The sequence below is a fragment of the Manis pentadactyla genome, chromosome 3 (assembly GCF_030020395.1).
Source record: "Manis pentadactyla isolate mManPen7 chromosome 3, mManPen7.hap1, whole genome shotgun sequence".
NCBI classification, from domain to species: domain Eukaryota; kingdom Metazoa; phylum Chordata; class Mammalia; order Pholidota; family Manidae; genus Manis; species Manis pentadactyla.
Window position 1 is genome coordinate 122,797,835 of NC_080021.1, and position 72,089 is coordinate 122,869,923.

Consider the following 72,089-nt stretch of genomic DNA (forward strand, 5'->3'; position numbering starts at 1 on the left):
TGGTGTTGTCAGTGCTCTAGATTTTGGTCTTTCTAATAGGAATCTAGTGATATATTTGTTTTAATGTGTATTTCCCTGAAAAATATTGTATCTCCTTTTGACTGTAGTCCTCAAGAATATGTCCCACTCACATAGGTAGTCCATGCTTAACCTCCAACAATTGATTAGAATTACCCATTAAGCACTCCAACTAATTTTACGGCCACAGAGACATTTATTCCAGGTAGTTAGATCACAGCTCTGACTCTCTGGAGTCACTTTTTTCTCCAGATTTCAGGGTCATGGTTTGTACTAATATCCCAGTTTTATGATAGGTCCAAGAAAAGTCACTTATTTTCAGTTTGTTTAGCTCTTAAGAATAAGAATGACAACTTCTAAGCTTTTAGATGTTGTAGCTGAAGCTGGAAGTGTCCACCTGTTTTCTAATGTATCTTTCTATTAATTTGTCTCACTCTTGAGAAGATGCATTTCCTACTCTGTGATGCTATCAGGAATCTGTCTCTGTAAGATGGATTGGTGTCTGACTTCTGTCTTATATCGTAGCCCCAGAGAAGCTGTCACTGAGGAAGGGTGGAGAGGAGGTAGAGAATTTTACTACTAGTATTTGTATTATTTAGGAAAACAGTTATATGATTTTCATGTGATTTGTTGAAAACAAACCATTATCCAACTCTACCAAGATTTTCAACATTATTATTTTGAGATTAAGTAAAAGGTATTCAAATATATAGAGAATTTGAAACCACCAAAAAAATCTAGAATATTTTCTCAAAAGTTCACAATATCTCAAATTCAAAGGAAAAGAACTTGTATTCTGACATTGAATTCCAATAAAGGAGGTCATGCATATATACATGTGTGTGTATTTTTTAAACACTTATTGAGATTTTAATTTCCTGTCAAGGTCAATTTACCCTACAAAGATGAATTTATTTTATGATTCATTTGCAAATTGTAACTGTGACTGCTGAGATTAATTTAAACTGGTCTTACACATTAGCATTCAAAAGAAATATGAAGTAGAGAGAAGTTTTGTTTTACTTTTATAATGAAGGAAATATTTTGTGTGTCTCTGTCTTGATAACAATGAGCCGGTGGATTAAATGGATTTATTTAACAACAGATATGGATCAGGAATGAATGCTGTCTCTAAAATGTATTGCTGTTCTTTAAATGTATGCTGGAATAATACACTGTCCTAAAAGCAGAGGCTGTAATATTTATGCTGCAAAATACCCACAAGCTGCAATTAACATCTATAGCTTATGACTTGAGCATCAAGACCTGTTTCAAATCATATTCCCACAGTGGTATTTGTATCCTGGCCTAGGTCTCAGGTTGATATTAGATTGGTGAGCCTTTTGCTTTTTCCTCCTGTAACTGTATATTCAACCACTAACATAGCAGCCAAATTCATAATGAGCCAGAATTTTCAGAGCTGAAGTAAGTCCATATTAGCTAAAGAAATGAGGGAAGATCTGCATGGGTGGGTGGGACCAGTAACTCTGTCCTTGATTATGTTTAGTGCTCTGTGCATTTTACCCCCATCCTACTGAAATCATGAGGTGCTGAGTATCACAAGGTGGTTCCTCCAACCTGTATCTTCAGTGCTAACCCTTACCTTTCCAAGGCACCTTATCTGATTGTGCACTAGCATTAGTAGTGCTCTTAGCATGTGTCCGTAGTAAACTGGCTAACACAGAATAGGCTAGCTTTTTCTAAGAGGGAGTAATTCTCTCTCCTTTTTCCTTCTTGCCTCATATATATAATATACCACCACAGTAAGCAAAAGCCCTTAACCTTCTCCCTTTCCTTCTATTACAGTAATGGAGATTTCCTAGTGACCTTTCTTATTATTAGATATAGTTTATACTATTGAGAGTTATCATGTGTCAACCACCCCATGAGCTCTAAGAACTGTTCATTCTAAACAACCCCAGCTACTATTGGAGAATTTTCCTTTCTGAAATACTATAGTAGTATTAGTCCGTGCCATAAATGTAGCATTTAGATTACATTTAATATTATTATTACATGTACATAAGTGCTGTTACCTCAACTAAACTGTCTCTCAAAGTTAATGAGTATATCCTACTGTACATGATAGACCCATAAATAATTGGATGACTGGATGATAATTTGAAAAGAATGACAGAATGCTTCTAAAATTTGTAAAAAAGAACAAATTAAGTATAAATGCATATAGGAAAGTATGGAGGGCCAGAAGCGATATCACCCTAGAAGTGACGTCACCCTGAAAGTGATATCACAGGATCTGGACACCAGAGAATGATATCAACAGGAAGTGAGATCACCAGAAATAGAAATGACTACACCAGATATGAGATCAGTCCGCAAGTGACATTATTATGAGCCTATGTATATAAGTAGTGCTCAGAAAATAAACTGCATCACTTGTCCGCCATCTGTGGGCAGTGAACCTCCTGATCCCAAATTTGGTTTCCATGTTTTTTTGTATCTTCCTCTGTGTTTTCCTTAAGCTCCCATCCACTCCTCTCAGGTTCAGCTGGTTTGTAGAGCTGGTCTCTGCAGATGGCGCCCAAACAGGGACCTGAGGAGGGTCAGGTCTCATGCAGACAGTCGGCAATTTCAGTGAGGAGCCTCGCATGGGTGAACAGATGCGCGTCTATAAGGTATGGACTTGGTGAAGTCCTAAGGATAGTATGGGAGCATTAGAATCAGGAGTAAAACTTGGGATAGCAAGGGTCAAAGGACTGTCTGGTCGACCTTACAAATTTTGTATATACCCTTAAAGCTACAGCTATGGGAGAGTCTGGATCAAAAAACCAATCGCTTTTTGGACATATGCTTAAAACTACTCTTCATGGTTGTGGTATTGCTGTATGTGCCCAGCAATTAGATGCTTTTCTTACTTTTGTACAAGATACATTCCCCTGGTTCCCTAAAGAAGGAACCATAAATGAACAGCTCTGGCAAAAGGTGGGGCAACAACTTAAACAGCGTTACACCCTTCAAAGGCCTTGGGTCTTTCTAGTGCCTACCTTTGCTTTGTGAAATTTAAAAGGAAAGTTTGGATCCATCCCCCGATAATCGTTTTCCAGACACACCACCAGAAAAAAGCTCTGCAGGTGCGCAATCGCAACAAGCAGTCACTGGTTATGAGACTCTGGCTAATGCCACAGCCCCCGTGGACTGTGAGTTGATGCCTCCTAAATATGACCAGGACACTGAACTATTACCTCCTAAATATGAACAGGGGTTATTGAAGGAGAAACAGTATTCTGAAAAAGATCTTTTTGAAAATAAGCAACATGGCATCCAACATGGTGCCCATAGCATCCAAAATGATGACCAGGAGAAATTTGCTTCCTCAGTGCTGAATTGGAAAGAGAAACCCTATAAGGCCTTTCAATGAACCTCCTACCGATGCCAGATCTGTTTTAACTGCTTATTCAAATCATATGTCTTTTCCTAGACCCCTACATCCCTTCACCTGCTCTAATAAATCTCAAAATTCTATATTGCAATCAGGGAACCCCATCGTGCCTTTGCATCCCCCTAGTGGTCAATCTAACCGGGGACATTCTATTCCTGTTGTTGCCAAAATGATTTCTAATCCTGCTTACTACTCAATTTTACAGCAAAGCATCCAAGAAGGTCAAAGGCAAGGAGATGATATAACTGGGTTCCACTCTATCTGTCTGTCAATTATTAAAGTGCAAGACAGGGATGGGAATGTTAAACAGCATAATCCCATTCCTTTTAAAACTTTAAGAGAGTTTTAAAAACTCTTGCTCTCAATATGACCCAACTGCTCCTTTTACCCTTGCTCTCTTGGAGGGGATATCTACAGATGTTCTGGCTCCAAATGATTGGAAAATGTTTGCTGAAGTATGTCTTTCTGGAGGTGATTATTTGCTATGGAAAACTGAATTTGTAGACTTGTGCACACAGCAGGCCAAAAGAAATCAAATGCACAACATTCCTATTAGCCTGGATATGCTAACTGGAGATGGGCAGTATTCTGTCTCAGTAGATCAGCTCCAGTTTCCTATACAAGCATATCAGCAAATTAATATTTGCGGGGTTAAGGCTTGGAGAAGTCTGCCTACTGCAGAAGCAAAAACTGAAGAACTTAACAGCATTCAGCAAGGTCCAGATGAGCCACTTACAGGAATTTGTTTCGGGATTACTGCAAGCAATATCTATAGTGGTTCCTGATCCTGAAGCTAGAAATATCCTTACTAAACAACTAGCTTTTGAAAATGCAAATAGTGCATGTCAGGGTCTCATTCGGCCTTTTAGAAAGAAAGGGAATCTTTCCGATTTTCTTAGACTTTGTGCAGATGTGGGTCCTTCTTATATGCAAGGCACAACTTTGGCAGCCATATTAAATAAAATAGACCTGACACGGTGGCTCCACCCCCAATTAGAAACAAAGCGCCATTTTATAGGCAAGTGTTTTCGCTGTGGACAATTCGGCCATTTTGCCTGAGAATACTTGCCCAACAGATTATCAAAAGGTACCTCTTACTAATTCACCTCAAGAAAGACTAAACAAGACACCTAGTGTTTGCCCACGGTGTCGCCGAGGCAAGCATTGGGCCAGTAACTGCAGGTCACAGGGGTTTCTGTTACCAGGAAACTCCCGAAGGGGTCAGCCCTGGCCCTGACAAATAATGCGGGCCCTGTCCATGACTCCTTCAATTGTTCTCCCCAACATATAACAACCCAACAACTCTATCGAGCAACCTCAGGGAGCACAGGATTGTACCTCAGTCCTACCTCCCAATTCGTATTAACTCCTGATATGGGACCACAAGCTATTCCTACTGGAGTATATGACCCTTTACCTCCCGGTACAGTAGGTCTTATTCTGGGTAGGGGTAGCTGGAACTTAAAAGGATTACAAGTGCTACCCAGAGTCATAGACTTTGATTATATAGGAGAAATTAAAATTATGTGTTGCTCACCTTTTGGAATTATACAGATGTTATCTTCTGACTGTGTAGCTTCAACTAGTTGTACTGCCTCTTGTAAAAACAGGCCTGTGTCAATCTTCTCAGACGAGAGGGAGCCAAGGTTTCAGTTTCTCTGATGTTTTTTGGGTCCAACGAGTGGGACTCAAGCAACCTGCTTTAACACTTTGGATTAATGAAAAACATTTTGAAACCCTAGTAGATACTGGAGCTGATGTATCTGTTACATCATCACGGCATTGTCCCACCACTTGGTCCACAAAAGAGGTTATGACTGATCTGCAAGGTATTGGCATGGCACAGGGTTCTTTACAAAGTTCTCAAATGCTGACTTGGTCAGACAAAGAGGGACATTCAGGAACTTTTCAACCATAGATTCTTGACCATCTTCCTGTTAATTTATGGGGGTGGGATATTTTAACTCAAATGTCAGTTTTACTTTATAGTCCTAGTCCTCAAGTTGACCAAATGATGCTAAATCAAGGATATGTGCCTAGTAATGGTTTGGGATGTGGAAATCAATGTCAATTACTCCCACTTTCTCCTCAGCCTTGTCAAGATCGATCTGGCCTAGGGTACCATTCAAATTTGCCTTAGGAGCCTTGGTATCTCCTGACTACCCAATATTGACGGCCTCTAAAATACAGTGGTTAACTGACAAGCCTGTCTGGGAAGACCAATGGCCCCTAACTCAGGAGAAACTACAAATTGCCCAACAGCTTGTGTCCAAACAATTAGAAGCCAGACATATTGAATAATCCCTTAGTCCTTGGAACACTCCTATTTTTGTGATGAGAAAGAAACATTCTGGTCGTTTGAGGCTCCTACAGGACCTCTGCAAGGTTAATGCAATCATGGTTACCATGGGAGCATCACAACCGGGACCGCCCTCCCCAATTATAATTCCTTGGAAACACTCCCTCATTGTTACTGATTTGAAAGATTGTTTCTTTTTTATCCCTTCACATCCAAAGGACAGAAAATGCTTTGCTTTTAGCTTGTCTTCAGTTAACTTTAAAGAGCCCATGAAAAGATATCACTGGAAAGTGCTTCCACAGGGTGTGGCTAACAGCCCCACCTTGTGTCAAACATTTGTAGTGCAAGCCATTCAAGTGGTACATGACAAATATCTGGAAGCATATATTATCCATTATGTGGATGATGTTCTTTGTTCTCATGCAGATCCAGAAATTTTATCTCAACCTTACGGGCTACTTAACATTCAACTGACTGTTCATAGACTTCATATTGCCCCTGAAAAGGTGCAAATACAAGCTCCATTCTCCTATTTAGAAACCTGTATTTTATAGAGAACCATTCAGCCACAAAAGGTGGAAATAACAACTAGGCACTTGCATACCCTGAACGATTTCCAAAAATTGCTTGGAGACATTAATTGGTTAAGACCTTTCCTGATACTTACCACAGGACAACTGCAACCTCTTTTCAAAATTCTTCAAGGTGACTTTAATCCTTCTTCTTCTAGGTGCTTGACACTAGCTGCCACACAGGCTTTAAAACATGTTCAGAATGCTATTCTGCATGCTCAGTTACTTTGCCTTGATCCCTGAATACCTGTTTCCATTATTGTCTGTACCACCAGCCTAACTCCTACAGGTGTTTTATGGCAGCCCTTGGGACCACTTGAATCAATTCATCTTTCAAATTCTCCTTCTCAACATCTTACCCCCTATTATGTTCTAGTGTGTGACATGGTTCGCTAAGCCAGAACTCGACTTAGACAGCTTATGGTTGCTGAACCTTCTTTCATTGTTATTCTTTACAGAGCCCAGAAATAGGTTTGGCTGTGGTCCACTTCTGAGGAATGGCAACTAGCTTTTGCTAATTTTCCTGGGAAAATCGATTGCCACTACCCCTCTAATAAACTCTTACAATTTCTTAGGGACACTCCTTTAACTTTTCCTAGAATTATGCAGAGTACACCTATCCCTGATGCAATCACTATTTATACAGATGGATCTAATTCAGATACCGCTGCTATTCACCCTCCTAATGGCACTTACTCCTGCCACACTTATCACAGTTCCACCCAAAGGGTAGAGCTGGAAGCTGTGCTTTGGGTGCTTGAGTTATACCCAGAACATTCTCTTAATGTTTATACTGACAGTAAATATGTGTTTACAGTATTCCATACTATAGAAACAGCTGTTATTTCTCAAGCTACTGCTGAATAAATTTTCCATCTTTTTCATAAAGCTCAAATGGCTCTTAAGTGGAGAAACAATCTGGTATATGTCAGACATCTACATGCACACACTGGTCTTCCTGGACCTTTGGCTACCTGTAATGCAGCTGCCGCCCCCGCTGCCAGAGAGCTTCCTCTACAAGGTTTAATCTTTGTTTCAGAATCTCCACTCTCAGCTGCTCAACACTCTCATCAGTTGTTTCATCAAAACTCCTGGACTCTTAAAAAGCAGTTTGGGATTGTCCAAGAACAAGCCAGACAAATAGTTCATACATGTCAAAACTGTCATTCTTTGTTGCCTACAGCACCTCTTGGTGTTAACCCTCGAGGCCTACTTCCAAATCAGATTTTGCAAATGGACATTACCCATGTTCCATTCTTTAAAAATACATCTTTTGTTCATGCTTTCCTTGATACTTATTCTGACTTCATATGTGCTTCCCCTTGATCAGGAGAAGCCAGTAACACATTATTTCCCATTGTTTATATGCATTTTCCATCATGGCCATTCCTAAAATTATAAAAACTGATGAGGGGCCTGGCTACACTGGACAAGCCTTTCAACATTTCTGTTATACTTTTCAAATTCAGCACATCACAGAAACTCCGTACAACCCTCAAGGTCAAGGAATAGTGGAAAGAGCCCACTTCACACTTAAAAATCAATTATTTAAACAAAAAGGGGGAAAATATGGGACCTCCCCAGCAAACCAATTTAAACCTTTCCTTACTCACATTAAATTTTCTTTCAGTGGATGAGCAAGGCCTCACAGCAGTGGACAGATTTTGGACACCTCAAGATAAGAAATTTGCTTTGGTCAGATGGAAAGATCCCCTCACAGGTCTTTGGCAGGGAACTGACACTGTACTAATCTGGGGGAGAGGTCATGTTTGTGTTTTCCCAAAGTCTGCTACAAGTCCTCGTTGGCTCCCTGAATGACTGGTTAAACTTCATCATACAACAGTCAATTTACAGGATAAGGATGAGGACCACCCGAGGAGTCCACCTCCCTCGATGCTCAATATTACAGCAAAGACAGAGAACCCATCCTCTGAGGCAGAAGCAGCTCAAGAGGCTGACCCAAGACAAAAAGGTGGTGATCAACCAACAGGACCTGACTCTGGTGCCTGATAAACAGTCCTTGGCAATGTTAGTCATCATCGCAACCCAGTTAGGAATGGTGTAGGGACAGACCTATTGGACTTTTTATCCAAATCCTGCAGTATTACACCCAATCACCTGGAGTGATAAGTCAGTCCCAGTATCTGTAAATGATTCCTGGATCCTGGGAGGATGCCCAGGACCAGATGGACTGCATTGGCAGCAATCAGCATTATTTAACTATTCCGGACAAATGGTAAATCCTCTTTTATGTGGAGTCCACCAACCCATGGATGGATGTTTGTTGTTAGGACGTATAACCAAAACTTCTGCAAGAGGTGCTGAGGAAGCTTCTATTGCTGGACCTTGAGACCTTGATAAATATATTTCTACTGTTTCTTTTGTAGGACTACCTACTACTTTGTTGTTGTAGCCCCAACTCATACTCCATTACCTTATTGTGCAGATACTACTAATGAAGAGCTGAAGCGATTTGTTAATTAGGTAGACTGTGCTCACCCAATGGCTGCTCAACACAAATTCAGTCACTCCTCAGAATTAGTATATGATTGGTCCTATTTCTTAACTGGGCCTATTCAACATGGAATGACACCTGGAGGATATATATCACCCACTTTCACCACCTCACAACACAAAATGCAACATGAGTTGTGGCGTATATGGGCTTCCACAGATTATGTTAATTTTTCTTCCCCCTCTTCAATTACCTCACATCTTATGTGTCCTTACAGAGTATGAACCTGCATACAGCCCCCATGTGTGTTGCTTGTAGGACCTTTTACTGTCTCTTTTCAAGGAAATCTGTATCACATTAAATGCACAAATTGTAATTTAACCACTGTGTGTCTGCCTGGAACAAAGGAAAAGAAGTTTCACTGCTTTCCCAACCACCATATATTATGTTACCTCTAATCTATCTGAGTTCATGGTATGATGAACCAGGAACACAAGCCCTTATAGAAATGAAAACTGAACTCTCCAGAAGCCAGAGAGCTATTGGACTTAGTGGCAGCTATTTCCATCCTCATCACACCACTGTTACTTCATCTATGGCTCTTTCACAATCTATACACACTATTCAATTTGTTAATCAATTGGCTCATAACATCTCTTAAGCTTTAAAATCTCAAGAAGATATTGATTTAAAGATATGAAGCTGAGATGCTGCCTTAGAGAGTACAATGTTAGCCATAGGTGATGAGGTGGAATCCCTCCAGTGGCAGTTACGGCTTTGATGTCATACTGCATTCAAAAGTATCTGTGTTACTAATGCACCTTCTTATAGTTCTCGCTGGAAATGGCATTAAATCCATAGCCATCTCCTAGGAGTATGGCACCATATGAATCTTAGGCTTGATGTATATAATTTATATCATGAAATTTAGGTATCAAAAATGTTTGATTGGATATAATAGATCCCCGAGATCTAGCAAAACAATTTCTGGAGTACCTTAAAGGTTTTAATCCTTTTAATATGCTAAAACACATTATTTTGGTATTTACTTGCTTTGGTATTTCAGATAATCGTTTTGTCTTACTTAATATTAGTTGGCTGGTGAATTTCCAAGAAAAGAAGTTATGCAGACCAATCGAAACTACACCAACTACAACTTCAATTTGAGAATGAGAGGGGAAACTTTTCAGCCCCTGAAATTTTCTAATCTTTTCATCTCTTTTTCTATCTGCTGGTGCTGTAATTTTCTCCTTCCTTTTTAAGAACTTTACTACCCTGTTGTTTCAAAAGAAATATCTTACATTATAAAAAATGGCCTGAGTTCCCCAAAATACATTACCTTAGCTAGGACCCTGACGGCTGGCAAGGGAACCTTAAAGCAAGTGCTGAGCATGAATGGAGGCATAAGCAACCTAGAAGACAGAAAACCGATGCTGTCTCTTTCTCCTCACTCTCATATCTTACATTGCTCTGATTGGCCCTGGAGGATGATTGATTATCCAGAGACAGGTAAGATTCCTCAAAGAAGGAATAACCTAAGACAGGCACAATCATAGAAGGGCCATCAAGAGAGAACTTGGGGGCCAACAGAGGTGAGGTACAGATCCTCAGCTCCCCGACCTTGCAGAAGCTTGAACCCTCACCATCTCTGAGAGAGGTTTCATTTGCCCATGCTCAGCTTAGATTGAAAACCAGGCTGTGGTCATAATTTCACTTTTCTACATTATGGGAAATTAAAGAAATCTCTCATTATGGTAACTTAAGGGAAGGGCTATATTAAACTGGGATACTTAAGAGAAGACTGTCTATAATCTCTATTATATCTATCTATCACCTATAATTTTAATAAAGAAAAAAGGCGGAGATGTGGAGGGCTGGAAGCGATATTACCCTGGAAGTGATGTCACCCTGAAAGTGACATCACCAGATCCAGACACCAGAGAATATCAACAGGAAATGAGATCGCTGGAAATAGAAATGACTACACCAGATATGAGATCACCTGATATGAGATCAGTCCGGAAGTGACATTATTATGAGCCTGTGTATATAAGTAGTGCTCAGACAATAAACTGCGTCACTTGTCTGCCATCCGTGGGCAGTGAATCTCCGGATCCCAGCTTTGGTTTCTGTGTCTTCCTTATATCTTTCTCTGTGTTTTCCTTAAGATCCTCATCCACTCTTTCAGGTTCAGCTGGTTTGTGGAGCTGGTCTCTGCAGGAAAGTACATAATATATTGCATACTACACAGATAAAAAGAGTCAAAAAACAGTATTTATTTCTCTTTAATTTATCTCAGATTTTTATACACATCTGTATCTATTGATGGCAATAAGAATACTTCTGATTAAAGGATAGCTTGCAAGTTTCTCATTTAACTGTAGTTCTTTTTAGGTAAATGACAAATTCAGGATTTAAATCAGGGTGATTGAAAGTTCACACTCCACACAATTATGGTCTTTCTTCTCTTTTGTTCTTTCCCTACACTTTTCCCTGACCATGAAGAGCATGTTCACATATCGTGGGACCAATGCCATCTTTAGGTACCTGTAAAATTAGTTCTAATATACTTCCAAAGCAAGGTTTACTAGGGACAACCTATCCAATGATATTTCTGGGAAAAACTGGAGAGAGCAATAGCTTTTCTTTATAACATTATCTTTGCAAAACTATGTCTAGGCTATGTGTAGTTATGTCTATGATAAATATATGTTATAGAAAATATTGTGGAAGCAAACCCCTTAAGACTGAGGATATCAAAACATGACAGTGTGTTTGTGTGCTCACTCAATAACCAATACTATTTTATCTGTCCAGCCCTACTCTGAGGTTCACTGCATCTGCTATTAGAATCCAGTCACACCTGGGATTATCCAAAATTCAGCCTGATACATCAATTTCTGAGACTAGACAGGCTTCTATATAGGCATTCTGGCAGGTAATGAAGAGCAAAGTCAGCATTTGAAGAAAACTTTCCATGTCATTTGATGTGAAACTGAGCTGATAGAATGTCTCATATGTCTTAGTTAGCAGTGGCTAACAGTGTTCCTAAATAGTTATTTGAGGGAATGTTTGGCCTTTAAAGACCTTCATGCATTGTCAATGGGAATGTTGATTGGTGCAGACACTCTGGAAAACAGTGTGGAGTTTCCTCAAAATATTGAAATAGAAATTCTATATGATACAGTAATTCTGCCTATGGATACTTATCTGAAACAAACAAAAACTTATTTGAAAAGATACATGCAGCCCTACATCCATTGAAGCATTACTTGCAATAGCCAATATTTGGAAGCAACCTAAATGTCCATCGATAGATGAAAGGATAAAAAAATGTGGTATGTAAATAAATAGAATATAATCATCCATAAAAAAGGATGAGATCTTGCCATTGGAAACATGGATGGATCTAGAAGCTATTATGCTAAGAAAAATAATTCAAGGACAAATACAGTATGGTTTCACTTACATGTAGAAACTAAAAGGTAAAACAAACTTACAAAACAAAACAAAAAAAAGACTTATAAATACAGACAAACCAGTGATTGCCATGGGGGAAGGATGGTTGAAATATGTGAAAGAGATAAAGGTACAAACTTCTTAATTGATAAACAAACTTAGTTATAAAATAGCATCATGGGGTAGATGAATTCAAGATAGCAGTGTGAGAGGTGAGACAGGGAACTCAAAACCATGTATAGTATGAAAATATAGTTAATACAACTAATACTAAAAGAACAATAGGAAATAAGGTTGCACCAGACTGAATACACCTGGGGAATGTACACCTCATGAAGGAGGGTAACATACCAAAGCCTAATCCGATGGGACCCACGCCATTTTCCCACCCCAGATGACCACAGAAGGAAGAGAAATGGAGCAGAGAGGGGGTGGAAGCCTAGGGCTGCTGAACTCCAGCCCTGAACTCTGCTTTGGGGCACAAACCTACATCACATGGTGCACTGGAGATTAGTGGGGTTGGAAAGCTAAGAAAGACAGAATACTTGAGAGACTGAGATGCTAGCTGTTTGCAGAGGACAGGAATCCACATCTGGCCACTCTGGGACAAAGGAAAGGTGAGCGTTCTGAGAGGGTTCCTAGGAGCAAGAAGGGTGCTGAAGGGCCAGGGATTGATAGAAGATTGCTGCACAGCAGAAGGGATAGGTGGACAAGGTTGTCTGGGTGTGCTCTGCCAAGCAGGTTAGGAAATTTGAGCTTCAGGTGCTCCATCCCCCTGGCTGGCTAATCAGCTCCAAGAACCCTCACTGTGATATGCAACCTGATGCACCTTCTTCCTGGCCTGATGGCACCAGATCACAAACCAGCAGTCACTGCATGGGCATCAGGCCAGCCAGAGGGAGGCCCCACCTAGGACAGCTACAGATGCAAAGCACAGAGGCTTACACCTGTGTGCTCAGCCCACTGGCTCTGATACTGGAGCCAGGCACTGCATCCAGGAAGCAGGAAACATCTCTTTCCTCCCCACAGTCACCAGCACCAGTGCCCAGTGACCCCTAATCTCACTCCAGAGACTGAGCAGCTACAGAGACTAGAGCTTCTGGGTACTAGATGGTGCAACATACAAATATGAAACACCAAAGGAACGTGGTTCAGACCTAAATCTCACAAACCCCAGAAAAAGGGCCAAATGAAACAGAACTCACCAATCTTCCTGAAAGAGAGTTCAAAATAAAAATCCTGAACATGCTCATGGCAGTATAGAAAAATATTCAAGAACTCAGGAATGAATCTAAGATGGAGGTTCAATCATAAAGAAATACCATATCTGAAAAGAAACATACAATGGAAAAATTTAAAAGCAGATTCGATGTAGCAGAATAGATGGTAAATGGAATAGAAATTAGGGAAGAGGAATACAAAAAAGCTGAGGCATAGAGAGAAAAAGGATCTCTAAGAATGAAAGAATATTGAGAGAATCATGTGACCAATCTAAATGGAACAATATTCATATTCTAGGGGTACCAGAAGAACAAAAGAGAGGAAAAGGAATAAAAAGAACAAAAGAGAGGAACATTGAGGAGGTAATTGCTGAAAACTTCCCCAATCTGGGGAAGGAGATAGTCCCACAGGCAAGGAGGTACACAGATCTCCCAACACAAGGGACCCAAGGAAGACAACACCAGGACATATAATAATTAAAATGGCAAAGATCAAGGATAAATATAGACTTAAAAAGCACCTAGAGAGAGGAAAAAGATCACATACAAAGGAAAACCCATCCGGCTATCATCAGATTTCTCAACAGAAACCTTACAGACCAGAAAGGAGTAGCATAAAATATTTAATGCAATGAAATCAGAAGGACCTCCAACCAGGAACATTCTACCCAGCAAGATTATCATTTAAATCTGAAGGAGGGATTAAACAATTTTCAGGTAAGCAAAAGCCAAGAGAATTTATCTACCACAAACAACCTCTACAGTGCATTTTGGAGGGACCACTATAGATGGAAGTATTTCTAAGGTTAAATAGTTGTTATAGGGGAAATAAAACCAAAGCAAAGTATAACAAGTAATTACTAAGAAGATGCAAAATCAAATCAACTACCCACAAAGTCAATCAAGGAATAGACAAAGAGTACAGAATATGATACCTAAAATATAAAGAATGGAGGAGAAAGAAAAAGGGGGAAAGAAAAAGAACCTCTAGGTTGTGTGTGAAATAACATACTAAGTGAGTTAAATTAGACTGTTAGATAGTAAGGGAATTACCCTTGAACCTTTGGTAACCCAAAATCTAAAGCCTGCAATACCTATCGATAATCAACCTAAATGCAAATGGTCTGAATGCACCAATCAAAAGACATAGAGTCACTGAATGAATAAAAAACAAGACCCATCTATATGCTGCCTACAAGAGACTCACCTCAAACCCAATGACATACACAGATTAAAAGTGATAGAATGGAAAAAGATATTTCATGCAACTAACAGGGAGGAAAAATCAGGAGTTTCAGTACTTGTATAAGACAAAATAGACTTCAGAACAAAGAAAGTCACAAGAGACAAAGGGCATTACATAATGATAAGGGGTCAGTTCAACAAGAGGATATAACCATTATAAATATCTATGCACCCAACACAGGATCACCTACATATGTGAAACAAATACTAACAGAATTAAAGGGGGAAATAGAATGCAATGCATTCATTTTAGGAGACTTCAACACACCACTCATTCAAAGGAAAAGTCAACCAGACAGGAAATAAGTAAAGAGACAGAGGCACTGAACAATGTATTAGAACAGATGGACCTAATGGACATCTACAGAACACTATATCCAAAAGAAACAGGATACAATTCTTCTCAAGTACACATGGATTATTTTGAAGAACAGATCATATACTAGGCCACAGAAAGAGCCTCAGTAAATTCAAAGATTGAAATTGTACCAACCAGCTTCTCAGATAACAAAGGTATGAAACTAGAAATAAATTACACAAAGAAAATGAAAAGCCCACAAACACATGGAGGCTTCACAACAAGCTCCTAAATAACCAGTGCACCAATAACCGAATAAAAACAGAGATTAAGCAATATATGGAGACAAATTACAACAATAATTCAATACCACGTAATCTGTGGGATGCAGCAAAAGCCATGCTAAGAGGGAAGTATATTGCAATACAGGTCTACCTCAGGGAAGAAGAACAATCCCATGTGACAGTCTAAAGTCACAATTAGTGAAACTAGAAAAAGAAGAAGAAATGAGGCCCAAACTCAGTAGAAGGAGGGACATAATAAAGATTAGAGCAGAAATACATAAACTCAAGAAGAATTAAACAATTGAAAGAATCAATGAAAAACATAAACAAAATAGATAAACTCCTAGCTGGACTTATCAAGAAGAAAAGAGACTCTACACACATAAACAGAATCAGAAATGAGAAAGGAAAAATCACTATGGGCACCGCAGAAATACAAGGAATTAAGAGAGAATACTATGAAAAATTATATGCTAACAAACTGGATGATGTAGAAGAAATGGACAATTTTCTAGGAAAATACACCTTTCCAAGGCATACCCAGGAAAAAACACAAAATCTGAATAGACCAATTACAAGCTAGGAAAATTAATTGGTAATCAAAAAACTACCTAAGAACAAAACTCCTGTACCAGATGGTTTCACTGGTAAATTTTATCAGACATTTAGTGAAAACCTAATACACATCCTCCTTAAAGTTTTCCAAAAATTAGAAGAGGAAGGAACACTCCCACACTTATTCTGTGAGGCCAGCATTACTAATACTAAAACCAGGCAAACACACCACAAAAAAAGAAAATTATAGAGCAATATCCCTGATGAACATAGACATGAAAATACTCAACAAAATATTAGCAAACCGAAATAAAAAATACATCAAAAAGATCATCCCTCATTATCAAGTAGGACATATTCCAGGGATGCAAGGATGGTAGAATATTAAAAAATCCATAAACATTATCTACGACATCAACAAAAAGGACAAAAAACACATGATCATCTCCACAGATGCTGAAAAAGCATTTGACAAAATTCAACATCCATTCATGACAAAAACTCCCAACAAAATGATTATAGAGGGCAAGTACCTCAACATAATAAAGGCCATATATGACAAACCCACAGCCCACATTATACTTAATAGCAAGAAGCTGAAAGCTTTTCCTTTAAGTCAGGAACAAGACAAGGATGCCCACTCTCCCCACTTTTATTCAGCATAGTTCTGGAGGTTCCAGCCATGGCAATCAGACAACACAAAGAAATAAAAGGCATCCAGATTGATAAGGAAGAAGTTAAACTGTCCCTGTTTGCAGATGACATGTATGATACATAAAAAGTCCTAAAGAATCCACTCCAAAATGCTAGAACTAATATCTGAATTCAGCAAAGCTGCAGGACACATAATTAATACACAGAAATCTACTGCATTCCTATACACTAATGATGAAGTAGCAGAAAGAGAAATCAGGAAAACAATTCCATACACAATTGCATCAAAAAGAATAAAATACCTAGGAATAAACCTAACCAAGGAAGTGAAAGACCTATACTCTGAAAACTACAAGACACTCATGAGAGAAATTAAAGAGGATACCATAAATGGAAACACATCCCATGCTCATGGATAGGAAGAATTAATATTGTCAAAATGGCAATCCTGCCTAAAGCAATCTACAGATTCAATGCAATCCCTATCAAAATATCAACAGCATTCTTCAATGAGCTAGAGCAAAATAGTTCTAAAATTCATATGGAAACACAAAAGACCCTGAATAGCCAAAGCAATCCTGAGAAGGAAGATTGAAACTGTGGGATTACACTCCCTTACTTCAAGCTCTACTACAAAGTAACAGTAATCAAGACAATTTTGTAATGGCACAAGAACAGACCCATAGACCAATGGAACAGACTAGAGAGCCCAGATATCAGCCAAAGCATATATGGTCAATTAGTATATGATAAAGGAGCCATATACAACAGGGAAATGACAGCCTCTTCACAGCTGATGTTAGCAAAACTGGACAGCTACATGCATGAGAATGAAACTGGATTATTGTCTATGCCCATACAGAAAAGTAAACACAAAATGGATCAAAGACCTGAATGTAAGTCATGAAACCATAAAACTCTTAGAAGAAAACATAAGCATAAATCTCTTGCATATGAACATGAGCAAGTTTTTCCTGAATGCATCTCCTTGGGTAACGGAAACAAAAAAAATTTAATAAATGGGACTACATCATGCCAAAAAGCTTCTGTACAGCAAAGGACACTATCAGCAGAACAAAAAGCCATCCTACAGTATGGGAGAATATATTTATAAATGACATATTCAACAAGGGGTTAACATCCAAAACATATAAAGAACTCACATGCCACAACACTCAAAAAGCAAATAACCCTATTAAAAAATGGGCAGAGGATATGAACAGACACTTCTCCAAAGAAATTCAGATGGCCAACAGGCACAAGAAAAGATGCTGCACATCATTAATTATCAGGGAAATGCAAATTAAAACCACAATGAGATATCACCTGACACCAGGTAGGATGGCCAACAAAGAAAAGACAAGGAACAACAAATGCTGGTGAGAATGCAGAGAAAGGGGAACCCTCCTACACTACTGGTGGGAATGTAAATTAGTTCAACCATTGTGGAAAGCAGTATGGAGGTTCCTCAAAAAACTCAAAATAGAAATACTATTTGTCCCAGGAATTCCACTCCTAGGAATTTACCCTAAAAATGCAGGAGCCCAGTTTGAAAAAGATATATGCACCCCTATGTTTATTGCAGCACTATTTACAATAGCCAAGAAGTGGAAGCAACCTAAGTGTCTATTGGTAGATGAATGGATAAAGAAGATGTGGTACATATACACAGTGGAGTATAATTCAGCCATTAGAAGAAAACAAATCCTACCATTCACAACATGGATGGAGCTTGAGGGTATCATGCTTAGTGAAATAAGCGAAGAGGAGAAAGTCAAGTACCAAATGATTTCACTTATCTTTGGAGCATAAGAATGAAGCAAAACTGAAGGAACAAAACAGCAGTAGACTCGGAACCCAAGAAAGGACTAACAGTTGCCAAAGGGAAAGGGACTGGGGTGGTGGCTGAGAAGGGAGGGAGAAGGGTAATAATGGGCATTATACTTCACACACATAACATAGGGCAGGGCATGGGGAAAGCACTACAGCATAGAGAAGACAAGTAGTGACTGTATAGCATCTTACTACACTGATGGACAGTGACTGTAATGGGGCATGTGGTGCGGATTTGATACTGGGAGGAATCTAGTTCCCACACTTTTGCCTTTGTAATTGTACAATAATGATACTAAAAATTTAAAAAATAGCATCATGGGTGAAAAGTACATCATAGGGAATAAAGTCAGGCATATTCCAATAGCTTTTTATGGTGATAGATGGTGAACACTTCATAACATATGTAAATGTTAAATAACTATGTTGCACAACTGAAACTAGTGTAATATAGTATTTCTATACTTCAAGTGAAAAACTTAGAGGCGAACAAATAGATAGCTTGTTGTAAATAGACTGTTTTTAATGCGTTATTTCTTCAGCTTTGGTCATCGTAACTAGATTGTTAGTTCCTGAATGGCAAAGACTGTGTAGTCCCTTTCTCTCTCTCTCTTTTTCTTTTTTCTCATAAGAAAATTCTTTTGTCAAAATTCTGGAGGCTAGATGTCTGAAATCAAGGTAAGGACAGGTCTGTGCTATCTCTGAAAAGTCTAGGGGAGAACACTTCTTTCCTTACTTGGCTTCTAGTGATTCCTGCGATCCTTAGAATTCTTCGGCTTTTAGATGCATCATTCCAAATTCTGCCTCCATCCTCACATGGACACATTCTGAGATTCTGGGGTGGATATGAATGGGGGTTGGACACTATTCAAACTGATGTAGTCTTTTTCTGCTACCGTCTTATTTATGTTTTGATTCACTGTCTCCAACCCCAAGATGTTTATTTCCCCTTAAGGAAAGATAATACACCGGTTAAAAATATCCTGTTTAAACTTAAGAAAACTACTGTCATATTGAACCCATATTGCTTTAATTATACATATAAACACCTCTGGAACGATGTTTTTCTATGCTTCTTTGTTTGCATTGAGTTTTTTTTTTTCAAGCACCACCTGGCTATATATCACCTTTTCTGGGTTCTACTAGTTTATGTTTTATTTGGAGGTTTCTACATCAATGTTCATGATTGAAAGCAGCTTATAATTTTCCTTTCTTGTTTTTGCCTGCTTTGGTCAAGATTATACCAATTCAATAGGATGAGTTAGGGAGTGATTCCCCTTTTTCCACTCTCTGGAAATGTTTGAAAGTTCAGTAGAATTTTCCCATAACAACTCGCTGAATTCAATCAATGTTTACTTTGTGGAACAATTTATTATAATTTTTTGTTTCATTTAGTTTTGTTTTTATTTTTATTAAGGTATCATTGATGATATACACTCTTATGAATGTTTCACATGAAAAACAATGTGGTTACTACATTAACTTACATTATCAATTCCCCCCCCCATACCTCATTGCAGTCACTGTGCATCAGTGTAGTAAAATGCCACAGTCACCTCTTGTTCTCTGTGCTACACTGTCTTCCCCATTAAGCCCCCCCACACACACCATGGGTACTAATCATAATACCTCTCAATTCCCTTCTCCCTCCCTCCCCACCCACATTCCCCAACTCCTGTCTTTTGGTAACTGCTAGTCCCTTTTTGGGGACTGTGAGTCCGCTGCTGTTTTGTTCCTTCAGGTTTGCTTTATCATTATAGTCCACAAATGATGGAAATCATTTGGCACTTATCTTTCTCTGCCTGGCTTATTTCACTAAGGATAATACCCTCTAGCTCCATCCCTGTTGTTGCCAATGGTAGAATTTGTTTATTTCCTATGGCTGAATAATATTCCATTGTGTATATGTACCACATCTTCTTTATTCATTCATATACTGATGGACACTTGGGTTGCTTCCATATCCTGGCTATTGTATATAGTGCTGCAATAAACATGGGGTGCATATGTATTTTTAAATCTGAGAACTTCTTTTCTTTGGTGGGTAAATTCCTAGGAGTGGAATTCCCAGGTCAAATGGTATTTCCATTTATAGTTTTTTTAAGAACCTCCACATTGCTTTCCACAATGGTTGAACTAATTTACACTCCCATGAACAATGTAGGAGGGTTCCCCTTTCTCTGCATCCTCACCAGCATTTGTTATTTCTAGTCTTTTCAATATTCCCATCTAATCTGTTGTGAGCTGATATCTCACTGTGGTTTTAATTTGCATTTCCCTGATAATTAGTGATGTCGAGAATCTTTTCATGTGACTGTTGGTCATCTGAATTTCTTCTTTGGAAAATTGTCTGATCATATTATCCACCCATTTTTTAAAGAAGGTTATTTGCTTTTTGGGTGTTGAGGCATGTGAGCTCTTTATATATTTTGGACATTAACCCCTTGTTGGATGTGTCATTTACAAATTATTCTCCAAAACTGTAGGATGCCTTTTGTTCTGCTGATGGAGTCCTTTGCTGTACAGAGCTTTTAGCTTGATGTAGTTCCATTTGTTCAATTTTGCTTTTATTTCCCTTGCCCAAGGAGATGTGATCAGCAAAAAGTTGCTCATGTTTATATTCTAGATTTTTGCCTGTGTTTTCCTTTAAGAGTTTCATGGTTTCATGACTTACATTCAGGTCTTTCATCCATTTTGAGATTACTTTTGTGTATGGGGTTCAGACAATAATCCAGTTTCATTCTCCTACATGTAGGTGCCCTGTTTTGCCAACATCAGTTGTTGAAGAGGCTGTCTTTTCCCCATTGTATATCTATGGCTCCTTTATCATGTATTAATTGAACATACATGTTTGGGTTTATATCTAGGTTGTCTGTTTTGTTCCATTGGTCTGTTCTTGTGCCAGTACCTTTTAGTCTTGATTACTGTAGCTTTATAGTAGAGCTTGAAGTTGGGGAGTTTAATCCCCCCATTTTATTCTTCCTTCTCAGGATTTATTTGTATACTTGGGGTATTTTGTGGTTCCATGTGAATTTTAGAACTATTTGCTCTAGTTCATTGAAGAATGCTGTTGGTATTTTGATAGGGATTGCATTGAATCTGTAGATTGCTTTAGGCAGGATTGCCATTTTGACGATATTAATTCTTCCTACCCATGAGCATGGGATGTGTTTCCATTTATTGGTATCCTCTTTAATTTCTCTCATGAGTGTCTTATAGTTTTCAGAGTATAGGTCTTTCACTTCCTTGGTTAGGTTTATTCCTAGGTATTTTATTCTTTTTGATGCAATTGTGTATGGAATTGTTTTCCTGATTTCTCTTTCTGCTACTTCATCATTAGTGTATAGGAATGCAACAGATTTCTGTGTATTAATTATGTGTCCTGCAGCTTTGCTGAATTCAGATATTAGTTCTAGCATTTTGGAGTGGATTCTTTAGGACTTTTTATGTATCATACATGTCATCTGCAAACAGGGACAGTTTAACTTCTTCCTTATCAATCTGGATGCCTTTTATTTCTTTGTGTTGTCTGATTGCCATGGCTAGGACCTCCAGAACTATGCTGAATAAAAGTGGGGAGAGTGGGCATCCTTGTCTTGTTCCTGATCTTAAGGAAAAGCTTTCAGCTTCTCACTGTTAAGTGAGTTGGCTGTGGGTTTGTCATATATGGCTTTTATTATGTTGTGTTACTTCCCCTCCATACCCATTTTGTTGGGAGTTTTTATCATAAATGGATGTTGAATTTTGTCGAATGCTTTTTCAGCATTTATGGAGATGATCATGTGGCTTTTGTCTTTCTTTTTGTTCATATGGTGTATGACATTACTGCATTCTTTGTATTTCTGTGGTGTCAATTGTGATTTTTCCTTTCTCATTTCTGATTCTGTTTATGTGTGTAGACTCTCTCTTTTCCTTGATAAGCCTAGGTAGGGGTTTATTTATTTTGTTTACTTTCTCAAAGAACCAGCTCCTGCTTTCATTGATTCTATTGTTTTATTCTTCTCAATTTTATTTATTTCTGCTCTAATCTTTACTATGTCCATCCTTCTACTGACTTTGGGCCTCTTTTGTTCTTCTTTTTTTTTAGTTTCATTAATTGTTAGTTTAGACTGTTCATTTGGGATTGTTCTCCTTTCCTGAGGTAGGCCTGTATTGTAATACACTTTCCTCTTAGAAGAGCTTTTGCTGCCTCCCACAGATTTTGGGGTCTTGAGCTTAATGTTAAGGCTCCATGTGTTTGCGCAGTTTTTTGTTTTCTTTGCACAATTTACTTCTAGTTTCATACCTTTGTGGTCTGAGAAACTGGTTGGTACAATTTCAATCCTTCTGAATGTACTGTAGCTCTTTTTGCAGCCTAGATTGTGATCTAGACCTGTTTTTGAAAATGTTCTATGTGCACTGGAGAAGAATGTGTATCTTGCTGCTTCTGGGTGGAATGTTACATAGATACCCATTATTTCCATCTGTTCTAATGTGTCACTCAGTGCCACTGTCTCCTTGTTTTCTGTATGGTTGGTCTGTCCCTTGGAGTGAGTGCTGTGTTGAAGTCTCCTAAAATGCATAGATTGCATTCTATTTCTACCTTTAATTCTGTTAGCATTTGTTTCACATATGTAGATGTCCTGAGTTGCTCATGGATATTTATAATGGTTATATCCTCTTGTTGGACTGACCCCTTTATCACTATGTAATAGCTTTCTATGTCTCTCATACGTTCTTTTTTTTTAATTTTTATTTTATGTGAAACGAGTACAGCAACTCCTGCTTTTTTTTCTCCCATCATTTGCATGAAATATTTTTTCCCATCCCTTCACTTTTAGTCTGTGTATATCTTTGGGTTTGAAGTGATTCTCTTGTAAGCAGCATACAGATGGGTCTTATTTGTTTTCATCCATTCTGTAACTCTATATCTTTTGATTGGTGCATTCAGTCCACTTCCATTTAGGGTGATTATTGATAGATATGCAGGCTTTAGATTCACGGTTACCAAAGGTGCAAGGGCAGCTTCCTTACTATCTAACAGTCTAATTTAACTTGCTTATTACACTATCAAACACAACCTAAAAGTTATTTTTTTCCCCTCTCCTTCTTCTTCCTCCTCCACTCTTTATATATTAGGTGTCATAATCTGGACCCTTTGTGTATACCTTGATTGACTTTTTGGTTAGTTTATTTAATTTTGCATTTGCTTAGTAACTAATTGGTCAACTTCCTTTGCTGTGGTTTTATTTTGTCTTGTGAAAGCTATTCAGCCTTAGGAGCACTTTCATCTATAGCAGTCCCTTTAAAATACACTGTAGAGACAGTTAGTGGGATTCCCTCAACTTTTGCTTATCTGGAAATTATTTAATCCCTGCTTAAAATTTGTTTAATTTTTTTGTATCATTAATATAAAATCACATGAGCAACATTGTGGCTACTAGATTCCCCCCATTATCATGTCCCATCACATACCCCATTCAAGGTACTGTCCATCCACTTAGTAAGATACTGTACAGTCACTACTTGTCTTCTGTGTGCTCTACTGCCTTCCCTGTGTGCACCCCTACATTATGTATGCTAATCATAATGCCCCTTATTACCCTTCTCCCTCCCTTCACCCACCACCCCAGTCCTTTTCCCTTTGGCAACTGTGAGTCCATTCTTGGGTTCTGAGTCTACTGATGTTTTGTCCCTTCAGTTTTTCTTTGTTCTTATGCTCCACAGATGAGCGAAATCATTTGGTACTTGTTGTTCTCCACCTGGCTTATTTCACTGAGCATAATACCCTCAAGCTCCATCCATGCTGTTGCAAATGGTAGGATTTGTTTTTTTCTTATGGCTGAATAATACTCCATTGTGTATATGTACCACATCTTCTTTATCCATTCATCTACTGATGGACACTTAGGTTGCTTCTACTTCTTGGCTATTGTAAATAGTGCTGCAATAAACATAGGGGTGCACATGTCTTTTTGAATCTGGGATCTTGTATTCTTAGGGTAAATTCCTAGGAGTGGAATTCCTGGGTCAAATGGTATTTCTACATTCAGTTTTTTGAGGAACCTCCATACTGCTTTCCACAATGGTTGAACTATTTTACATTCCCACCAGCAGTGTAGGAGGTTTTCCCTTTCTTTTGCATCCTCACCAGCATTTGTTGTTCCTAGTCTTTTCTGTGTTGGCCAACCTAGCTGGTATGAGGTGATATCTCATGTGGTTTTAATTTGCATTTCCATGATAATTAGCCAGGTGGAGCATCTTTTCATGTGCCTGTTGGCCATCTGAATTTCTTGTTGTTTGGAAAAGTGTCTGTTCATATCTTCTGTGAATTTTTTAATAGGGTTATTTGCTTTTCGGATGTTGAGGCTTGTGAGTTCTTTATATATTTTGGATGTTAGCCCCTTGTTGGATTGTCATTTACAAATATATTCTTCCACACTGTAAGATGCCTTTTTGTTCTGCTCATGGTGTTCTTAACCTGTTTCAAATTTAAATGATAATCTTGCCAGGTAGAGTGTTCTTGGTTTGAGACCCTTCTGTGTCATTGCATTAAATATATCATGCCATTCCCTTCTGGACTGTAAGTTTTCTCCTGATAAGTTTGATGATAGTCTGATGGGTTTTCATTTGTATGTGATCTTTACTCTCTCTCTGGCTGCTTTTAATACTCTGTCCTTGTCCTTGATCTTTGCCATTTTAATTACTATGTCTTGGTGTTGTCTTCTTAGGATCCTTTGTGTTGGGAAATCTGTGCAGTTCCATGGCCTGAGAGATAATTGCTTTCCCCAAATTGGGGAATTTTTCAGCAATTGTTTCCTCAAAGATACTTTCTAGCCCTTTTTCTCTCTTCTTCTTCTTCTGGTACCCCTATAATATCAATATTGTTCCATTTAAATTGATTGCACAGTTCTCTTACTATTCTTTCATTCCTAGAGATCCTTTTTTCTCTCTGTGCCTCAGCTTCTTTGTATTCCTGTCTCTAATTTCTATTTCATGTACCATCTCCTCAACCTCCTAAAATCTGCTTTTAAATCCCTCCATTGTATATTTCTTTTCAGATACTGTATTTTTCATAGTTCTCTCTCTTTCCTGAAGTCTTCCCTGAGATATTGAATACTTTTCTCTTGCTAAATGAGCATGTTTATGATTTTTATTTTGAAACTTTATCAAGGACATTGGTGATTACAGTTTCACTTAACCCTCTTCCTGGTGTTTGAGGGATTGTCATTTGCACAAGATTCTTTTGCTGTTTCATATTTCTAATCATTACTAAGGAATAACAACTTCATGTAATTCACACCCTCTATTGCTCAGAATCTCTATTCTCTGGAACTGCCCAGCTCTGGAGCAATAGTGGGGGTCACAGGCATGTGGTGCCACTGCCTGCTGGGAAGAAAGAGCTCTTTCCTGCTTCCCAGCTGTGGTGCCGGCCTCCACTACCAGGGCCAGTGGGCCAAGAATACAGGGAAGAGCCTCTCTGCTATTCCCCTGTAGCTGCCATAGGCAGAACCTCCCTCTTGCTGGCCTGGCATGATGGTGGGGCAGCAGGTCTTCAAACTGGTGCCAGTGGGGAGGAAGGAGCAGCAGGCTGCATATCACAGTTGGGGGCCTTGGCACTGCATTGCCAGCCAGGGGGATGAAGTGCTTGAAGCTCCTGAATATTCTGAAACTTCTGGGCTGAACATTCTATGATGATTTTGTCCAAGTGTCCTTTCTCCTGAGCAGCAAGTTCTGTGTAATCCTTGCCCCTTTTGCAGTATGCTCATGTTGGGAAGTCTTTCAAAGTGCCCACCTTTCTTTTGTCCCAGAGTGGCCAGTTGTGAGTACCTGTTCTCTACAAGCGGCTGGAATCTCAGTCTCTCTTAGTGTTCTGCCTGCCTTTGCTTTCCATCCCCTGTAATCTCTAGAGCACTAGAGATGTGGGTTCTTGCTCCCGCAGCAGATCTCCAGGGGTGGGTGTTTAGCAGTCCTGGGTTTCTACTCCCTCCATGCTCTGTTTCTCTTCCTCCTGCCTATAAGCTGGGGTGAGGGTAGGGCTTAGGTCCTGCTGGATTGTGTCTTTGCTACTTTACCCTTTTCCATGAGGTCTTCTCCTTTACCCAGATGTAGGCCATCTTTTGTACTCTTCTTTCCAGTTGCTCTTTCAGGATTACTTGTATTTGCTATATTTTTGTGTTATATATGGTTTTGGTAGGAAGTTTCTGATTCACTTCTCATACCGTCATCTTTTTCCAACCATTCCAGGCTAAAAGGGTTTTTATGGCCAGGTTTTTTGGCAGGTGTTTGAGGGGATGGGTCTGGGAATAGATGGGCTTGTGGCTTGCTGACATGTCCTCTGAAAAATCCTTGTAGCCTCTGTAAGGTGAAACATAGGTCTCTCTGGGGTGGTGGTTGGGCTTATTCAAAAAGGCAGTACCTTTGTCCAGGCTCTATCATTCCTGGCTCTAAAGGGGTATAGGAAAACAGGTTGCCATTCTTTTCTTATCTTCTTCCTGCTGAGAGGGACAATGAAGGGGGTTTTCTGATATTTTGAAGCAGGAAGGACATTGGAGGTGTTCTCAAGTGGTTGCCTGGGAGATGGCCATCATTCGACTCTGTAAAAATCTTTAGAATAGGTTAATTAGGCAGGGAAGGAAAAGGAAGAAGAGGGTGGTAATGGGGCCAGGAGAGGTAGAAGGTAACCAAGGGTTGTAGAAGCTTGAGAGTGTAAGAGTTTGACTCAGGCTGGTGAGTAAAGGGTTAGAACACAGTGGTTGAGAAGGTCAGAGAGGTTGTATGAGGACTGTACCTGTAATGGCTGGTGGAGAACAATTTTTTGGGCTTCAGAGATAAGGAACGCAGCCAATGCTAGGACCTGTAAGCAAAGAGGCTAGAAAGCCCAGCCTTTTATCACAAGCACCAGACAATTTGGACAAATAAGCACCAGAATGGAGGGAGTCCCCAGCTGATTGTGCAAGTAGTCCTAATGCTTGTCCTGTTTTGCTGGTTAAGCATAGAAAGAAACGTCTATTAGGGTTAGGTAGAGTCAAAGCAGGTGCCTTGAAAAATACTCGCTTAAGGGCCCAGAAAGAAACAGTAATTAAGTCTGTTTCTGGAACACTTTCTTGGGGATCCCCATAGGAGGCCTTATAAAGGGGTTTTGCAGTGAGTGAGAAATTTGGGATCCAGAGTCTAAAATATCTAAGAAGCCCCAGGAAGGAAAGAAGATCTTGCTTTCTGGTGGGTAAAGGGAGATTATCAATAGCTTAGGTTTGGAAGGTGGGTATGCAGCAAGTGGTAGGGTTGAGTTCAATGCTAAGATAGGTGACTTTTGCTGCGCCGGTTGAGCTTTGTTTTCTGAGACATGGTATTCCTTCTTCCCCAGGAATCCAAGAAGGCAGATAGTGTGGGATATAGAATCATTTTTTGAGGTGCTGCAAAGCAAGATGTCATCAACATATTGGAGCAGGAGGCTAGAGGTAAGTTTGAGAGATTGGTGGTCCTTTTATAGTGCTTGGCCAAAGAAGTGGGGACTGTTCAGAAATCCCTGGGGAAGAACTGTCCATATGAGTTGTTGGGTGAACAGAGATATGGGATTTTTCCAGGTGAAGGTGAAAAGTTGTTGGGAATCAGGGCTTAGAGAAATAGTAAAGAAGACATCTTTGAGGTTTAGGTCAGTAAAATATTGAGTACTGGGGGGGATATGGGAGAGGAAGGTGTAAAGGTTAGGGAGTACTGGGTGGGTGGGAACAATAGCTTCATTAATCTTTTGGAGATCTTGAACTAATTGGAAGGGGCTATCAGGTTTTTTTACAAGAAGGATGGGAGTATTTTGGGATGAGTGGATGTGGATGAGGATTTGGGCTTTAAGAAGGCAGTTGATGATGGGCTGGAGACCAAGATGGCCATCAGGGCTCAGAGAGTATTGGTTAACTGTGACAGCTTGAGTAGGGTCTTTCAGGACTATTCTGATGAGCTGGTGGTGTGAGGCTATAGAAGGGTTTTTGTGTCCCAAACAATACAGTCAACTTGTTATTTAATAAGCTTTACAACCTCAGAGGGGAGGGCTTCTTTTGGGGGTATGACTTGGAGAATGAGGGAGGGTTCCAAGGGAAGTGAGGGAATGTGTAAAGATGCCCCATGCCATGGAGATCTCTCCTCCCAGGAGGGGCGTGGGGCAGTGGGGGATTACTAGAAAGGAGTAAGTGGAAGTACTATGGCCCAAGGAACAATACAAAGGAGGGGTTTCAGCTGGTGTTTCTATTAAGACTTCCATGCCAACAACCAAGATAGAGGAGGAGAGCAAATGTACCAAGTATTCAGTAAGCACAGAGAGTTGGCTCCTGTGTCAACTAGAAAATAAACCTGGTTCCAAGCCACCATAATTGTTACCCATGGATCCACTGGTGTCATTGTGAAGGGGGCTTTGGGATCTAGGCCACATCATCAATCACTGAAGACAAGGCCATGAGGGCTGCTAGGTCCTCTCTAGATGTGTCTGGTCACCTGGAGGGGAGAGAACTCAAGGGAGGGGCTGACTTCCGCAGAGGGCAATCCATTTTCCAGTTACCCCACTGTCCACATTTCAGACACGGCTCTGTAGGAGGCCTGGGATTAGGGCAAGCTTTTGCCCAGTGGCCTGGAAAACAGTTGCTAGGTAGGTGTGTGGTGTACACTTTTGCAGGCTTGTCAGTGGGAGGTCAAACTAGGGGGCACAGAATCTGATTGCACAACATGTCCTGGCACTGGTGGACAGAGGAGCTGAATACTCTCTGATTTATGGCAATCTAGAGCATTTTCCTGGGATCCTGGCTGTGATAGATGGCTATGGGGCTTAGGCAATTAGAGGGAAGAAAGCCCAAATTGCTTTGGGGATAGGGTGTTTACCCCAAAGTGAGTATACTGTGTACATTTTCCCATCCCTGAATATATTTTGGGGGTAGATATCCTGCAGAGCTTGTTGTTACAGACCACTGCAGGTGAGTTCAGACTAAGGGTACATGTGGTAAGGGCAGTTCTGAGAGGACATGTTAAGCACCCACCTGCAGCTCTGCCTGTACCTTGGTGGGTGACAAATATGAAGCAGTATAAATTGCCTGGGGACACAAAGAAATTGCAGAAACTTTATAGGAGTTAGAGAAGGTGGGCATCATAAAGCCCACTCATAGTCCTTTTAATTCCCCAGTGTGGCCAGTAAAAAGACAGATGGCTCTTTGTGTATAACCATGGATTACAGGGAATTGAATAATGTCACACTCCCTTTGCATGCTGCTGTCCCCTGTATAGCAGCCCTTATGGACACCCTGTCATGAACTAAGGACATGTCATTATGTTGTGGACCTTGCTAATGCTTTCTCTTCTATTGAAATAGCACCAGAAAGTCAGGAACAATTTGTCTTCATTTGGGAGGACTGGAAGTGGACACTCACTCTCCTTTCACAGGGATACCTCCACAGTCCCAACATTTGTCATGAACTTGTAACCAAGCATTTAGTCACCTGAATAAACCACAAATGGTATGGCTGTATCACTGCATTGATATCAGGATCACATCTAATTCTCTTGCAGATTTAGAAGGAGCAGTTCCTAGACTGCTGCAACATGTACAGGAGAAAGATGGGCTGTGAACAGCACCAAGGTTCAGGGACATGATTTAACTGTAAAATTCTTGTGGGTTGTCTGGTTGGGTAAAACTAAAATTATTCCTGAAGCAGTCATAGACAAGGTCCTGGCTTTCCCTACCCCTACCATTGTGGCACTATTACAAGAGATTTTGGGTCTTTTGGGCTACTGGAGAGTGTTTATCCCACACTTTGTAAAAACTCTGTAGCACTTATACCAGTTGGTATGAAAGAGCATCAGGTGAGACTAGGATGAGACATGTGCAGCTGCTAAGCAAGTAGTCAGGCTGTACAGGCCTTGAGTGTAATGAACTTATCCCGGTCCTGTGAGTGAGATAGATGTTCATGTAACTGAAGATGGTTATGGCTGAAGTCTTAAGCAGTGGCTTGGATGGACACGCCAATGTATTGAATCTGGTCACAACTATGGAAAGGAGCAGAGATCCAGTATACCCTGATAGAGAAGCAACTGGCTGCTGTGTACTATGCTTTGCTGGCTATGGAGCCTATTGCTGGAACAGCTCCAACCAAGGTAATAACCACCTATCCCATCACTGGGCGGGTGAGAGACTGGACCCAAAGGCCACAGAGTGGTGTGGCACAGAAGCCTACACTGGCCAAATGGGGTGCATATTTACAGCAGCATAGTGCCCTCTCCAATAGTCCCTTAGGGGAGAACTCTGATGCTTATTGGGACCAGTGACATATAACAGTGGAAAGCAGGAAGAACTTGCTTTGAACCATTGGTAGCTGAGAGTCCTTATAAGGAGGGTAAATCCCCTCCACGTGAAGATGCTTGGTATACAGACAGTTCCAGTCATAGGCAGCCCCTGAAGTGGAGGGCTGTGGCTTTCCATCCTAATACTGAGGCAATATAGATGGAGGATGGAGAGGGGAAGAGGAGCCAATGGACTTAGTTGTGGGCAGTATGGTTTGTGATAACCCAGGAGTCTTCCCCCATAGTTGTCTGCACTGACAGCTGGGCCATCTATTGGGGCTTGACCCTGTGGCTACCAACATGGTACCATGCCAACTGGATAGTTGGTCACCAGCCCCTTTGGGGGCAAGAGTTGTGGCAAGATCTATGGGCCTCTGGTCAGACTAAGATTGTTACTGTAAATCCTGTGACAGGCCATTTGCCTTAGGAATCCCCAGGGAATGATGAATCAGACACATTGGCCCAGGTGCACTGGCTAGAAGGAAAGTCTTCCTCTGATGTAGCCCAATGATTACATCAGCATTTGTTGCACACAGGGCAAAAGACAATGTGGGCTGTAGCCCATCAGTGGGGCTTTCCATTGACCTCTAAAGAAGTCAGCAGAGCCTGCAAGGAGGTCCTTGCGTTCTCTAAGAGGGACTTACACCAAGTCCCACAATGACAAGGGACAATATTAAAGGGGCCAGTGCCCCTTGTTTGGTGGCAGATAGACTCTATTAGGCCTCTGCCCATATCAGAAGGATATCTCTATGCCATGACTTGTGCAGACCCAGATACTGGACTGTTGATTGCTTTTCCTGAATGTCATGCACATCAACAAATAACCAAAAGGTGCATAGACTGCCTCTTTGCTGACTATGGCTGGCCGCAGGTAATTGAGAGCAATCGAGGCACCCAATTTACTGGACATGTGTTACAAGAATGGGTGCAGCAAATAGAATAAAGTGGAAGTTTCGTGTGCCATATAATCTTACCTGGGCAGTCACTTATAGAGAAGAACAATGGTTTGTTGAAATCTGGCCTGAAGTTGGACCCCAATAGTCTACAGGGCTGGTCAGTTTGCTTATGGACAATGCTATGGTGTTTGAATGAGAATCCCCAAAAAGGAGCCTTGAGCCCTGTGGACATGCTAACATACATTGCTGTCTCTCCTATACAACTATATGTTCAAACCAAAGAGAAGTTATTGTAACCAGGATATGGCCAGCAGAGCAACATCCTGCTGCCAGCATTAAACCATGAACACTGTTGAGTGGTCATGGTCCTAGACATTTCAACATATAGGCCAATGGTGGCTGGTCTTTCTGGCACCTTGGAGAAAATGCCTAGAAGCTGGTCTCTGGTGTGTTCCTAGAGTAACAATAGATTGGTCCCCAAAGTTCATAGTAGTGTGCCCAAAACATCAAAGAGGTAAGAGCCTCTTATGGAGAAGTTTTGTTTTATCTTTATGGCCAGTTCATGTACCTCCTGTGGCCCTATATATTGACCTATCTGTAATTCCCACACAGAAGGGGTTAAATGTCTGGTATGCTAGACCAAGATGAGATCCCATTTCTGTGACTGTCCTGTCAGAGGACCACTCTCTCACATGCATCTTACCTGATGGACAAAATTTGCCTATGCAGGTGTCATTAATACATGTATCTTATCTCCCTTTAGGTTATTTTCTTCTATAGTCCCTGTGGCCTGGATCTGCCCCCTGGCTGCAGATGCTGCATGATGATTGCTCTGAACTTCCTACCCATTCAGCTATAGATTGCCTGTGGAATTGGTGAGCTATGGACTTAATCTGCATAGGACTTTGAACCTAGGTGAGTCCACCAACTTGAGGATTATCATGATTTTATTGTTGTTATTATTGTATGTTATTAGTCTTGTTACAGTCTCCAGTTTTCTCACAGAGGGGCCATTACAGAAGAAGGGGAGCAAGTAGATTGTGAGTCTTTTCTGGAGAGGTGGGACATGGGTAAAATTGCAATATTTCCCAGTATCTCTCAACAAGTCTTACTGCATCTCCCTATCAATAGGTGTTTCCATGGTGTGAAGAAAAGTAGTCCATCTCCACATCAATGGTGATTATTAAGGAGAGTGAGGGTCTATCTGGCCTGGAGAGGTTTTGTGGGGTTTTTTTGCAGCTGAGTCATGAGAGACATGGGTGAACAGAAGTAGATGACTGCTTATAGGCAATAAACATGTTTCTCCCACTTTATTTTTCCCTTTGACTGATTTTGGCTTCAAAGGTTATTTGCCCTGGGCTGGGAACATGTTTTCCCCCTGAAAGTTATAGGGTTACAGCAGAGTCGCAGCTGGAGCTCCCCTTGTTTCCTCCCCTGAATCCACTAAGTTACCCACTCTGCCACCAGGAAAGCTCTTCCAAATGAGTCCAACCAACTCCCCCTGTGTCTCCCCACTTTGAGGTCCCTGGCTGGTCACTGCAGTCCCCTATTCCACCACTTGGTCACCCAACTCATGTCCACCATGGTTTTGTCCCCTCCCCTGTGTCCACACTCCCCTGTAGCCCTGACCTTCTGATGTGGGCTCTGTGCTGGGGTAGTGCTGTGCTATCACCCACTGGGACTGGTTTATTCTTCTTTCTCACAGAGCAGATGGCTCCCTCTACCCAGGGTAGAGGACATATCAAGCCCAAGGTCTCAGTTCTCTGTCATGGTGAGAATCTGACCTGCTTTGCTTTATTATCCTGTAGGAAGTTTCCATTCCTTTTTTCCATCAAATGGGCTCCAGATGCAGTTAGCCTCAGAAAATTACAGCCACTTCCAGGTTCCTCTCTGATAGCATCTTCTGCACAGGGCTGGAAGATTTGCTCATGGCTCCTTAGCCCACCTCCTTGGATGCCTGCACTTAATCTCCTTTCCATGCCATCAGTGACTGGGGTTCCAGCTCCACTGACCACTTTGAGAAGTTCCCATCTTGTTTTTCTCAACTGATCAGATGAATGATGTGCTAAGCAGTCGTGGCCTGTTCTTTCTCAGGCTATTTTTATATTTTCAATGCCCTTTACCCATTAAAGCAGGTGTTTCCAGAATATGTCATTGTTTCTGTTGCACAAACTCATCCTGTAGTTCTGAGCCTCCCCAAGCCCACACCCATCAGAAAGCACTCTTGGCACATTCAGGAAGTGGTGGAGGCCTCTAGCCTCCAGAACTGCAAGAAAATATTTGCTGTTTCAGTTACCCAGTATGTGGTATTTCATTTGGCAGTCCTCGCAGATTAATATTGCCTACCTAGTATTTTTGAATACTGCCTAGATGAATGACATGAAAGAGCATCACTCTGCAATTTTAAATTAGAATCTGCTCATTACTAATAAGCTTAATCATCTTTTTATATATTTATGGGCTATATATGATTTCTGTACTGTGATGGCCTTCTATAATATATCCATTTTTATATTGTATTTTGTCTTAGTTCTGGCTACATGATCTTTTGTTTCTTCTTTTTTTAATTAAGGTATTAATGATATACACTCTTATGAAGGTTTCACATGAAGAAACAATGTGGTTACTACATTCACCCATGTTATCATGTCCCTCTCATACCCCATTACAGTCACTGTCCATCAGAGTAGTAAGATGCGGCAGAGTCACTATTTGCCTTCTACACTGTCCTCCTCATGATCCCCCCCCACAAACCATATGTGCCAATAATAATACTCCTGAATCCCCTATTCCCTCCCTCCCTACTGGCCCTCCACCACCCCTCCCCTGTGGTAACCGCTAGTCACTTCTTGGAAACTGTGTCTGTTGCTGTTATGTTCCTTCAGTTTTGCTTTGTTGTTACACTCTACAGATGAGAGAAATCATTTGTTATTTGTCTTTCTCCACCTGGCTTATGTCACTGAGCATAATATCCACCAACTCCATTCATGTTCCTGCAAGTTGTAGGATCTGTTTCCTTTTTATAGCTGAATGGTATTCCACTGTGGGACAACTGGGTTATCCAAGAGAGTGCTAGACTGATATTTAGGAAACCTGGCTTCTAGTCTCAACTCCACTAATTACCAGCACATGCATGACCCTAGACACCTCTCTAGACTTCTACAATCCTCATTTTTTCACCCTTTTGCCTTACTATGTCACTAGATTTTAAGTGCCTCTTAAAATCTTTCCATTTTTTAAGGTGAATTTGTGATTACTGATATATTCCATTTATTTTTCTATTACCTTATTTAGTGATCTTTATTAACTGTGCTTTATCTCTTTACTTCTTTTTCCCATCTTTCCTGTCTTCCACTGGAATTTATTCTTTTTTTTATTCCCTTGTTTTCCACTCACTAGTTTTGAATGTATACATTCTATTTTTATTCAGTCATTGGTTACTGAAAATTAATAGGAAATATATACTTGGTCTTCATGCCTGGTTCCTGACACAGAGCTCCTAAAATCCTTGTGATTTCCTGGCTGAGGAGGAAAATAGGACCATCTTATCCAAAGCTTCTAAAAACCATGGAATTTACTGGGTGATAGGAGCATCCTTTGTTCTTTTCTTTTCTTTTTTAAGTATCATTGGTATACAACCTTATGAAGGTTTCACATGAGCAACATTGTGGTTACTACATTCACCCATATTATCAAGTCTCCTCACCCACACACCATGCAGTCACTGTCCCTCAGCGTAGTAAGATACTATAGAGTCACCACTTGTCTTCTCTGTGGTATTCTGCCTTCCCCATGCCCCCCTACATTATGTGTGCTAATTGAAATGCCCCTTATTCCCCTTCTCCCTCCCTTCCCTCACACCCACCTTCCCCTTCACCTTCCCTTTGGTAACTGCTAGTTGCTTCTTGGACTCTGTGAGTCTGCTACTGTTTTGTTCTTTCAGTTTTTCTTTACTATGATACTCCACAAATGAGAGAAATCATTTGATACTGGTGTTTCTTCATCTGGCTTATTTCACTGAGCATAATACCCTCTAGCTCCATCCACATTGTTGCAAATGGTGGAATTTGTTTTCCTCTTATGGCTGAATAATATTCCATTGTGTATATGTATCACCTCTCCTTTATCCCTTCATCTACTGAAGGACACTTAGGTTGCTTCCATATCTTGGCTATTGTAAGTATTGCTGCAGTAAACATAGGGGTCATTCATTTTAAGTTCCTGTGTCACTAGATTTTAAGTGCCTCTTAAAATCTTACCATTTTTTAAGGTGAATTTGTGATATGTCATTTTGAATCTGGGATCTTGTTTTCTTTGGGTAAATTGCTAGGAGTGGAATTCCTGGATAAAATGGTATTTCTATTTTTAGTTTTTTCAGGAGCCTCCATTTGCTTTCCACATGGTTGAACTAATTTACATTCCCACCAGCAGGGATGGAAGGTTCCCTTTTCTCCACATCTTTGCCAGCATTTGTTGTTACTTGTCTTTTGGATGTTGGCCATCCTATCTGGTGTGAGGTGATATCTCACTGTGGTTTTAATTTGCATTTCCATGATAATTAGCCTTGTGGAGCATCTTTTCATGTGCCTGTTGGCCATCTGAATTTCTTCTTTGGAGAACTGTCTGTTCATATCCTCTACCCATTTTTTAATTTGGTTATTTGCTCTTTGGGTGTTGATGTGTGTGAGTTCTTTATGTATTTTGGATATTAACCCATTATAGGATATGTGATTTATGAATATATTGTCCCATACTGTAAGATGCCTTTTTGTTCTATTAATGGATTCCTTTGCTGTACAGAAGTTTTTTAGCTTGTAGTAGTCCCATTTATTCATTTTTGCTTTTGTTTTCCTTGCCCAAGGACATGTGTTAAGGAAATAGTTGGTCATGTTCATATTCAAGAGATTTTTGCCTATGTTTTCTTCTAAGAGTTTTACGGTTTCATGACTTACATTCAGGTCTTTGATCCATTTTGAATTTACTTTTGTGTAAGGAGTTAGACAATAATCCAGTTTCATTCTTTTACATGTAGCTGTCCTATTTTGCCAACACCAGTTTTTGGAGAGGCTGTCCTTTCCACATTATATACCCAGGGGTACTTTACCATATGTTAATGGGCCATATACACTTGGGTTTATATTTGGGCTCTGTATTCTGTTCCATTGATGTGTAGGTCTATTCTTGTCCCACTAACAAATTATCTTAATTACTATGGCTTTGTAGTAGAGCTTGAAGTTGGGGAGCATAATCCCCCAGCTTTATTCTTCCTTCTCATGATTGCTTTGGCTATTCGGGGTCTTTTGTGATTCCATGTGAATTTTAGAACTATTTGTTCTAGCTCGTTGAACAATGCTGTCGGTATTTTGATAGGGATTGCATTGAATCAGTAGATTGTCTAGGCAGGATGGCCATTTTGGCAATGTTAATTCTCTTAATCCAGGGGCATGGGAGTTATTTCAATTTATTGGTGTCTTTAATTTCTCCTAAGAGTGTCTCATAGTTTTCAGGGTATAGGTCTTTCACCTTCATGATTAGGTTTATTCCTAGGATTTTGTTCTTTTTGATGCAATTGTAAATGGAATTATTTTCCTTATTTCTCTTTCTGCTAGCTCATCATTAGTATATAGGAATGCAGCAAATTTCTATGCATTAATTTTCTGTCCTGCCACTTTGCTGAGTTAAGTTATTAGTTCTAGTAGTTTTGGGGTGGATTATTTAGGATTTTCTTTATGTATGATATCATGTCATCTGCAAAGAGTGACAGTTTAACCTCTTCCTTACTGCTTTGGATGCCTTTTATTTCTTTGTGTTGTCTGATTGCTGTAGATAGAACCCCCTGTACTATGTTGAATAAAAGTGGAGAGAGTGAGCATCCTTGTCTTGTTCCTGATATTAGAGGAAAAGCTTTAAGCCTTTCACTGTTAAGTATGATGTTGTCTGTTGGTTTGTAATATATGGCCTTTGTGATGTTGAGGTACTTGCCCTCTATACACAGTTTGTTGAGAGTTTTTATCATGAATGGATGTTAAATTTTGTTAAATGCATTTTCAGCATCTATGGAAAAGATCATATGGTTTTTGTTCTTCTTTTTGTTGATGTGGGATGATGTTGATGGATTTTTGACTATTGTACCATCCTTGAATCCCTGGAATAAACCCCACTTGATTTTGATGGATGATCTTCTTGATGTATTTTTTAATTCAGTTTTCTAATATTTTGTTCAGTATTTTTGCATCTATGTTCATCAGGGATATTGGTCTGTTATTTTCTTTTTTTGTGGTGTCTTTGCCTGGTTTTGGTATTAGAGTGATACTGACTTCATAGAATGAATTTGGAAGTGTACCCTCCTCTTCTACTTTTTGGAAAACTTTAAGGAGGATGGGTATTTGGTCTTCTCTAAATGTTTGATAAATTCAGTGGTGAATCCATCTGGTCAAGGGGTTTTGTTCTTAGGTAGTTTTTTGATTGCCAATTCAATCTCATTGCTGGTACTTGGTCTGTTCAGATTTTGTGTTTCTTCCTGGGTCAGCCTTGGAAGGTTGAATTTTTCTAGGAATTTGTCCATTTCTTCTAAGTTATCCAATTTGTTAGCATATAATTTTTCATAGTATTTTTGAATAATTCTTTGTATTGCTGTGGTATCCATAGTGATTTTTCCTTTCTCATTTCTGATTCTATTTATGTGTGTAGACTCTCTTTTTTTCTTGATAAGTCTGGCTAGGGTTTTATCTGTTGTTGTTTTTTTTAATTTTCTCTAAAAATGAGCTCTTGCTTTCATTGATTCTTTCTATTGTTCTTTTCTTTTCAATTTTATTTATTTATGCTCAGATCCTTATTATGTCCTCCTTTTACTGACTTTGGGCCTCTTTTCTCCCCTCATGGGTACTGAGGTGAGAAGTTTTAAGCATTGCTAGAAAATCCCCTTGGCCTAGTGGACCCACTAGAACAATTCCTGAGACCTAATATATATACTTAGGTTGAACTAATGTCCATCATGAATATCCTATTCCCTGGTGGTGAGAGGGGGGTGATCAGGAGAGCTGCTGTGTCCATTTGGGAACAAAAACACCCATTGGGCCAGGGTGTCCAGTCAGTGGAACAAAAGTTCTCAAATGTAGATCCTAGATGGGATAATAATCTAGGGGATAGAATTAAAAATGCAGGATCTTCGAGGGCTAATTATAAAGGGAATTGGGGAATTGGTCCCAAGATTTCCAAATGTTTCTAAGGTGTTTGAAGTCCAATGGGAAAAGGAAGAAACCCCAACTGCATTTTCATAGAGACTCAGGGGCCAGATGAGAAAGTATTCAGGACTTGACCCAGAAGCTCAGGTAGGACAAGATCTTTTAAAAGTCAATTTTGTAACCAAAAGTTAGCCAGATATTGCTAAGTAATTACAAAATTTGGATCAATGGAATGAGAAACCTATGGAGGAATTACTGAGAGAAGCTCAGAAAGTGTTAGAAGAGAGACTAGGAGCTTGTATTTCAAATTGATAGAGGGAGAGCCAGACCCTCTCCAAGGGACCCCAGGGGAACTGCAAATTCTAGAGAAATTGAGAGCAATCCTTAGTCACCACCCCAGTCCTGGCACACCCATCATTAGAGAAGCCATTTCACTAGGTTGTTACTGTTGAACAGGTTCTCTGTAGGGTTTTGACCCAAGCCTGAGGAGGAAAGAAACAACCTTTATGTCTACCCTGTCTCATGAGGATGGACTGAATGCATTCAGGCCATCACAGCCATGACCTTACTGGTGGAAGAGAGCAGGAAATTAACTTAGAGGAACACTCATGGTCAGTACTCCTCACCAGGTTTGGGTCATGCTTACTTAATCAGTGGGCTGGGCACTGGCTAATAGATTCTCAAATTTTAAATTATGAAGCTAGTTTAGTTGGAAAAGATGGAACATGTGCTGGCCATGTCTTCTAACTTATCTTCTCTTAAGCTGAAAGGACTCCTCACCCAGACTCACCCGCTTGCGTTCTTCGCTCACTGCTTCCAGCCTAGAGGCCTGGTGTTAGTAAAATCCTGGAAAGAAGATAGACTCCAGCCACCTGTGAAGGCCCCTACCAAGTGCTCCTGATCATGGAGACTGCAGTGAGGATGGCTGAAAAGGGTTGGACTCATTACACCAGAGTAAATAAACTAACTGGGGGATCTGGGGACAAAACAGAATTGGCAGGTGTCCCAGGTGGTGAACCAACCCTTAAGGCTGAAACTAAAAAGAACCTAAAAATGTTAATTTTGATCGTTCTAACTCTATATTTCACAGGCAAGTGGCAGGAAGCCCTAGAATGGGAAGGAACTCCTGGTTATCCTGTCAAACTGGTAATATTACTAAAACAACAAGCCCCAAACCGTTAGGTTTGATGCTTGTCAGGTTCTCTCTTGTGGTGACCTAAATGACCAAAGACAGCTTTCCGGAGATAATAAGTATCTCTGTCAAGAATGGACAAATATTAATAGAATAAAAAAAGGCAAGTAGACAACCATGTCCAAGGTGGAGCAGTGTTTGGTAGACCACCCAGTTTCAAGGGTGGACAGCCCCTCATGCAATAGAAAAATCTTTAAAAAGAAAGCTCCACTTAGCTAAAGGAATTCCTCCTGATAATTGCCAGGATAGACAGTGTAAACCCCTTTTATTAACTATACATAAACCTCAAGACGGACTCGGTGCAGGTGTCATTGGAGTAGATGCTGTGGGAAGATTTGGTCTTATTTTAAATCAAAGGCAAGACTTCACCCATAGTGGCCACTCCCAATCCTGAGGGAAATACTGAGCCAGAGCTTCCCCAAAATGACCCTAGACTAGTTACTGTAACAGACATAAAATATCTAAAACAGACTCTTGAAATAGAGATAGGTTATGGAGACACCAATGCCTGGGTAGAGTGGGTTAAATTTTCAGTACTCACTTTGAATAAAAGCGATTGTTAACGCATGTGCTGCTTGATGGCCATAGGCGCAGGTGGTCCTGTTCCCTCACTGCTGGGACACAGACCCCACTGGGATGAACTGCATGTTGGCCCTGTACCAGGACAAGGACGCTTGGGGAAATGAGACTTGCAAGGGCTTGTCTTTACTGTTTCATGCACTAAAGAAGTCAGACCCAAGGGCGATCCCCTCTTTTTCCATAGAGAAGATGAATCACTCCTCATGCCTCTCTAGGCAAGGGGAAGGTTTCAGAACTCCTGTGGGGAACTTACTGACTTGTACCCATGTCCTGAATGTCCCAAAAGAGGGCAACTTCTTGAAATTGCGCATCCCTCTAGTGGATGTTTGGTGGTACTGTTGAAAGGGGAACCTGCGCTGCTTGTTGCCACCCACCTGGCTGGGACTTGTGCTTTAGTCCAGTTGGCCGTTCCATTTACCCTGGCATTTACACCCAATGAAAAAAAATTTCATAGAAGTCAAATGTATACATTGACTCAATAAGAGTCCCCAGGGGAGTCCCTGGTGAATTTAAAGCTATAAATGAAATAGCTGCAAGATTTGAGTCAGCACTATTTTGGTGGTCCACCATCAACAAAAACATAGATCATTAACTATACCAGGGATGCTCTTCAAGGAGTAACTAGTCAACTAGATGCTACCAGCAGGATGGCCTGAGAAAACAGAATAGCATATGTTAGCAGAAAAAGGAGTCTGTGTTATGTTAGGAGAAAAATATTGTACTTTTATCCCAAATAATACTGCCCCTGGTGGTACTATTAGTAAAGCCCTACAGGGACTCACCACTTTAGCTAATGAATTAGCTGAAAACTGGCATCAGTGACCCTTTTACAGACTGGTTGGAAAGGTAGTTTAGAAAATAGAAAGGTATGGTTGCCTCTGTTTAACATACTTTGTTATAGTTGCAGGAGTTTTAACTGCTGTGGATGCTGTATCATCCTTTGTGTGAGAAGCTTGACTGAAAAGCTTATAGAGGCAGCCATAAACAAGATTAGAGAAATTTGAGAAAGGACCAAGTGTAAATTAAAATACATTACTGGGAGTAAAATCAGAATTTCTTAAATAAAAAGAGGGGGGAATTGTTAGGAAAGAGTATAAAACCTAAATGTGATTTATTCCCACTAAGATGTTTAAACATTTTAACAGTAAGGTATTAACAAAGGGCCACGTGGTGGAAGCTGCTCGAGCTGAGAGTGGAGGTGGGGGAATTGATAAGGGCCTGGCAATTCCTGTTTGAGTTTTTCAAACCTACCAATAATAAGACAAATGTGAAGGAAAGGTATAACTGGCTTAGGCGACATCCGGGAAAGAATGTGAACCCTGTAGTACTCAGCCAATGAGAAACCAGGGGAGGGGCTCGCGTACTAGGAGATAAATTATTAGCACCAAACTCCGCAGGTGTGCCTGCCCACCAGACACCTGATCTTGCAAGACCGTCATTAAAGCCTCGCTCCGCTGTTCTCTTTGTCTCCGTGTCCACTTACTGAATTTGGACCAGTGAGTGTGTTTCTCACATTTCCAACATAAGAGCTATTACCGGAGATAAATTTTATCTGAGTGACCCATCTGTAGGCAGGCACCTAATCACCAAGCCCCTGCTCTTACTTGCCCTGTGAGTCAGCCGCCTCCCCTTTGAAGCCCAGGCACCCGCCCCATTCCTTAGCTCAGGATGGCAGACACATCGCATTTGCCCCTGCTTTGAACCTCTTATGCATGTGGGGTTCTTGTGTGTACAAAATTAGATTTGATCTTCTCCTGCTCATCTTATGTCCATTTGATTCTCAGGCGTGGGAAGAACCTGGAGGGGCAAATTTTCCTTTTCAACATGGCCTATAAGAGATATTTTTAAATTGAAGAAAAGTAAGAGCAATGAATTTTGAACATTTTTAGTCGCCCTGTAAAATATTTGGGGTTCCCCTGTGGTATCTCAAAATTAGGATTAGCAGTACAGTTCCTACTCTGGCACAGTTTAACCACAGACTAACCTCCAACTCTATATTGTCACCCACCAGTTCGGGCCATGACCCTGCATTCCAGGTGAGTCATACCACCACCTTTCCAGCTGTGATCCCATCGGACTGCGGGCTGAGGGAATCTGCCCCCATTTCCCCCAGGCAGTGGGCCCCGCTTGCACAGGCTGCTGGGGGAGATGCCTGCTGAACTGTCTCCACCCCTCAGCAGAGGGGGCACAGTGGCTTTTCCCACAGCCTGTTCTACTTGCTCATACCTGCGATAGGAGGGTTCTGCTGTTGTGTGATCATAAGACACCCTAGAATGTGTACGGGGTAGCAGCTGCTGTTTCTGGAGTGGGAAATGTATGAAGAGTGAATGTGTGTGTGGTTAAAATCAGACATTTAAGGGGGCTTGCAGCCCTTTCTTTGCCATCACATTTTCCACCTGCCAATCCCCACTGTCATTTTTAATGGGTGAGATTTTGATGCAGGGAAGTTTGAGATGGGTGTAGGGAAAGGGGATGAAGATTTGGGAGGTGGTTCAGGGCAGAGATGAAGCGGCCGCACTGACCGCCACGTCGGTGCTGGGCTCCCCACTCACAGGCTTAGTTCTGAGCCATGTGCCTTCCATTGTGTCTGACACCTGGTTCTGCTCAACGTCCTGTTTTCTCAAGGATCAGCTTGGCTCTTCTATCTTCTTCCTTGTCTCGCCCTTAGATTGATGCCTGGTTCTATCCTGGCTATAGCCTTAGTGCCCCTGGCTATAGAGATACCACAGGGGAACCCCAAATATTTTACTGTGTGACTAAAAATGTTCAAAATTCATTGCTCACTCTTAGTGCCCCTGGCAATAACTCTGGTTCCCTAACCCACCTATGCCAGGTTGTGTGTGGTTGCATAAACCCTACTTCCAACTCAGACCTTACTTTCTCTGTGTTTTTTTTTAAAGTCACTAACTGTTTTTTCTAATTGATGTATAGCTGATATCCAATCTTATATTAGTTTCAAGTATACAATACAGTGGTTCACCAGTTCCCCCCATTATTAAATCTTCAACCCAACTATTTGTCAACATAGAAAGATGTTTCAGAATCATCAGCTGTATGTTCCATACTGTACTACAATCCCTGTGAACAACTTATATGATTGAGAATTTTGTACCCCTTTATCCCCATCCACCTCCCCACCGCTTACCTACCCCAGTCCCTCCCCCATGGTAACCACCAGTCCTTTCTCAGTATCTGTGAGTCTACTGCTATTTTTTTTCATTTTGTTTTGTTTTTAGATTCTACAAATAAGTGAAATCATGTATTTGTCTTTTTGCCACCTGGCTTATTTTACTTAGTATAATACTCTCCAGATCCATCCATTTTATTGCAAATAGCAGGATTTCTTTCTTATTATGGCTGAATAATATTCCATTCTGTATATGTACCACCTCTTCTTTATCCATTCATCTACTGATGGACACTTTGGCAGCTTCTATATCTTGGCTATTGTAAATAATGTGGCAATAATCATGGGAGTGCATGTATCTTCTGATCATGGATTTTGTTTTCTTTGGATAAATTCCTAGAAGTGGAATTACTGGGACATGTAGTACTTCTATTTTTAGCTTTTTGAGGAACCTCCATATTGCTTTCCACAGTGACTGCACAAATTGATGTTCCCACCAACAGTGTAGGAGGGTTCCCTTTTCTCCACATCCTTGCCAACACTTGTTATTTCTTGTTGTTTGGATAGTGGCCATTCTGACTGGTGTGAGGTGATAATCTCATTGCAGCTTTGATTTGTATTTCCCTGATGGTTACTGATGTGGAGCAACTTTTCACGTGCCTATTGACCATCTGTATTTGGCCAACAGAAGAATCTTTGGAGGAGTGTTTGCTCAGGACCTCTACCCATTTTCTAATGGGATTATTTGCTTTTTTGTTGTTGAGTCATGTGAGTTCTTTACATATTTTGGATATTAACTCCTTTTCAGATAAATCATTTATGAATACATTACCCATATTGTAGGCTGTCTTTTGTTCTGATGATGGTGTCCCTTGCTGAACAGAAGCTTTTTAGTTTGATATAGTCCCACTTTTCAATTTTATTTCCCTTACCCAGGGAGATGTGTCTATAAAATGCTTGTGTTCAAGAGATTCTTGCCTATGTCTTCTTCTAACAGTTTTATGGTTTCGTGTCTTACATTTAGGTCTTCAGGACATTTCAAGTTTACTTTTATAAAGTCAAAATGGATTGTAAAATGGACTTAGACAGTAATCCAGTTTCATTCTCTTGCATGCAGCTGTCCAGTTTTCCCAACAACAGTTATTGAAGAGAGTGTCATTTCCCCTTTGTATATTTTTGCCTCCTTTATCATATGTTAATTGACCATATTTGTGTGGTTTCTATTCTGTTCCACTGATCTACGGGTCTGCTCTTTTGCCAGTACCATGCTGTTTTGTTACTGTAGCTTTGCAGTATAGCTTGAAGTCAGGGAGCATAATATCCCCAGCTGTGTTCCTCTTTCTCAGAATTGTTTTGGCTATTTGGGGTCTTTTGTGGTTCCATATGAATTTTAGGATTATTTTCTCTAGTTCATTGAAAAATGTTGTTAGTATTTTGATAGGGACTGCATTGAATCTGTAAATTGCTTTGGGTGGGAGGGCCATTTTAACACAATTAATTCTTCCTATCCATGAGCATAGGATAGATTTCCATTTATTTGTGTCTTCTTCAATTTCTTTCATGAATGTCTTAGTTTTCAGAATACAGGTCTTTCCCCTCCTTGGTTAGGTTTATTCCTAGGGTTTTTCTTTCTGATGCAATTGTGAATGGAATTGTTTTCCTGATTTCTCTTTCTGCTAGTTCATTGTTAGTATAGACGAATTCAACAGAATACCATGTATTAATTTTGTATCCTGAAATTTTGCTGAATTCAGTTATTAGTTCTAATAGTTTTTCTGATAGAGTCTTTAGGGTTTTCTATATATAGTATCATGTCATCTGTAAATAATGACAGTTTTACTTCTTCCTTACTAATTTGGATGCCTTTTATCTCTTCTTGACTTATGGCTGTGACTTGAACCTCCAGTACAATGTTCAACAAAAGTGGTGAGAATGGACATCCTTGTCTCATTCCTGATCTGAGAGGAAAAGTTTTTGGCTTTTCACCACTTGGGCATGATGTTAGCTGTGGGTTTATTGTATATGGCATTTATTATGTTGAGGTATGTTCCCTCTATACCCTTTTTGCTGAGAGCTTTTACCGTGAATGGATGTTGGATTTTGTCCAATGTTTTTCAGCATCTGCTGAGATGATCATATGGTTTTTATCCTTTTTGTTAATATAGTATATCATATTGATTAATTTACAAATATTGTACCATCCTTGCATACCTGTAATAAATCCCATGTGGTTATGATGGATGATCCTTTTGATGTACTTTTTAATTCAGTTTGCTAATATTTGGTTGTGGTTATTTATTTCTCTGTTGATCAGGGACATTGGTCTGTAATTTTCTTTTCCTTTATTTGTAGTGTCTGTCTGGTTTTGGTATTAGAGTGATGCTGGCCTCATAGAATGAGTTTGGAAGCATTCCCTCCTCTTCTACTTTTTGGAAAACTTAAGAAGGATGGTATTGGCTCTTCTTTAAATGTTTGGTAGGATTCAGCTGTGAAGCCACCTGTACCTGGTCTTTTGTTTGATGGGAGCTTTTTGATTACCAATTCAATCCCATTACTGGTAATTGGTCCATTCATATTTTCTTCTTCCTTGGTCAGTCTTTGAAAGTTGTACTTTTCTAGTAATTTGGACATTTCTTCTAGGTTTTCCAATTTTTGACGTATAATTTTCATAGAATTTTCTAATAATTCTTTGTATTTCTGTGGTATGTTGTAACTACTCCTTTTTTTCTCATTTTGAATTTTGCTTATTTGTGTCCGCTCTCTTTTTTTCTTTTTTCAGATAAGTCTGACTAGGGGTTTGTCTATTTTGTCTGTCTTCTCAAAGAACCAGCTCTTAGTTTCAATTTTTTCAATTTTTTTTAATTCTCCTCTATTTTATTTATTTCTCCTCTGATCTTCATTATGTCCCTCCTATTAACTTTGGGTTTCGTATTTTCTTTCTTTTTCTCTTTTCTTCAGTTTTGAGTTTAGTTGTGAGACTGTTTATTTGGGGTTGTTCTCATTTCTTGAGATAAGCCTGTGTTGCTATGTACTTCCATCTTAGAGCTGCTTTTACAGCAACCCACATATTTTGAACTGCTGTATTTTTGTTTTCATTTGTTTCCATGTATTGCTTGATTTCTTCTTTGATTTGTTCATTGATCTATTGATTATTTAGAAGCATGTTGTTTAGCCTCCATGTGTCTGTGGGTTTTTATTTTCTTCATGTAATTGATTTCTAGCTTCATAACACTGTGATATGAAATGATGCTTGATTAAATTTGAATCTTCTTAAATTTATTGAGGCTCTTTTTGTGTCCTAATATGTGATCTATTCTGGTGAATGTTCCATGTGCACTTGAGAAAAATGTATATCTTGCTGCTTTTGGGTGGAATGTTCTGTATATATTTGTTAAGTCTATCTGATCCAGTGTGTTGTTCATCTGAAATATTTTAAAGTTAGTGCTACTACAGGCACTATGGAAAAGTAATGTGAGTCATAAAATATATACTAAATATCATTTGCTCAGTAATGCAAGTTACCTGTATAAAAAAAAATTCTTATCTTAGAGAAGTTCTAACGAAAACATGTGTTTGGTTAATATATTTAGTACCATGTATGGCTTTACAAAATCCCATTTTGTAATCCACAAAACAATGATACATATCAAATGGTTGCCAACTCCACCTCTTCTCAAAGACCCCACTGGAACCTAGTTGCTAAGCTAAAAACCTTAATCATCATCCCTTTTGCTATGTCCACTGTAACCAGGGCAGAGTGGTTTCTTTTTTAATCAGTTTGTTCAGATGATGAATTATTATTAGGCAGTAGTTCTCAAAGTGTGGGTTAGGGATGCTGAGACCCTTCAGGGGGTCCTTGAAATCCTTTCACTGGATTCCTGAGATCTATTCTGAGGGTCCATGGGTTCAAAACTATTTATATAACAATACTAAGATATTATTTTCTTTTTCACTCTCATCCTCTCATGTATATTATTGGAGTTTTCCAAAGGCAGAAAAGTGATGACATCATTACTCTGACAGCAAGTTGAATGTGTGTTTGTGTATTCTTGCATTAAAAAATTTCTCAGTTTAAATTTTGAATACAGTAAATATCAACAGATATAACCCATACAAACAAAAGCTGTTAAGGATTTCCAATTATTTTTAAAAATGTACAGGAATCCTGGGACCAAATGTTTGAGAACTGTTGCTACAAGCAAGTTAATGATTCAAAACCTGTGTCGAGTGCCCACTCTGCACAGTCTATGGGAGCACCAGGTCTGAGCAGACACAATTCCTCCATTGAGGAGAATACTATCTTGTTGGGGAAGACAGACAGTTATAGTGTGACGAACCCAGTGTATTCTGGTTGCTAAGAAGAGGAACACTGACTTAGTCATTTACTGACCAAGTATTTCAGTCAACAGGAAAGACATGGAGGAGTGATAGAGCCTGATGCCCTCAAGGGAACTGCAAGGGGCCAGGTCAAGATATCCTGAATGACCCCATTACAACCTACCTTGTGTTTTCAGCTACTTTCATAAATCTGGTGATTATTATTGGACTATATTCAAAATGACCCATTGAATGATATTTTGTAAATGTTTAACAACTGGATCTGAAAAAAAAAAGACATCTGATTTGTAACATTTGCCCAGCTCTGTGGTGTGAATGTTCCCATCCCAGCTGCTCACAAGCCACCACCATCACTCCACTGAGCAGGGAACTGAGGCTCCACCATATGTCCGTGTGTAGTAGCTCAGCATACTTAGTACATTTACTGTGAGTGTGAATAACCCTAAGAGACAGATAATGATGCAATGCAGTAAAATAATTTGGAAGTGGTGAGTTTTGAATATCATCTTTATTTTTAATATAATTTATTTTAGTTGTAAGTTTAATTTATACATTTATTTTTAATAGTAGTTTAATTTTTAAGAGTGGCCTGTGTTTAGCAATCAGCTTGCAAAATTTTCCTGAAAATTTAACAATTTGTTCTTGCAAGCCAGTGTAAGCTGGCTTCAGCATCCCAGTAGATCCATCACCTCCTTAGCACTACATTGTTAATTATGGTGTCATTATAGTTTCCTCATTTTGGAGAGGGAAGAAAATGGGACATTCTGACTGAGAGCCAGGTGGGGAATTGTAAAGTTCCAGTATGAATGTAGCTATGCAAGGAAGTGGGTGGCAGACAGGGTGGGCGAGGGGTGATGCAAGGCCTCAAACATAAAAAGAATGGTTAATTATGGTAAAGAGTATTAAGAATGGTAATTATGAAGTCAGGTTCAGAGAGCAAATGCTAGCCGGTAGAAACAGGCGCTCCTCAGAGAGGGCATTAACATTTATGGAGTGTGTACTGCACGCTGTGAACTCTGCCAGGCACATGGCACATTGTATGTCATCTATACGTGTCACATGGAGTCACATGCTCCAAAGGCAGATACCTCAAGGAGTGCCGAGTAAGAATGCAAACTCAAGTCCAGCTTCAAAATCTTTGCTCTTTCCATTTCATCAACCAAGGATAGAATAGAATATGTACAGGGTAGTGGAATAGGGGTATCTGGGAGAAAAAACCAAGGAGACAATACTGAGGGCCATGTGGCATCTATGAAAGGAAGATTACCGTGGGGGAGGCCAGCTCCAGGCAAGGCAGCCCTTGGCGCTCGGAGGCCGCTTCCCAAGGGCAGCTCTGGGGTTGCCAAGGGACAGGAGATACTCTTGTGATAAGAGAGAATTCTTCTTTCCTTTTTCAGGAAGTGCCAAGAGCTTTGTGCACGACTTTGTGTCAGCAACAGGAGAATCAGTGTGGCAGCTGAAGGAATGTGGAAGCAAATGCAGGAGTCCAAAGGTAAGAACATCAGATTTACGCGTATCCATGCGAAGCCCCAGCGAGGGAGAAGGAAGAGGAGGCGGCGGAGGAGACCCCAGAGAGGCGGCGCCCGGCTCTGCCCCGACCCCACCGCTGCTGCTCGCAAGGGGCCCGCAGCCTCTCTCCCGTCGCCCCCCGCAGAGGATCGCAGGCGCCAGACACAGCCCAGAGGATGTCAAGAGTCAGAGGCACAGCCCCTCACTGGGAATAAAGCCCCTGAAGGAGACAAGGAGAGGGAGCGGGCAGCGGGGGCCCAGGCAGAGGTGCCGGTCCAACACTCGGGAAAGTAAGGTGGCCGGGAGGGCGCCCCGGGGGAAAAAGAGCTTCAGGCGTAGCACAGCGCTGAGGAAGCCTCAGCCCACAGAGTGGGGGCTCCGGTGCAACAGAGGGGTCCGGAGCTGGGCACAATTCTGTGTCCCACCAAGCTCGGTCATTGCTGGGAACCCCCTCAGTCTCCATGTAACACATAGTCCAGAGGCAGAATGATGGAGGGTGGGGGGTGTAGGTGCTCAACAGTGTCATCCAGAGTCTAGGGCATTCTTTCGTCTTTTCTCTCCCTCAGATGAACTCTACTCACAAGGCCTCAGGTGTGGCGCAGCTGTTGCGCCTGCAGCCCCTCTCCCTGTGGCAGGCAGGTAGAGCAGCGGACACAGGGGAGGACATGGGCGCGGCTCATCCACTCAGCGCAGAAAACCTTCTCCAGAGCCCCACCCTGTCGTCCACAGATGTTTGCTGACTGAACCGTATCACCCTGCCACACCTGACCGACCCGCGGTGTGCGCGGGACCGCTGCGACTAGTGGACCACCCACGAGCCATCCCCTGGAGATGGGAAGGGGCCTTGTCCCATGGTCATCTGGTTCCTGAAAAAGATTTGCCTCCTTTCCACAAGAAAAAATGTTGGCAGATGCTGTGAGCAAGCGACAATCATGTCGGGTACAGATTCGTACCCGAGCAGGAGGTTTACTTGTTTAATCCAAGTGTTATAGCTCTTACCACCCTGGCTCTCAGCCTCAGCCTCACAATGAAATTATGTGGGAATAAAAAAATTACCTATGTCTGGGTGTCACTTCCAGGGATTCTGATTTAATTGATATGGGGGGTAGACTAGGCATCCAGATTTTTTAAAGCTGCCCCAATGACTCTAATGTGCCATAAAATTTGATTTACTACATGGCAGTTTCTGTTTAAAATACTTTAAAAATGTTAATCTGTTTAATCCTCTTAACAGTTCTATGAGAAAGGTACCATATTAAACTCCATTTTATAGATGAGGAAATTACGGCACAGAAAGATTAAACTACATACCTAAGAACAAGCCAGGATTCAAACTCTGGATGTCTGGCTACATACCATGCCCTAAGACACTATACCACGTGGAATAAAGAAGCAACAATCCTGTAGAGAAGTGTTTGAAATGCCTATTAAAAATCCAAGTAGAGATCTTGAGCGGCCATAGTTTATGTGAATCTGGAGTCTGGGAGAGAAATTGGGACTACTGACATAAAGCTGCTTATCCTGGGTGTAGAGATGGTCTATAAAGTGCAGGTTTAAGTGAAATCACTGATGGGGAGACGTCAAAGAGAAAAGGAGAAGCAAATCTGTATGAAGAGAAAGTTGATCAGTGTGGGAACCAGAATTAGCTGTGAAGAGCAGGAGGGATCTTACGGCACAACAGAAAAACATTGAATTGTACACTTAAAGTGGATGAATTTATGGTATGTAAATTACACCTCAATAATGTTAGAAAGAGAACAGAGTTTGGTGGCATGGCAACATTTCCAGTGCAAACAGAAGAGGGGTTTGCAAAGGTGTGATGAGGCCTTGGAGGGAAGTGGAGGGCAGGAACACAGCAGCTGAGCTTTGGGAGTCCTCCTGGGAGGAGGTGCCCTGGGGAAGAGGTGCGCCAGAGAGAAGGTGCCCCAGGGGGCGGTGCTCGGCTGTTTTGAAATCCCTGAGAGTTTGCAGAAGAGCAGTGAGGACAGAAGTAGTGGCCACTGGATTTGGCCAGAGGAGGTCATGCTGACTCTGAGGGCTGCAGAGCAGTCAGACCACCTGGGATGGGAGTGAGGGGTGAGGATGAAGGAACAGCAGCCAGCCGGGCTCCTTGTGGCCTCTGGTGCTCCGAGGCTTGTAGATGGTCCCCCAGGTCTCTACTTTCCTTTCCCACCATGTTCTTCCTGGGAGCGTGTCTTTGTCTGAATTTCCCCTTTTTTAAGTCGTATCTGTTAAGGCCCGCCCTAACGACCTCATCTTGACATCTGCAAGGACCCTATTTCCAAATAAGGTCACTTCACAGGTCCAGGGATCAAGACTCCAACACCTGCTGGGGAGACAAATCTGACCCACATCCCGTCTCCTTCCCTTACAGGGTGGAGCCTTCACCACCGTTTGCTGTCACTGCTCACACAGCCCCACAGGCTCTCTTTTTTGCCTTGGACTGCTTGATTTTGGTTCTTCGCTGACACATTAGCACTTCTGTCACAGAGTGGTCGATCAAGCAGTCATTTTTTTACAATTTCTTTCCTTTCTAAATACTATTAGGACACTAAAAATCCATTCATTATGGATTTATGAAAATAATGAAGTATAAAGAAGAAAAGTTACCCATAATTCCATCAAGAAGTGGTTGAGAGAATATAGTATTGTTACTGGGTCATAGCCCAGTTCCCAACACAAGTCTAGCTGCTCGTCACTCGAAAGCTCAAAACTTGAGAGATAAGAGTTGGTGAAAAGCAAAGATGGCTTTGTTCCCATGAAGCTGGTGATGCAGGAAGACGGTAGATGGGTGTCCCAAGACCATCTCCACAGGGCCATTCAGAGCAAGAGCATTTTAAAGGGGAACAGAGGGGAGACAGGCAGGGCCTGGCAGTTAATCAGTGGCTTACGGCAGACTTGCCCGTGGTCAGGGAGGCTGTGTGCTTCGCTGATGCCTTATGTTCTTATCCGTGGCTTCCAGGGGGCTCCAAGTGAAATTCCCAAAATTCAGAAAGTTCTGGTTAGAGAGCAACATGTAGAAAGAGGTTTAACTTCCTAGCTTCGTTCAAAATAGAGTTAGGCTTTGTTAGCGCCTCTAACAGTATCATAAATGAACAGTAGTTCACTGCATTTAAGACATCATTAATTTTAAATGGATTCCAATTTCAAAAGGTGAAAATGTCTATCTTAGAATCAATAAAATATGGTATATATATATATATATATATATATATATATATATACTGGACATAAATATGTACAGAATTGGAACCACAAAATTCCATGAGAATCTCCCAAATTCCAAAAATCACATCAGTTTTTGTATCCCACAGTTTTTCTGATCATTAGCTTAAGTATTTTCCTAAGATGTTATATATGTTTTTTAAATTATGTTAATGATTGCATATAATAAAGTGTAATGGTTTAAAATTTGTATTTTACAATTTTTTCCCCTTATTTTCAATTACACTGAAATAAATATTATATATAAATAATATGTATTTTTAAATTATTTCCTCAGGATTAATTCCAGAATTGTGTAGATAAAAATAAAAGCTGACCACCATACTAAGAATGACCAAAAAGATTTCCAAGGCCTAAGTGTTGAAATTTCATTAACTCTGGGAGTATCGAAATGGCCACCCTTAAAAACTTAAACCTTTGTCCTCTCTAATGCCATTTGTTAATTAAAACCAAGTTAAAGCTAAACAAAGTATGCATCACCACATCTCTTCTCCTTTGCTGTCCAGATTCCTGCTCAAGGTCAAAAGACAAGAAGCTCGCCCTTCCCCTTACTGCTCTTTGGTGCCCAGATGTACACTGCCTCCAACCCACTTTTCTTGGCATCACATACTTTATGTGAGTAGATGGGCCTCTCTGAAACCCTGTCTTCCTTGCCTGTCTCCCCAAGGATACAAAAACCTTTGTAAGACTTGGGCTCCTTGAAACATTTCTCCTCTCCATAGGAGTTCCTGTTTCCATGCTTCTAAGTCCTTGCTCTGGCTCAAATAAAACTCATCTTTATTTCAAGGTGACTAATGAATTTTTCCTGCACAATTGCACCTACTTAATTAAAAGGTATGAATTTTTATAAAGCTGTTCATGAATTGCAAAATTGTTTTAGGAAACTTCTTTTAATTTGTATTGCCATAGGTCACTCCAGTAGAAAGTGTATTATTTCTACACCTTAATATTTTCTTCCCTTCCTCCCTCCCTATCTGGAGCCTTCCTTCCTTCCTGTAGCTCCAGTGGGGAGGGCAGGTCTTCACCTGGGGCAAGTTCCCTATGAGTTTGCTGACGCTGAAGGAGGACAGGGGATAGGCAGGTCGTGAGAAAGGGTTTCTATTGCCCACAGCTCTCTTGGGTTTGTGAACCAGCCGCTTCACCCCCCTCCTTCCCCTCCCGCTGCTGGCCACTTGCTTCCCCTGCCCACCCCTTCTGAGAGGAACCCCATGGGCAGGCAGCAGGCCAGTCATATACCAGGAGCAGAGTGGAGGAGAGAAGGCTGTTTGCTCTCCACCCCTTGCCCTGGCTCTGGCCCTGCCATAACCTACTGATACGCAAATATGGAGGGAAATTCTGGGTGCAAACTTCCATTTATCCCACGCTTCCCTTATTCTTTTCCCTTTCTCTCCCTATCTCTCTCTTTCTTGCTTGCTAATATGATATATGAAAGATAGGATTCTGTTGTTTTGTTAGGTATTCCTGCAGTTATTGGCAAACCCAAATATGTATTTCTTTATTCACTTACACCTTCACTAGGTTCTGCCTCCATAGTGATCTTACAGCTGCGGACCTTGCAAGGATCATTAACCTTGTCTTGTCCTTTGCCCTCTTCTCTGAAGGTGGTTGTAGGAAAGTGGATGTGGGGAGAGGGGGCTGATGTTGGATAACGTCTCAGTTGCAGAGCTCATTCCAGACATGGAGTCAACATGCACCATGCCGAGAGCCCTCAGGCAGTGCCAGGGTGCTGGGAATGGCCCACAATCCTGAGAGGCTCCAAGCCTCCTCCAGTTTCTGCCCTGACCTCCACACTCCCTTGCCGTCATATGTGAACCCACTCTTCAGCCCAAGGAGACAAGGCAGACTTGAGAAAGGTCCCCCGCCTTCTTGTCGGGCTGCCCGTCTGATAAGAAAGCTTTCTCTGCTTTAAACCCATGGCTCAGAGGCTGGCTGACTGTGAATGAGGCAAATTTGGATTTGGGGGTTTGGTAACATGGGTAAATATAAAAGGTTTATTTTAAATTTCTGTTTTCTTGGCCATTTAAATTTCTTCTTTGGTAAATTTTTTGTTGATGTTGCTTAGCACTTTTACAAGATTTAAACATTTTTCATGTTGATTGATTTGTGTCTTTAAATTTTAAATATTTTATGCATTACAAATGCTTTTTCTAGTTTGTTTAAATTTTGTTGATATTTTTGACATGCTAGAGTATTACATTCTTGTATAGTCATTACATCATTTTTTTTCTTTAAACTTTTTAAACCACAGAAAATGGTTAGTCAATTTCTCACCAGAGCTCTAATAAGACCCATCTGTGGAGGCTAAATTCAGACAATTAAATGAAAACAGTCCCGAGGGCAATACACAGCACCTTCTGAAAGCTTTTATTGTCTGGCCCTGGGGCCAGGGCTTCACACCATCCTTAGAACAACACTAAAAGGGTTGGTTTACAACTTTGGGAGTCGTGGGGTTTGGGGGTGGGGGTCTGAAAGGCCCTGGGAGGGCAGGGAGAGACTGAAGGAGAAGCAGGCTCCAGAAGGGTGGGTGGTAAGTGTAATAAGCAAGGGGAGGCTTGTCCTGAGCACCCCAAGATAGGACATTCCTGCATGAGCCAAACAGAATCTCAGTTTATATAGAAGCCTTACCTGACTTTAGACATGCCTACCTTCTAGAGGGTCTCAACAACATGCTGCTCTCTCAAGACTGTGTCCTTGAAAGTAGCCCCCACCCTGGTAAAGGTGGGCAGAAGGCACATTTTGAGGGCACGGAGGGGCTGGAAGCCTCCATTGCCCAGGGCCAGCTCAAGGGTCAGTAGTGGTCACATCCTTCTGACGACCTCCTGTGACAGAACGGTGGCTGTGTCATCCCCAACGTATGGATGAAAGAAGAGAATTTGGAGGTTACCAGATTTTCTCAGGACAGTGAGTTAAGGGTCAGGGTTAAACCCAGGATTTCTTGAATATAAAGCTGGCATTTTTAGTCATTCTGCCATATCTCTGCTGAAAGGTATGTAGAATCAGAAGTTTAAAGTCATGATAATTTTTTCAAGTATTATCTTGATATTTAACAGCAAAAAGTATTGTTTATCTTTCATGCATTTATTTAACAAATATTGACTTAAATCTGAACTTTAGTGAGCACTTCTGTTGGTAGATGCTAGTCATACAGAAACAAACAAAGCATATTCAATTTGGGGAGGTATTTCCAAGTGAGGCATGTGAAATCATAAATAAATAATTACTTACCATGAGGGCATGAAGTGCTTGGAAAAGAGTGGAATCGACCTCTGTGTGCATGTGTCACATTCTTTCATTATTCTCTGAAAACCTAGGTCATTCGTAAGTAAACTGACCCCAAAACTTGGAGTTATCTTCATCACATGACCATAAGTCTTGTTAAAAAGAAAGACACAGGCCCATCATGGAGTCACCAAACCAGGGCCTAGTCCTTAAACCCAAGTACCATTTCAACCTCCCCCAGAAACACAGTCAGCCAAGAATTTTCTGGTCAGTGTCACTGATAAAGTAAGGTGTCACAGAGCCTTCCCCATCTGCCCTAAAATATTAAGTCATCTGCATTGTAAGGCCCCTTGCATGTCCCCCTAAGAGAAAGTGACTATGCCTTAAACAATCCCTTCTTTTCTTTTGTCTATAACTTTCCCTTACCCTCCTGTCTATAAAAACTCTTCCATTCTGTACAATTCCTCAGAGCATCTCTCTACATGCTGGAGGGGATGCTGCAATTCACAACTCACTTAATAAAGCCAATTATATCTTTAAATTTGCTGGGATGAATTTGTTTTTAAGTCTATACAGACCCAGCCACTTGTTTCTCATTCTCACATAAACTATTGTTAGTTCTCTACTCCCTCTGTTCTCAGTGCAAACTCTGTACAAGCTTTTCTGAGCAATAAATCTGCTGTTTACCTTTTGGGCAAATGAGTGGTTTGGAGTAGAGGGTGTTTCTCATGTTCCCAAATGGACATTTATAAAGTCAATCTATGCAGGCTCACTGGTGGTGGTAAAAGAAGGCTGCCCCTTTTAGAACACACTTTATTCCTGTCTGTCTACTTGAGTTTGTGGATAAAGTGAAGGTTCCTGTGGCCAGGATTCTCCCTGGCCCTGATCGGCTAGCTCACTACACACGTGTGGGCAACCGTTGTTACTGACTCTATATAAAGAGCTCTGCCCAGTGCTCTGGGTGACACGGTGGCATGGCTGCAAGGCTGCAGGAGAGCAGAGCAGAGGCTGGAGTGGTGGCATGCTGAGGACAGAGACTGAGATGGCTGTGGGGGCAGGGAGGCCCAGAGGCAGAGGCCTGCTTGCTGCATGCAGATGTGCTCTGAGGGGAAGGGATTCTAGTGATTGACTGGCCACCATGGGAATAAAGTTGGGTATAACCCTTTCACCCCAAGAACGTTCTACTGTCATTTCTTTGGTCACATTGAATCCATAGTGAACTTGCCTGGGGCTGAAACCCAGTGGCAAGACAACTTACTATCCACTTCCTACAGAGACTCCAGGGAGGGGCTGGCAGATTTAACTTCCTGACAGTTAAAATGTTTTGACTTTTTTATAACATTGTACAGCATCCTGTTTTCCCATCACCACAGATTTGGAAGTGACCTTAAGTGCTCATTAATTTCTTTTTTCCCCACACCCTCCCCACCCCGACTTCCTCTACAGAGAGCAATGTGGTGAAGGAATTTAGACAAGGGGCAGGTTTTATCATGGTCCCACAACATGCAATCTGCGTGTCTCCAAGGGTGGAGAGGAAGATTTAATTTTTCCACTTTATGTTTCCTGTTGAACTTACTTCTTTGAGTACAACTGTTTTAAGACTGGACCTCCTGGGCACTTGTTTTATGTGGGTTATGCTTGCTGGTGAGCTGGTTGGGCTGAGGGACACTGGGAAAGCAGTGGGATTTGGTCTCTGCTCTCCTGGTGTAAGCGTAGCTGTCACTCACTCTGGCAGGCTCAGCAGAGCCTTTGAGCCCAGAGTTTGCACCTGTGTGGGGACTCAGCTATGTGGCAGCTGAGAAAGATTTCCGTTTTACTTGACAAGTAGTTGCCAAGACTGAGTCATATTGTTGAGGTGAAAAGAATGTGCTATGTAAAAGTGACTGCCTACAATAGGTAAAACATAGTAGGCAGAATTTTTTTTTTAATATAGGCCTTCCTGATTTTAAAAGTCAATGTTGCTTAAGCACCTTTCATGTTCTAGGCACTTTATATATGTGACTCATTTAATACAATAATCTCAAGAGATAGGATGTATATCCTCATTTTACAAATGAGGAAAGAAGGCTCAGAGAGGCTAAGTGATTTGCCAAAGGTCATGCCAATAATAAGTGGCAGAACCAGCATCCGAAGCCCAGGTCGCTGGGGCTGAAGCCTGGGACCTTGCCCCCATGCACCACTGCCTCCCTCAGACAGGCGCTGAGGGCCATGCTGCCCAGGGACATTTTTCTCTGAACTTTGAACAACTTCTTCCAAAGGAGGTTCTTCCTCTGATCCTCATGGTTTTGAGGATTGAAGAAGAGTGAGTTAAGAAAGATAGGCAGTTATTTACAAGTTGATTTTGATATTTTGTAAATTGATTTTGAGGGATGTTCATGACCTTGAAGAGAAGTGCCAATCCAATAACAATTCTCACACCACAGAGAAGTCCTCTTTTGAATGAGGGCCCGACCCTGGTTGATGAGCTCCCACACCGTGTCTTCCATCTCCCTGAGCACCTCCGAGTTCCCTGCCCTCAGATGAGGAGCCACAGGGGGGTCCTATGGAGGGTGCTATTCCCTAGGAGGAACTACCATAGCTCAGCTTGACTATCGGCAAAGCCTACATCTGAGTATGCAAATTAAATGCAAATATGTTTTAGGCCTTTCCCATAATTGCCTGTTGCTCATTCAGTTCTTACAACCCTGTCAGTGAGTGGTATCACTTCCCCAAGAGCAGCTGAAGTCAGAAACCTTGGTGTCGCCCTGGATTCCTTCACCTCTTAAATCCTTTCATATCAGCCGACATGTCCTGCCAGGTGTTGTGTGCCAAGCCCAGGACTTCACTGTAATGCAGGTGACGTGGGTCTAGGGCTCAGACCCTGATCTAGCCTTACTAGAAAGTTAATGAACTTCTCTGTGTCTCCATTTTCTTTTATTAAAAGGATACTATTTTACTTTCCTGTGGCTTCTGTAACAAATTACCTTACTTTTTGGTGGCTTAAAACAACACAAATTTATTATCTTCCAGGTCCCCCTGGGATGAAAGCAAGGTGCTGCTGAAGCTGGGTCCCCCGGGCTCAAAGGGCCGCCACGTCCCTCTGTGCTCCCGCCTTCCTCGGCTAGGGGCCCTTCCGTCTCTCTGCGGGCTCCGCCCACGGCACCAGTCTGGCCCTGACACTTCCGCCTCTGGTTTAAGGACCCTGTGATCACACTGGACCTGCCTGAGTGATCCAGGATACTCTGTTATCCCTGCTTTAAGGTCGGGTGATAAGTAACCTTAAGTCCATCCGACCAGTCTCCCTTAGCACACCCACAGGCTCTGGGAACCAGGATCTCTGGGGGACATTGCTCTGCCCACCACAAGGGCCCGCCTCACAGGGCCGCAGCAGGGAATCAGGGAAGGAAGCCCAGGGAGCACTTTGCACGGGGCTCCGCCTGATGTCCGTGCCCTACGGTGTGAGCCACAGTGAGATTGTCACACTGTGTCCTCAGTCTCTCTCTCACCTCCCTGCAGCCAGAAATATATTTTCACAAGACCAGTCTTGTGATATTTCCCCATCCTGTTCTTCTGTTACCCTGTGATTCCTGCATACCAATCCACTGTTCTCTAATTGTCAGTCTGTCTTCCACTAGAGTATAAGTGAAAGTGTGGTCCATGGACCAGCAATGAGCCTATTGAACCCCCATCACCCCACCAAAATGAATCAGAATCTGTATTATTACAAGATTTCCCAGTAACTCACATGTATATCACAGTTTGAGGACAACTGTGCAGGAACACAAATCCTTGGTAAATAGTAGATGCTTAATAAATGTTTAGTGAATAAAATAGTAAGAATGTACCAGGCACTTGGGTCAGGTGTGTACAACACTTAATGGCAGACATGATTTCTCACAGCTGCTTGCGTGTATTCTGCTCTTGAATTTCGCCCTTTGTGTGACCTACACAATGACCATCATGGAGTGATTTAAGGTGGGAGTTTAAACGTCTGCAGAATTACGCAGGTGCATGATGAAGTGCATGCAGATGGACGAGGATTGACGTCTGTTGTTACCACAGTATTCCCGCACCTGGGTTAACACCAGTACACAGAACATGCTCCACAAACACAGCTGAGTAAGTGAATCTGACCTGTGTGTTATCCTCCAAGGGAAACTCTGCCTCAAAGGGCAAAATCTTTTCAGCTCAAATCCACTCAGGAAGCTGCTTTCGGAGCCCAAGGAACAGGACATACTGTAGTCCCACCAGAGGAGGCTGTTAATCTCTGAGAACACACAGGCGGCTCCTCTGGAAATTAAACACCCAAATGAGACAGAAGGACATGAAGCTGGAGGACCCTGTCTCCAAAGACAGAAGCCATTTTTATTGGTCCATAACCCACACAGTAGGCAGCACTCTGCATGGCAGAACTGCTGCTGAAGGGTCAGTAATGGGAAGGTGCCTTGGAAGTAGACTGCGGCAGGCCTGGGGGTGTGGACTCGGACCCACAGAACAGTGCCAAGGGGTAGGGTAAGGCAGTGGGAGACTAAGATGAGGGCCAGCAGATCTCGAACAGGAAAAGAAAAGAAATGTGAGGTAACAGAGTCCCAGTGGCCAAGGACTTGAACATTTCCTTTGTGATGAGAAATTGGAAATTAATGCCAGGCCTTTCTCAGTGGACACACTGCTGGAGTTGTGTGGTAAACCATGTGTTTCTTCTGTTGTCAGGGCTCCTTCATTCTTAACTAATTGTTTGCTTTTGTCATCAAACCCTGAATGAAACAATACATACAAGTATTGTTATAAATAGCTACTTGGCCTGGGTGGACCAAAGTGACAGGTGTGCAAAGCCGGGACACCAGATACACCTCCCCACCCTCACTGACAACAGTGCCTGTTTTTCTCTATGGGCAACTTCACACTCCACCCCCTGCGCTGCCCCCTGCCTGCGGCCCCAGGGTCGCTTCTGTGCTTCTATACATCTGTGAGAGCTGGCGTGACCATCTTCTCAAAGTCTTACCTGACTTCCCCGAGGGAGTGTACTGTCACGCCTCCTCTGTCTCACAGCCTTTGTCTACCCCTCTGAGCAACATAAACCTACTTACTCCTCTTCTCTTCCCTCTGATGCACTGGGAACTACTTTAGGTATAGCCTGCACCTGATTCCCCTTTAACCTTCCCAAATTTCATGGATCACCAGCACCTAGGAGGCACCTTGCAAATGTTTGCAAACATCAGTGTCATAGCCAGGGGTGGCAGGCAGGCCTCACCAGTATTAGGAACACCTCAGCAAAGGGACACTTCCACTGTGGATGGTGCCTGGCTGTACTGTTTAGCTGGGTGAACAGGCCATGACTGTGCCTGGTGGGCAGCCACCATCCTGCCCAGGACAGACTGCTCTGCTTGTCAATCAACCCAGTTAGGAGAAAGATGATGATCTCCTTGTCTGATGAACAGACCATAGTCATACCTTCCCAGTGAGCTAGTTGCCAACTGCTTTGTATAAGCTAATGGTGTTGTAACACACTGGTTTCTAACCCTTATCATCATCATCATTATTAGGAAATTGTTTGAACTTTTATTACCAGAGAACCTCTGGAGTAAACAGAACATCTGGAGTAAAGACCCAGCTAAAAGTAAACATGAAACTCTGTCTTTGGAAAGATTTTCAGTTTAGTTATTCTAAAGGCATGCCAATAGAAACCTACCTGTGAAACTAGGGGTGTGCAGCTCGTCCCTTCCCCTTTCTTTCTCCTTTCCCCTCTCCCTCCTTCCTTCATCTTCCTCAGTATTTATTGAGCACACACATGATCTAAAATAGATCATGTTTTAAGCATAGAAGATACAAAGTGAAGGAATCCTAGTCCCCTACCACCCTCATTCTACCCCAGTTGCTTTCTTTCTAGGGATTTTCTTTTGTGAAAAGAGAAATAAAAAAGGAATTTGTAAAAATTGGAATTTAGAATTTGTGAAAATGAATTGAGAGTAAGAGCTAGCAGCCAGTGATTAGCTTTGTATGAGTTGGCCCAAAGCATTTTGAAGGGTAAAAGTTCCCATCAGACAGCTAAACTCATCATTTAATTGCCATAAATCCAGATTGTCTTAATTTGTCCTTACTATACCACATTATATCAAGTGAATATAAGATGTGGCCCCTGACCTTGGGAACATCATCATTGGAGCGATACCTTTAATGGGAATCTGAAGTTCTTTGCCAGAGTGATGAAAGGCTGTCATCACTACATCAGTACAGGAACTGGAGGACACCAAGTTCTAAGAGTTTGACTAGCTGAGTCTAAACCACTATTGAAAGTGCAAACCCCAGGCGAGCACATTATTGTCACTTGGGAACTGTTAAAAAGGCAAATTCTTAAGCTTTAAGTCAGGGCTACTGAGTCTGAAGCTCTGGGGGTGGAGTGGGGTGCAGTGGCAATCTATGCTTCACCAGCCTCTCCACCATCCTGAGCAGGTTCAGGTGTGACTGGGAACCATGGTGTGGTCCGCTCACCAGCAGCTTCAACATCTCTGGGAACTGGCTGGAAAGGCAAGTTGGGCCCTACTCTGTCCTGTTAAACCAGTGTCTGCACATCCACAGAATTCCCAGGTGATTTGTATGCACAGTAGGTCTGTGAAGCCCAGCTTCAGCCCAGATGGTGCCTTGACAGGCACTGAGCCAGAGCCCAGCTGTAGCTCCTTCCACCTCATCATCACATCACTGCAGCATGCCAACACGCTCCACTGCTTCCCTCTGCACTTGTGCGATGCTACAAGGAGCTGGCATTTTGCAAACTCAGACAGCACCAAGGTTTCTTGCAGAGCAGGCTCAGTACCTGTCCACAGAGACTGAGGATGGTGCCACGTGAAAGATTGTCAATTTGCCAACAGACTGCTATTAAAATTGTTTATCAATTTTCCTTTTTCTTAAGATACAATTAATTTTTTGTCTGAAGCATGGGTCATAAAATTTCCACATAAGTGGGTCAGATAAATTTTCAAAATATTGAGTAATGGGAAGAATCTGAGATTTCTCAGCCTGTATTACCTTGACTAGTATGTCAAGGCCAATAGAGCCAATCTGATTAATAAGATACTGCAATTCTTCCATAAGAAGTGGGTAATTAGCTGTTGTCCCCTGCCACCCATGCCCAGCAACTTCTCTGGGCTTTTCCTCGGGCTCCTGTGGATTTCTCCCAGCTTGTCAGGGGCCCTAAGCCCTGAAAAATGTATTGCATTGTTTCTGATTCCTTGGTGATCCAACTTGACCACTTATTAGATACAGGCAGTCCTCATTGTTTGCAGATTCTACATTTATGACTATGTGCATTTGCTACAAATTATTTGTAGCCCCAAGTCAAGACTCACAGTGCCTTTGCAGTCATTTATTTGTGGACATGTGTGAAGTGGTGAAAAATTTGACTGATCTGTGTGACCCCAGCTGATGAGAAAAGGGCCGCCCTGCCTCCTGTAGGCCGACTTCCCTCTCCTGCTGTGAACAATGGGGCTTTTCACAGCCCCTTTAGCACTGGCATTGTTTACATTTCTGTGCCTTTTATTGGTGACTCCCCCAAGCCTAATGCTGACAAGCTGTCTGTTGTTCCTAAGCCAGAGAAACCTGTGCTGTGCCTTACAGAGAAAATATGTGTGTTAGTTATCCCACCTCAGGTGTGTGTCACAGAGCTGCTGGCCATGAGTTCAGTGTTAATAAATCAACAATATTTATTAAATAAGGTGTCTTTAAGCAGAAACACACATGAAACAAGGTTATATATTGATAAACTGATGAAGATCTTGTGATCAGAAGCTTGCAGGAAGGAACCTTACTGTATTTTCCCTAGAAGCAATCATTTGTAATTGTATACAGCATAACTGCCATGAATAACAAGAACTACCTATATTTAGAGTATCACTAAATGTGTGGTTTATAAATGTTTTAATCTAATTCTTTACTTTTGATAGCTTTGCTGAAAATGTACAGAGTGCTATCACCCTGCCTTCGGTGGGAATGGAGCACAGAACGGCCAAGTGTTGCAGACACATTTTCTGAAAATACAGTGTGTATGCCTTCATCTTTGTATTCTCAAGGCAACATTTACTAAAAGTTTCCAGTATATGTTTCATTGACTATGATTCCTAAAGGGGAAATTCATGAGCTGGTGATGAAACTGTGGGGAGGAATAGCCATCAAAATTGGAGCCCTGGGCAATGACCCTTGCAAAATTCATGATTTCTTTATCTACAGAGTGGATGTGAGAGACCAGAGGCAGTGACCAAGAGAACATGTTCCCTGCCCTATGAGCACAAAGCCACAAGCAAGAAAGGCATGTCAACAAATAATTCCTACTCTGTAATCATGGCTGTATTAGAACTGTTGTAGGAAAGGCTATGGGAAACTGGAGGAGGAAATGCTTGACTTTTCTAGAGGGTTTCATGGAGAAGGAGACATTTTAGCTGATTCTGGTAGAGAGAGTTCTTTAGGTAGGCCAGAGGGGGAGGCGGGCCGGAGGCTGGGAGCGGGTAGGATTCTAGGCAGAAGGAGCAGGAGGCATGCTTGCATCCAGGGCCTGTGTGTGGGGGTGGGTGGGTAGGACTTTGAGCCAATAAGGCAGGACAGAATGCTGGGGATGGGAGAGGAGTGGTGAGCAGACCCCACCACCAGGGGTTTGCACTTTACACTGGAGGCCCGAAGAAAGGAGAACAAGATCTGAGGTTAGAAGCTTGCTTTGGCAGCAGTGGGAAGATGGTGGGAATGGGAAACTCTGTGCCCCTCTCAGGCCTGTGTAACCCAGCTCAACCTACCTCTCCAGGAAACATCTCTGCCCTGGGTGCTTCTTACCTCTGCTCCGTTTCTCTAAACTGAACCTTTCCAGGCTTGAGTGGGCATATAAATCTCACTGAAACGTACATTCTGATTCAGTGGGGCTGCGTGTGGTTGGAGCTCCGCAGGTCTAGGGAGAGCACCCCGGGGCTGCAATGCTGCGGGCCCACAGGCACACTGCAGGGACAGGCTGCAACCTGCATGCACACTGGAATAACCTGGGGCTTAGAAAACAAAGCCCCCAAAACTGATGTCTGGTGGGAATCCGAGACTGACTTAAGTGTAGGGTGTGGCCTGGGCAGTGAGAATTTAAAAAGTATCCCAGGTGAATGACCAGGTGTTTTTGTGTGTATTGTTTTTAAAATTTCACTGGACGATACTGGAATCTGGAGCCAGCAGCTATGCCGGGTGGCAGTGGGTGGCCCTGCTTGCAGTGTCCCCAGAGCCTGCAGCCCCGGCAGGGCAGGGACATCCTGTAACTATAATAATTCCTGGTGGCGAGGGTGTCCCCTGTCAGCCAGATTATTCCAGGAGAGCAGGAAGGAAACCATATTCCGAGCTTCTTGGATTGCCCCCTTGACTTCTCCTTGCCTTCTTATGATATTTGTTTTGACCTTCTGTAAGAATGAGAATAAGTTAGCATAAGAGTAGCCATCTTAAGGGCCTAGAAGCAGTTTTCTGAAGTTGTGACTTAAAAGAAAAAAAACTGGAACTGGGTAAGGCCTTGGAAAACAAGTTAATCATGAACACCGGGATGGGGGCAGCTGTGGCCTTCGGTCAGCTAACCTTGGTCAGTTAATCCTACATACCAAGCTTATCGTGCAGAACCTCCCTAACAATTGAGGAGTGGTCTTATCTTGCTCTTGCTTAACCCCAGGATGTATGTCTTGCGAAGATAATGTGCAGCTGTAGAAAATTACTAAGAGTTAAGTGTTTTGAAAATGCTATATAAACCCTTGGTTCTGAGTGCTCGGGGTCCTTGTTGAAACCCGCTGTGTCGGGCAGACACCTGGACCCCAGCTAGCTGGAATAACAATAGACCTCTTGCTTGTTGCATCGATCTGCCGTGGCCTTCGTCTCCTCACTTGGGGGGAAGTGCAGACCGGAATAAGGCTGTTGGGTCTTACATTTGGGGGCTCGTCCGGGATCGTGTGCCCCCACCGGAGGAACGACAAGCCAAGGATCGGAGGCTTGCCTGGCCAGGTATTACTGTGTTTGTGTCCGTGTGTCTCTTGTCAAACCTATAAGAACGTTCTGTGTTTAATCAGAAAGTGCCTTGCCGGCTAGTGAGCACACCCAGTGTTTTTGTTCGCGAACAGGCCTGAAACCTGTATAAAGCCTGTGAGAGCTCCAATCTGTGTCTGGGTCAGCATAGACTTAGGCGGACGCGCTGGCAGGTCGCCGACCAGGGGTCTTGGGAGACGTCCCTTGCCCCTGTCTGGAGGACGAGGTCCTCATCTGTGAGGAAAGTCGGCTGCCGCTGCAGTCCAACAGGCCCTCAACTTAACTTTCAGGTTTGTCTCCGCGGCCGCGGCCGCAGCAGATTCTTCTCTGTAGGCACCTGGTTGTTGTTTGTCGTGTTTGTTTGTCTTAGTCTTTTTGACAGAAGAAATGGGACAGACGCAGACGACCCCCTTGTCTCTCATGACAGACCATTTTTCTCAGACGTTAGGGAGAGCTCACAATTTGAGCACGGACATCAGGAAGAGAAAATTTCGTGTTTTCTGCACCTCAAGTGGCCATCCTTTAATGTTGGCTGGCTGCCGGAGGGAACCTTATCATTATGTCTCAGTCTGTATGTTTGTGTGTCTAAGTGTGTAAATGAAAATATCTTTCTACCTCCGGATGGTATTAATGAAATTGATTTAAAGACAAGCGCTTGTGAAAATTGGGCATTCTAAAACTTCCAGAAAATCTGATGGAAAATGTTAAGCATTAATGCTAATTTGGGTTTGCCTGAGGCGGGCATGTCATTGTGGTTATCAGCTGCCAAAGTTTACTTAAAGTCATTTAAGTTGATGTTACCAGTTAAACATTTCAAGAAAATGCTTGAAGAAAAGCTTGACTTTGTCTAATGTTTAGTAAAAGTTTTCTAAGTAATCTGGCATAGTTGCTAAAAATAAGTAAACAAGTGTAGCAAATAAACATCTTAATAATAATACTGTATTAATGTATAACAGTGTGTATGTATGCAAACAGCTTGAGAATTTTTGTGGTAACCAAAATTTTTAAAGTTTGCTAAGTTATAGACATATTTTGTGCCTAATAAGAAATTGTGTTGTAAAGCACATTTCCAAAAATAATATATGTTCATAGATGAAGAATTCTAGTGTAACAGTTTACGGTGGCCTGTTTTTCAGTGTTCACTGAAAGTTAAAGTATCAAATGATTTTAAGTTCTAATGAAAACTACTTAAATAAGGAAAACATTTCTCTATGCTAAAAGATGTATGTTTTAATAAGAGAAGGTATAAAGAATGGAAACTCGTCTGCATGCTAAAGAATGTGTTTTTTGATAAAAGAAAGTGGCTTTGTTCTAAAGTGCAGCTGTTTGTTAGAGAGGGATGGAGAGACAGAGACAAAGAGAGAGCAGTGTGGTGCAGCAGCGTGGTGCCTTTTGTTGTAGCGGATCCGCTCAGCCTGTTGCTTTGGAGGAAGGTCAAGATGTTTAGAGATAAGGCGGGACAAACCCAGGCAAGCCCAGGCATAATTCTCACCCGTTTATGTGCTTGAGACCATGGGGCAAATGAAGAATAAATTACTATATTCTTACAGATATAGTCATGCTATGTGAAATTAAAGCAAGTGAGTCTTGATATCAAGTGCACAGCAAAATTAGAATTTTGTTTCCAGTTAAAAAAACAAAACAAAACAAAAAACAGTTTTCTTTAACTGTTAGTCTGCTCTTAATGGTGAAAGATTGCAGAGTTCTCTAATTGTTTTATCAAAGCAGTTTCTCATGCTTAAAGTCTCAGTGAGTTGCCAGAATATTTTTTTTAAAAATGAAATCTTAATATTAAAAAGACTAAAAGCTAAAGTTTGTTAACAACTGTGTAACCTTTATTTGCCTTTGAAATATTTTGTTATTGAAAACGATTGCATGGCATGAGAAATTGAATTATTTATTCCTTATATTTTTACAAGTAGAAAAATCTCTCTAACCAACAAATGATTAAAGTTGTTACTGATTATTTGTTTTCTTAATTTATCCTCCTAAGCAGAATAGTAACAAAGCTTTTTTTTAGCTGATTAAATGCACTTAGTTAACAAACCAAAATTTATTCTTAAAAATTAAATTGTGTAGAATCTGGACAAGATTGTTTCTCCCAGAAAAACAGGTTTCACTGTAAAGGTTTAAATGGACAAACGTGTGACCACTTTTGAGGAAGGTTGTAATAGATTTTTTTGAGAACCACCAGGTCTTCTTGTTTAATTTATATGCTGTAGATATGGAGAGTCCTCCATGTTTTTTAAAACATACAAACATATTTTTTAATGCAAATGATCTTATAAGTTGCAAATTCTATTAAAAGCTCTATCTACTATTAAAGAGTAAAACATTCTTGAAGCTTTCAGGGAAGACCTGTAGACTTAAGCACTTTCTCTGCTTTTTTGTATCTGGTCTTGGACACTTATGCTGAGTTATGTTCTTATTATTTTCACTGTTTGTAAGCTATTGATTGTATATAATCTTTAAACCATTCAAATATCCAGCATACATTTCCATGTCACCACAACCCACTATTGATGCCATGAATGAAATAGCTGGTTAGAAAGCCAAAGGTCATCATTTCTCAATCCCTAAATGAAGAGGTAAAATGCCTGATCTCTTTCATCTCAAAGCACATTTCTGGTCAAATCTGAATATCTGTGTGAAAGAAAGAGACATTTAAATTTGAGATTCTGCTTAAACTTTTAAGTTGAATTTGACTATAGCCATATTCATTCTTTGTATGTATCTCTAACAGGTCTTTTGTATGCCTGGTGATATTATAATCTGCCTTGAGTTTGGACAGTTCTTTCAGCTAAATGTGAATTCTTATTGTAGCTTTTTTCCCCCTTCTGAAGATGAAAGCAGAAAAATCTACCATCTGCTACCATTCTCTCAAGAATGCTTGGTAACCTAGATTATTTTGACTTTGTATATATTGTCTTTAAAAACTGACAGCAGCAGTCTCCCCTGCTGCCCCACCTTTTTAAGATATCTCGTTTACTGTGCTGGGTATATAGACAATAAATGTGTAATGATAGACAGTTCTAAAAGAATTAAATGCAAAAAAGTGCTTTTACTTCTAGTTAACTCTGATATTTTCCAGAGGGCCCCTGGAACATGTCAGAAGAATTTTTTCTCATTAGAGAAAATATTTGACTAATTTGGCTTATTTATCTGATATATATATATATATATATATATTTACCAAGAAAGCACTGTCAAAGTGAATAATGCTAAACTTTGTTACTGAATGTTTTGTATTACAGAAATATCAGAATTTCCTTATGTCAACTGTCTTACAGTGAGCTCTCGTCGGATCTTTGACCATTGTCATTTGTAAGTTTTTTGTCATTTATAGTCACTGTTTTGTTGTTCCTGGACTGGTAAAGAACTGGATTTCAGCAGAACAGGTATTAGTTACATAAGATTACATAAACTAAAGAAAATGGTTTTGTCTTTTTGTTTCAAATGTTGCTGATAGAGTGTTTTGAGCTTGTTCTCTTAAGCTGACAACAGTTTAGTAGATGGCTGTCTTTATAAGCAGAATTAAGACATCCTTCTCTCTACCTGATCCCTACAGAGTTTAAAAACTTTCAGTGACTGTTTTTGTATTCCATGGCAGTATGTTTATTTGCACGAGTTTAGTAAGAATCTGCTTTCCTTGTGAGAAGACTAATTAAGAACACTGGTTATACTGCCAGGGCTTTGGCTGAAATGTCATACCTGGGAGACACGTGCATGGACTCAGATGTGAACAACTTTAAGGAACTAAGATTGACTTTATAGAGCCAACAAAGCCCCGTGGAAGAACTAGCCTAGTACCTTGCTTGCAGAGTTCCCAGCAGCCTTCCCAGGTGAGTAAAGAAAGTCGCTTCCTGGCAGGTGCAGAGACCTCGAGAAGAGAAGAATTCATCCAAATCTACAGGTACTGCAGGCAAAGCCTGATGGCAGGTCTGGCTTGGCTGTCTAGCCTCAAGAGGCCTTTAAAGGTTCAATCTGAGGTTCCTTGCAAAAAGTTCCAGCAAAGCATATTTAAAAGAGCCTGTGTAATCAATTGCTTTTCTTGCTGCACTTGTGCAAATAATCAAGCCAGCTGTTAATTATTTTCTTAACCTGGTTACTTTTAATAAAAATGAAAGTGATTTTAAAATATTGTTTCAATAACGCAGCCTCCTTCCAGAATAGAAAATCCAACTCCAGATGTTGCTACATAACCTAATAACACAATTTGTTTTATCTTGCCTAGAAGCCACAAAACTGCAAATAGTAATAGAAACGAAACCCAGAATAGAAGCGCCAGCCTTCTGAGGCCCTCTCAACTGACCAGTGATAGAGACCTAGCTGCACCCTTTACTGCACCCCCTTCTCAGCACGAAGCAGCCAGAGCGGTCATGGCCCCTTTTCCCTAGCAGCAGCTAGAGTCTCTACCTGTAGAGGAGAGAATGAGACAGGGACCATAGGCTTAGACAGAATAAAGTGAGAGCCTATGGAAGAGGTGGGGCGGGATATTTGCAGTCAGAGCAATGTAACTACATGCTGGAACTCCCCCCTACTGGAACTATGTTGAACATGGAACTCTAGAATCATTCTTCAGTGAGATCAGTTAATGTTCCCCAGATAGAGAAGAGTAGCACATGTTTTGTTATGCTAGTCATTTGTAATCGTGTATGGGATTCGCTTTAGCATACTGGAGGGCCCGGGCCTGTGTGCTGTCTTTCCTCCTTCAGATCTGACTAAGTAATTTTGCAAGCTGAGCAATTGACTTAGCATGCAGACCCAGCTGTAGACGGCATAGTAAAAAGCAAGATTCTTTAGCAAATAGACAATATCTCAGCCCACCTTAGAGGCGGAGCATGCAATCTTTTGATGTGCACCCGAACCAAGGCGCCAGTGTCCCAGAGAGAAATCAAGGAAAGAAATTATCTTTAATATTCAAAGACCCCTTCCCCGTTACCCAGACTGACAACCGCGATTTATATAATAAGTTAAAAGCTCTCCAGGCAGTCCAAAGAGAAGTGTAGACCCAACTAAAAGCAGTCTATGAGCCCGGCACTTCAGAAGCAGCCCACCTGTTCCAAGTTAAAGACTTTGTGTTTGTAAGGCGACACCGAGCGCAGACCCTTGAGCCATGGTAGAAAAGACCCTACTTAGTGTTACTGACCACCCCAACAGCAGTCAAAGTTGATAAGATTGCCGCCTAGATCCACGCATCTCATGTGAAACCCATTGTCTCAGCTGAGACAGCTGACGACCATCTCATGTGGAGAGCCCAACCTACTGAGAATCCTCTCCAGTTTAAAAATCACCAGAAGACCCCTAAAGTGACCAGGTGCGCATCCAGAGACACCAACGCCATTTAGCTGACCCACGCACCGTTCTCAAAAACTCTATTCCAAGATAACCACGTCAGCTGGACAAAGACAACCCTCAAAAGCTAAGACTGTGCCATTCATATTGTGCCTTTCCCCTATTGCACTACCAAACAGATGACCTCTAATTTCATGATTGAAATAGTTACAAGAAGAAGAGGGGAATGTAAGAATGAGAATAAGTTAGCATAAGAGTAGCCATCTTAAGGGCCTAGAAGCAGTTTTCTGAAGTTGTGACTTAAAAGAAAAAAAACTGGAACTGGGTAAGGCCTTGGAAAACAAGTTAATCATGAACACCGGGATGGGGGCAGCTGTGGCCTTCGGTCAGCTAACCTTGGTCAGTTAATCCTACATACCAAGCTTATCGTGCAGAACCTCCCTAACAATTGAGGAGTGGTCTTATCTTGCTCTTGCTTAACCCCAGGATGCATGTCTTGCGAAGATAATGTGCAGCTGTAGAAAATTACTAAGAGTTAAGTGTTTTGAAAATGCTATATAAACCCTTGGTTCTGAGTGCTCGGGGTCCTTGTTGAAACCCGCTGTGTAGGGCAGACACTTGGACCCCAGCTAGCTGGAATAACAATAAACCTCTTGCTTGTTGCATCGATCTGCCGTGGCCTTCGTCTCCTCACTGGGGGGGAAGCACAGACCGGAATAAGGCTGTTGGGTCTTACACTTCCTCCCTGAGAATGGCACCAGCTACCTTCTCCCACAATGTGACAAGCCTTGTCATTTCACACATGTGGCTTCTTTCCCATTCCTTAAGGTGCTAGCTAGGGTCCCCTGTACTGTGGTGCATAGGAATGGTGAGAGCAATTGATCACCCTTGAGCTGTTCCTAATTTTGTAAGAAATACTTTCAAGATATTACCA

General features: G+C 41.4%; 1 long non-coding RNA gene across 1 annotated transcript; it reads left to right on the top strand.

The window, feature by feature from the left end:
• Positions 1-26,853: 26,853 nt before the first annotated feature.
• LOC130682936 (uncharacterized) lies at positions 26,854-50,261 on the top strand. Its single transcript, XR_008996402.1, has 5 exons — positions 26,854-27,732; positions 27,859-27,926; positions 32,252-32,403; positions 49,306-49,400; positions 50,147-50,261. It is a non-coding gene; the product is annotated as an uncharacterized LOC130682936 (long non-coding RNA).
• The last annotated feature ends 21,828 nt before the right edge of the window (positions 50,262-72,089 follow it).